The sequence below is a fragment of the Echeneis naucrates genome, chromosome 1 (assembly GCF_900963305.1).
Source record: "Echeneis naucrates chromosome 1, fEcheNa1.1, whole genome shotgun sequence".
Lineage (NCBI taxonomy): Eukaryota > Metazoa > Chordata > Actinopteri > Carangiformes > Echeneidae > Echeneis > Echeneis naucrates.
Window position 1 is genome coordinate 8,145,054 of NC_042511.1, and position 70,961 is coordinate 8,216,014.

Here is a 70,961-nt window from a genome sequence, read left to right on the forward strand (position 1 = left end):
ATTGAGTGTTTATTTACCTCAGTCACCATGTTGGCTGCTTTTTTTTTTTTTTTTTTTGCCTATTGGTATAAGAGATCGACTCCAGATGTTTCGTCGCTGTCTCAGTCACAAACCAGCCGCGGTGACATTCAAAAAAAAAAAAAAAAACAACTATCCAACTGTTCAACTGAGTCAAAAGAGAGAGAGAGAGAAAGAAAGAAAAGAAAGAAAAGAAAGGAAGAAAAAAAAAGAAACCAGGTCCAACTTCCCTCTCTGCTCCAATGAAAGAGCCAGAGATCACCTGCGCCAAGTTCGCCGTCCTCTGACTGAAGCTCAGACAAGTTGGAGTGCGCAAAGACAAAGTGGCGCAGCTCCAAGTCCTCCTCAGAGCAAACCACCTCCAGTTACAGTCCACGGACAAGACAAGACAAGAGCTTCTTCACATGGAAGTCTGAATGTGAGGAGAGGCGGGAGGGGGAGGTGGAGTGGAGTGGGGGGAGGGCTGGAGCTGGAGGTTGGACTCATCTGCCCGTCAGTGGCCTCTGCTCCCCTGAGTGAACACCAGGCTACTGGTTACTGGTTACTGGTTACTGGTTACTGGTTACCAAGGGACAGCTTCACTCAGCTCCATGTGATGAAGTCTATCGGTCTATGTTGTAATTGTGGACTGGTCAGTTATGGATGCATTGGTTGATTGACTGCGTCCTCATTACATTTCACATTAGGTTTCATTTTGTCTCATATTCATCCCAGCAGTTCTTTATAAACTGAGAACACACTTTCTAAGTGTTTGTCTTTTCCGTGGAGCCCAGGAAGAGAAGCTAACCTGTTAGTAGGAGCCGCATAAATGACCACACAGCTCTGCTTGGCACTGACCCACTCTTTGAACTTTGACCTCGTGGATAACATCTGGGAAAAGTAGGGAAGGCAGACACTGCCTGCTGTATGTTGGGTTTTTTTTTTTATATACATAATTTTTAAATCATTCGTCTGTCTCTCACTGAAGAAACAAATTGTAAATCTTCTTGTTTATGCTAAAGCTTTATAGATGAATAGTCCCATTGTCTCTTGTTGAATGTAGATTTTCTTTAAAACATTTTACTGTCTTCTTGTTCTTGTAGTGTCTTATTGTCTTTTGTTGAATGTGGACTTCGGGAAGATCAGCTGCTATCATTGGAGCAGCTAAATGGGCATCCATAATAAACAACAGAGTGTTCAAGTTTTCCACAGCACACTTCTAGGGTGAACCACGACAGGCTTCTGCTCATTCACATCATCTTTAAGCGAGATAAATATAAACAAATATGAAAACAGTCAACTTTGCACATTCATCATTCTGCACAGCGAAGTAGCAGCATGACAAACACAGGTTTAAATGGGGAGGAGGATTTAAATCCACAAGAATTTGATTACATAAAGTGGGAGAGCTGCTGTCTGTTGCTCATCACGCTCCCCCACATGATCTACCTCAGAGGCCATAAACAGAATGCATATACAGAAAGATCATTTCTGCTGCAAATATGTGTGGGCTTGCTTTTATATTTGGGTTCATGACGTGAGCTCACAGCATATTTTTAACAGTTGTGCTGAGGGCACGTGCCTACGATACGCCAGCACAGTAAGAGGAGAGTCATGTTGCAGGTCACTCTGCTGAAGAAGTAACAGCGAAAACAAAAAATCTTAGGTGAGAAGGCAATGAAGAGGAAAAGACATGAAGAGACTGTACCTCTTTTAGACATTTCTGCTTGTTCCTCATTAATAATCCATTGCAGATCCAAGGGCAGACAATCATCAGCATGGGTGGGAGCAGGACAGGTTCTTGAATGCATTTTCTTATTTGAGAGACAATAGAACTCAATTAATTTCTAAAACACTCCAAAGTAATTAATCTTGAAATGGATGAAGTGAATTCAATAATTTTCAACACAAAATGTGTGACAACACCACTTCTCACGCCCACAAGATAATCTCCTAAAGCAGTAATAATAATGTCAACACAAAAACTGGTGAGAGATTTACTCCTGTGCTATTACTGATGGGTTTTGTATGTCTATAAATCCCTCAGAGTCCAGGCCATATAACCAACACATTACTCTCTTACACGGCCCAGTGGAGATTTCAATCTGCCATAATGGAAGTGTGTGCCTGCCTCAGTCAGGTTAACTGACACAAGGGTGACACAGCTGAACGCCATCCGTAACGCCGCTGCTCCATCACTGCCCCTGTCTCATACAGGCAGGTTCAGCTTGCCAAATAAACGTGCCAAGATCGTACCTGCCATTTTTATATGTTTACAGTCAGGAAAAACTACCGTGTGAGTGGGGGGGGGGGGCATAATGTATCAACATATTACACCGAGGAAGGAGGGGGAGGTCACACTCGTGGTTTTAATCTTTATTTATCCTGATAAGGTCTGCTGAGTGTGCACGCTGGAGAGATTGCTGAGCCTGTAGAAAACAACTTGCCTTCCCATTCATAGACACACACACACACACTTGAAGGAGTTTGTAAATGGTAGCCAACAAACAGCTCAGTTGAAGGTTCATCTTCTCTGACAAACGGAGCAACTACAACAAAAGTAATTGTCACAGACTGAATCCAGCATTTCGGTCTGGCTTCACTTGGAATATGTAAGCACAGATACAGATAAAACACAACTCTCCTTACTCCAAGGAAGCACCGGATAGAAAAATATCAAGATGGGAAAAGAAGAAAAAGAAAAACATCAACCTGCGGCGCACACGTTTATCCATATACCTGGAAATTTCACCTCTACGAACAGAAAGTCTGCGGGTGTCCTGCTGGAAATATGTGTTTGCCTCACACAGCTATCAAACTATCAAACAACTGTCTTAAAATATGTGTCCACTGCGTTCTGGTGTTCAAGGGATTTTAGAGAGTGGCTGTATTTCTCTTTCATAACCCCACCTTCATACTGCACAAGGTCTTCAGATAAAACCTGGTGCAGAAATATATCATGGATATGTAAAGGAAAGAAGACAAAGTTTTAAAAATTATTGCAACAATAGGGAAGGTGAGAAGACAGATGACATGTTGTCTCCGATCAAGTTACTACAATGAGGAAGGCGAGTTGTGGTAAATTGCAGTTTTTGAATTTTCATGGTTGTTTTATTTAGATTATTTCTAAGTTTTTTGTTCTTTCCAAACCCTTAAGGTTTGATAAACACATTTCAAACTCCATAGCTTACTGTAATAAAACCTCAGTGTGTGAGCAGAGATAAACTGTGATGACATCATGATAATGCCACGTCCCTCCTTCACGAGAAATTCACCTGTATGAGTTCTAATTACATCAGCCCAAAAAGCAGGCTGTTACTTAAACAGAGCTTCAATCATTATGTCAATGGCAGGTTAGAGATAAACATGGAGCCAGACCAGGAGAGCGGGTGCATCTGATGTGTGCACTGATCACAGAGAGGAATCTGTGACAGGAGAGCAAACCACCGAACAGCTCACAGAGTCACGATTAGCCAAAGGAAAAAGAGTCAAGGAACAACCATGCTGTCGTGTTGCTTACAGTCCAGGAGCATCAGCTGAACTTTGATCTTGAGAAGAAGGGACTCTGGGTTGATGATTGGTCATGTAAAGGCCGTGTGGAAGGCAAACTGTTCCACTGTTAGGAGCCACTCAATCGTTTTCTCTGTATCAGAGGTAGCGGAACAACATCCAGCTCAATACATACGAGTCAGCATCGGGGATGGAGGCTGCAGGGAAAAAAACACAGAATTCAAGCCCACTTTGCAGAACTATTTTTTACTGTCAAATTTCAGTTATCTACAATTTTCTGTGTTTTTTATTCCTCACATATCAAGTTAATAAAATTCATTTTAAGAAACTGCTAACACTTGGACTTATACGTCCCATGAATCCACAGGATGTAACACAGGATGCTGCAAGTCTGTTCCAGACACAAAGGCACTGATGTAAATGAAATGAAGGCAAAGTGCACACACACATTCAGAGGGTGACAGGTCTAATAACCCACAGCGCTCAAAGCCTCAGAGTTTTTTTTTTTACCTTGCAGTCAGTCCGTCTCCTGTGCTCTTACATCATCACATTAAGCAACATTTTTACTGACTACATGCACATTCAGAAATGTCTTTTGATGCAAAACATGAAGTTGTTCATGGGGGTACAATTATTTTTTTCCGAAAAACTGCTTTGTATAACACAATATAATGAATGTGATGATTTTACTGTGTTAAATACTTTTTATTTTTCTCTTAACTCTCGGGGTCCATGTTGATGTGAGTTAGTAATTATTAAGTGATGAATGAAAATATTTTTGCTAACAGAGTTTCTGTATTTTTTATTTAGACGGCGTAAATGCTTCGCTGAGAAAAGTTTTTTAGTGAAGTTCATGTGACTGTTACTGCTGCTCTCTCACTGGACCGGGCTGCTGACAGAACTGAGCTGTTGTATCGCAGAGGCAACCAATGCGTTTTTCTTGTTGTGGCAGGTGGACCTGTCTAGGGCGTACCCCTCCCCCGCCCGATGTCAGGTGGGATTGTCTCCGGCGGAAACGGATAGCTGGTCGAGAATCAGTGACTGTGTAACACATCATGTCCAGCGGATGGTGCTGTGTAGTTGAGTGAGAATTGATCACATCGGCCTGTGGTGGCTGGTGGGACCGAGCAACCACAACCGAAGCGCACATCATATTGAGCTGGAAGAGTTTTTAGCCAGCTGTTAGGGTTGGACATGTAAACTACTACTTTAGCAGCATGAATTATTATATTTATTATATTATATTATGAATATTAACTTCACACATTTACATGCTCATTAATGAACTGGGCTGGCAGTTTCTGTTTGTCTTCCAAAAATAGAACTACAACATACTCAAAGCAAAACATGTATTTGTGACTTTTAGCCAGTTAGATGTGGTGTGATGTCTTCTAAATATGTTTTAAAAAGAAATATTCATGTCCACTGTCTGTCTTGACAGTGAACATGAAAAGGTGGAAAAGGTCGAACTGGATAAAAGAATTAACAGATGAACGGGATATTTTCATCACATCAACATGACCTACAGCTTTTGCCTCTTTTAACAAAGTTGCTTCAAGTAGCTAAACCTTTAAGGTGAGTTGAACTTGAACCAAAACTTGTTACAACAATGAAAACAAAGACCTGATATCCCATTTCGCTGACAGCCAACCTAAACATAAGAATTAGCTTATGCTAAGTCAAACCTGCTCAAACGTGACATTTTGCTGGAAAGTGTCTAGATGTAGGTTTTAAATTGACTGTATATATTATTTAGCATCACTGCTCAGAAAGAGATAAAGAAAGTTCAGTATTTCTGAGCTGAGTGTTCAGTCTCTCTTCTGTTTTCATTAGACGGTTAATCAGAACGTGACAGCAGAATAATCATGTTAGTGGCTGTTTACTGTGATTGGATCAGCCAGCAATGCAAAGTTGGTACAAAGTGAGTTAATTTCAGCTGTTGGTGGAAAGCTGACTGTGGCATGTTCAGGCCCAACTCTGTTTGAGTCATGTGTACCAGGATTTTATTACTAAATGTTCATATAATCTCTTTAAGTTACTTAGAAGAAATGTGTAATTATGGATGTTCATTAAAATGTTAATGTTAATGTTAATTATAAAAGTTTAATGTGGATTTACTGTATTTGGTCAAAAACTTATAGAGTGTAATGCTCACTCTGTTGGGAGCAGGAGCGCTTTCTTTTAAGAGAAATTATTCATTTGAGTTATTAGACGGACTTGTTGTCCACATACTAGTTTATTGATAACACGACGACACTGCCACCAAGTGGACTCAAAGCACATAACTTGACTGTGCATCTTAGTGGAAAACAAAATAGTCGTATTTTCGGAGCCATCAGACAGGAGAAGGAAAGCACCAAGTTTTAGAAGAGAATGTTATACATTTATTATTGAACCAGCTTTTGAAATCCAAAAGATGGGGTAAGGGATTAAAAAAATCATTGCACTACTTAATAAAGTATTACTAGTAATAACTCTCATACAAAATGTACAAATGTTTGTTAAAAATTTCATTATCATAACAGGCCTTCAAATGATTTTGGTTACAGATATAATACATGATGAAACTACTATGACACCATTTTAATGATAGAGTTTCATAAAGTTTGAAGGAAGAATATTCAACCAATCCAACAACTTGGGTGGAAAACATTAGCAAAATGACTTGATAAGCACTAAACATATTGGTTGCAACATTTTCTGAAAAGACATAAATAGTGGGACTGAGGTAATTGCTAGTGTACCAAGCAAAAGAAAACTGTCCAACACAAAAACAAACCCTAAGACACAAAATGGATGCATACAGTCACAAATATGACCTTTGACCCCAAAGGAACATAACAAAGATGACAGAAAATCTCCCAACATTCCCGTGGATATTACAAGACTTTATACACTGGAAACACCGAGCAGTTTTATAAAATAAATGTTCTTCCTACTTTGCATTTAAAATGGGTTCAAACAAATGTATTAGTCTGATGTGCTGAAATATGGGGACGAGTTTGTTTTGTTTTGTTTGTTTGTTTGTTTGTTCGTCAGAAAAAAAAGCTTCTCAGGTTTAAGACTGCAGGTGCCTGGCTGAACTTTCCAAACCAACCTTTTGTCAACACAATCTCTCTAAGTCCTATGTTAGGTTGTCATTGTGACACAACATGCCATTTGTGATAAATAGTGATAAATTACAAGAGCAAGTCTGCTCTGTGCATGAGGTGAACATCTTGGAAATTATATTATGACATACTGACATAGGCCTTTCAGAGATAATCATTAGGGGAAAAAAAAAACCCAACTTCTGGACATATACAACTGCGCAGTGAAAAAACAAAAGCATTGACTTTTTGGGGTCCTGTAGATAATTGAAGTTGAAGTGGAGATATATGTTCTTAATAGATTTAAATCTTGTTCACACACACACAGACAGACTAACTGAATCAACAATCAACTAACTGATCAGTGGTTGGTTCACAATGGAAAGAGAGTGAGTAGGTTTTAAATCTATGTATTAAAGTGCTGAAGTGTCAGATCTGGCGTCCGGTGAAACATAAATTTAGCTGTGTCTCTTTAAAATTGTTCCCTGTCAGCGATGGAGAAAACACGGCATCCGCACACAGAGGAAGCTGCTTGTGCACCAAGATGGTCACGGACATGTGTTGTCAAAGGCCTTATTCCTATGAGATAGAACTGAGGGTGAATGACACTCAGAGACTTTTCAGTGAATGTCGTGCATGCAGCTGGTCAGCTCTGTCAAACCTAACTGTATCCCTTCAGTTAATATGATGTGATGAGATGGAGACGGTCTCAAATTGTTTCTTTATGGTTGGGAAATACTGCACACTAAAAAGTGTCTCTGAAAAACCTTCAGCCTTCCTGTTCTCAGACAAAAACAATGTAGATGTGGATTAGGTTGTGTTCATGACAACCAGTACTGTGAATTTTTCAAGGGGGTGTGCCTGGTCCTGCACTTTGACTGGGAGACTTGTTTGGCCACAAAGTTTCAATTAGTCTGAGATTAATTTGGGAAAGCTGAATTTGGGATTTAATCAATAACACTGTACCACATGAACTGTATAAATACCACAGAAAAGTGAGCGCACCCAAACACACACACACAAATGTGCATGCACCTAAAAATAAAGCATATTTTCACTGCTCCAAAGTAGATCACTCTTTGAAACACAGTGTACAGTATCTTTGTTTCATCACACACACATATACACACACGCACACAGCTCTCAAACTCAGGAATGCAACAGTATACATGGACTGATTGGGCTCCACTGTAATTATAATGACTCTGGTAAAGATGACAGTGCGTAGGCCAAGGTGTATAACCAGACTAATAAAAATGGAATTAGAATCATCTTTGGACTGCAAATTTGTTAGTATAACTATACATAAGTTTTTTCAAAGCAGTCTGTTGTCTGTCCATCCTTAAAGGACAAATCAGGTCACATCAGTTCACAATGACTTCAACACATAAATATGTCGACCTGCACATTACCTGTTTGTTTCAAAGGCCATTCATAGAAAGTGAGAACCGTTTGCAGAAGGCAGAGCAGTAATCCAAAATGCAGGGACTAGGAAGTCCAGCAATGAAATGAGCATGAGTCAGTAGGAAGTTTCCATACCCCTAAATGCTGATCCCATTTGAGAATTATGTCAATGTTCACTGTTCTTGAGGATTAAAGAGTACTGGTCCCAGTTAAGTTGCAGAATTTGCAAGTGATGGTGTTTCAGAAAAGGAGATACGTTCACTGACTGGTTTGTGCATTCAAAGGGGAGATGGGGAGCAGGGGTTGGCTGCTGATACAAGCTAGAGGTCACTCAGAGTCCCGCTGGACCTCCGAGGCATCAGCTCGGCAGATAGGACAGGTCCGGTTAGCCTGGAAGGAATGAAAAATAAGATGAAGATGAAGGTTAAACTAATTAAAAATGTACGTAAGAGATCAATATATAATAGACAGTGTCAGCAAATCAAAGGCCTGGTCACACCAGCTTTTAAAACTGAATTTTAAAGCAGCATCTATGTATTTCACTGGAAGTCAGGAGCTTTCTTTGTGGGGCAGGGGTAAACCCACACACTTCTTTTTTTTTAACATTGAGTTCAACTTCAGTAAATTTTAAAATCAAATTCATGACACTGACCAAGGGCAAGCTACTGTATAGCTATACCAAAACCAATCCAGCCTGAAGGATCTTAAAGCCATAACCCAAACACATGAAGCTAACTGCTTTATTAGTGGTGTCGCTCTATTAACTTTTATCACAGCCATTATAAAAGTCATCCAGGAACAATCTTCTCCTCTAAACAGGAACAGTATCATGCAGTCAACTTTCAACTTTTTGACCCAGTTAACCAGTTTGATAACTTTCTGTTAACTGTCTTTCTTCAACCTTCAGTCATTAAGTAAAACACCAAGAGCAAGTAAAAGCTGTCAGTCAGAATCTGCTGTAAGTGTTGTTGTGACTGACTAATGTTCAAACATTCCCATCTGAAGCACATACATCACAAAACACGTGGATAAATTTCACTTTTCCATTTTATGGTGCGACCAAACCTCAAGGGTTCAGAGAGAAACTGAGAGATATAAAGTCATGCAGCTGTCCTCACTCACCTTCAGCCACTTGTCTACACATTTGGCATGGAACTCGTGATTGCAGGGTAGGACCCTTAGAAGCTGGCGAGACTCAAAGTCACACATACATACCACGCACCTGTAAGACAAAGCAGGGTTGGCATTTTAAAATCTTACCAAAACAAACCTACAGCTTTTCGCAGTGAAAAATCCTCACACAGAGACACTCACAGTGTTTGCTCAGACTGATGGTTGTTGGGGTTGAACCTGTATGACGGAAGCTGCTCTATATCTGCCTTGGTTAGTCCTCGGGGTTTGGCCTCTCCTAGACGCTCTGCAAGGTTCAGCAGGGCCTGAAGGTTTCAAACAAGGAAGAAAAGTTTAGAGGCCAGAATTTGCAAAGGACGTGGTTTCAGCTAAACTATCACATAAATGGACTGACCCTTTAATGAATCTTTAAAACTGCGCTGAATGGGAGTGAGTGGATTTCATGATGAATATTTGTCAGAGATTAAGAGTTCATTTTGTCAATGTGTTGTGTAAAAAAAAAAGAACATGTTCTGGGTTGTAAAATTATTGACAGCTGAGGGATCAGTGGGATCAGTTTGTCTCACCTCGTAGTTCTCCACCTCTCCATCATCCACATCCAGCTCTAAACTGATTGTGGGGGCCACATTTGGGGGCATAGGGAGCATGGACCTGATAGTTGAAGATAGGAAATACAATTTTCCTCTGGATATCAATTCATTGGGGAAAACTTGGATCTACAGCAAATTCACCTGTATAGTTCTAAGAAAGTAAAAAACACTTACAGGAAGTAAGGCAAAAAGCTGGGATGGTAGGGCGATGGAGGAACAGCCTGCTGAGAGCGGTAACGCCGACTTGTGAATCGACGAGGCATGAAGTGGGGATAGGGCTATGAAGGGAGGGGACAGAGAGAAAACTATTTAGTTTTCTACTCTGAATTATTAAACTTTATCATTATCATCCAAAACAAACTTGGGATTTAATAATTGTACTTACCACTGTAAACAACTCCTGTGACAGAGGGTCGTGGTGTGACAGGAACTGGAGTGGTGTGGAGGGTGGCAGGGTGGATGGAGGCTGATGGTGATGGTGGTGGTGGTGGTGGTGATGGGAGTAGCTGAAACCTCCACCCACTGACAGCTGCTCTCCAAGAATCTCAACATCATTTTCAATTGTCTGTAATGGCTGGGGAGAAAGATGCTACATTAACAATCAGGACAAGTATATGATAGCTATTATGTTTGGACAAGATGGCCGCCTTTTTATTTCGTAGAATATTTGATGAAATCAAGATGGCATTTTAATGTTATCAGTGTGTGCACATACTTATTTACGCATACTATTGCAAACTGATCTATAGTATATCTATTAATGGCAACAGAAACTGTCATGCAAAAGAAAATGTGCATGAACAAAACAAAATGATTATTTTCTTATGATGACTAACTAGGTTAATGAATTCATCATTTTCTTTTCACTTCCCTAGAGGTGTCAGATGCACATATTATTTCTGGGCAATGAAGAACCTGCTCTGCTAGAATAACTGAGTTCTGCTTTAGAGTCAACAAATTCTAATAATACAAATGTGTTGTTTTTTTTTTAGGAAAGCACCATTTCCAGGAAAAGAAGTAAAACAAATCAATCACATACCGATCTAGGCTGTTGTGTCTGGAAAGGCAGGAACTGTCCGGGTGTGGGGAGGTGGGTCGGGTGGTGAGAAATGTGAGGCGGAGGAGGTAGCAGGAATTGAGGGTCACTGGACAACAGGGAGGGAAAGGCATAGGGGACCGGCAAATGTTGCATTGAACATGCCTGCAGCATCTGGAAGACAACAGAGAAACCTTTAAAGTATGTTTCTTATTTGGGGGGCTGGATTTTATTACATCTTCCCACAAGGTGGCAGCCAAGTCCTTTCAAACTAGAAAATTCTCTGCAGCTAACTGCCACTTTTTACACACTTTCCCATTTCATTGGTTCTTTGGCTTTGAGTGTTAGAAGAGATAGTACAGCAAGTTTACAAATTTTTAATAACAGACGGACCAGCATTGTTACAAACTGCACGTGTTCTCACCGGGTGGTAGTGCTGTCCAGTGCTGAAGACCACACTGCATGTAGGAACCTGTTGTTGTGAGGAGCAGGTTGGGGGAAGGTGTTGGCCACTACACAATGGTGCTGCAAGACCATGAGGAGGGACTGGGGTCACAGTGTAGGAGACTGGTACACTGCCCTGCTGCAGCTGAGGACATATCACATCACAGTTGATAAATACAGATTTCATAGATAAAATGTCTGCTGGCCAACTGGCACAAAAACTGATTTGTAGACTAACCTGTTCATGCAAGTCCATGACCATGGCTCCTTGCGGCTGTTGTGCTGTGTGATGCTGTTGCTGATGATGGAGGTGATGGTGGTGAGCAGCCGGATGTAGCAACCGTGGTGACAAGGCAGGGGGATGGAAAGCTCGGGGCTCCTCCGCACCTGCCCCACCACCACCAGCTGTGGGGGGCTGACCGTAAGTGCTGGGCGTGTGCGTTGGGTATGTCTGGTGTGTGGAGGGATGGGTGTTGTGGTAGTTTTCATCCTGGAGCTCTGATGGCGCTAGGCGAGGTGCAAGGCCTTGGGTGGAGGGGTGGTGATGTGGAGGCAAGTGTCTGGTAGGTCTGGCGATACGACCACGCTGACGCCTCACGGGGGGGCTGGAGGAAGCAGAAAGGTAAGGTTTATGTTTGGGGCCTTCAGTTACTTATCACAGTTGAAGTGATTGTATAACCACCTTACCTGCGTCTGTGGCGAACAGGGGTGAGGCATCTCTCCTGGTGGTAGTGTGTGTGGGGGTGAGGTGGCCTTCGACTGGGGGGCCCTGACTCCCAGGGGCGGATGGGGGGAGATGGGGTGGATGGTGGAGGGGCGGATGAGGTTAGCTGCTCCAAGACTGACTGGCTGGACAGCCTCTGGCGCTTTGGACTGGGGCTTTCCTCACTCTGCAGAGGGTGGGGGTGGAAAACAGAGGAAAGAGAGGCGAGGGAGAGGGGATGGGTATTGTGGTTAGTGACCCATAGCACTCGTATCAAATAAATCAGTTTCACCATGCTTGACATTCCCTCTGGCCTGCAATCCATATTACTGCATAGACACAAGTTCCTTTGTGACTTGTGGCATTTCCTGTATGATCCAGAGTGAGTGTACTCTCATATGCATTTTCAGACATGTGTGTGTGTGAAAGACAGCATATTACACCAACAGCACTCTGAAGCCCTGAGGGTTCAAAGTCACTTCCTCTCGTTGTGAGGAAATGCAAACGCTAGACAAGCTCACACAAGCCCATGTGCGAGTCATATGTACACGCCCTGTTCTGGATAGCTGGGCAAATACTTATGACTTATGAGGCTCAGAAGCGGTGTCATAGCTGAGAATGTAGTCACCCAGGTTCCGACCAACTAAGAAGTCATCCCTTTCTCTTGTTTCAGTCCAGTCAACTCATCTGTGAGTCACTTCACTTAGTCAAGCAGTGAATCTCACACTTGGTGCCTGATGAGGCAAGAACAGACACAAAACACACACTCATGTGTCAGCTCTTAGTCACTCTTCATTACAAAGACCTTAGCTGGGCTATGAAGAACACATGGGTTCCTTAAGAAACCACACATAGCACGATTCCTCGTAGTTACCATCTCACCACTTTTTTCCCTCTACTTACTTGATCCCTGCTTCCACCTTCCCTTTTTGTGGGGGAGACATGTTGTTAAAGTGTGATAAAAATGACTCAGCGGCTGTGACTTTTAACACACACGCATGTGCACACGCATGCGCGCACAGACGCACAGACACACACACACACACACACACACACACACACACACACACACACACATAGCTCAGCAACCTTGAGAGCCGTGTGATAGCTAAAAGGAAACAGCTGGAGAGCAGGCAGCAGAGACACACGCATGTTCTCTCTCACTCACACACACGCACGTGCACATACACAAAGTTATGGAAACGCCTGCAGACATGCAAATTCACATTCACACATGGGCAGCTGCCACTGTTTGAGTACTTCATATTATTCTATAAAGAACAATACCTTCTGACTCTGCTGTTCCTACAAACCCGAACAAAATGTGTTTTGATTACTGGGCCGAACACACTGTGCCGTAATGGCTCTATCACTCACTTGTAGCACTAGATGTGACCTGAGCCTGAGCTGCTTATGGAAAAGACAAAAAATAACAATGACTTCAATTAGGCTTGACTGTGTGATAAAAGAGGGCTGGAAAGGAGGAAAAGGTGTTGGAAGAAAAAGTGTATTGGATTCATTTTCTAAAAAACTGAAATGAGGGTGATGCTTGGTGGAGCCTTGGGGCAAAGCAGAGACTGAATGACAGAAGAAAATCGGGTCGTTGTAGTATTTCTATAAGCAATGTAAATCACCATGCTCGAAACAATCAGGTCCAAGATGACTGGCGAAAAAACTACCATCTTCAAAGTAATGTCAAATCCCAACACATCCTGCTCTGCCTTATGCATAGCTCAAAATACATTTTAACTTGTTTCTGCAGGTCTAAGAGAGGCAGCACTAGGCATGTGGTGGGAAAAGGGTTGAAATGCCTCAAATATTTTCAAATAATAGATCAGAACCATTGGGTTGCTTCATGACTTGGTCGTTCACCAGGTTATTACAGACTACGCTTTAAATTATTTTAGAAAGTGAACTCTCTTCAAACACTGCTGCTTAAAATATGTTTCAACCAAAAGTCTATTTAAAATACTCTTGTGAATTAAAAATAAGCTGAAACCAGTGGTTGACCTGGAAGAGCACATACCATTAAGGCTTAGTCTTGACCACGGCAGCCCAGGTTAAAGACTGACCTGTGGCCCTTTGCTGCATGCCATCCTCTCTCTCTGCCTGACTTTTCTCTCCATCCTTTTGCTAGTGTTTGCTGTTCTTTTTTAGACAATTTTCACTTCTATTGAGACAAACAGCCAGTCAACAAAAAAGCATGTGGTCAAGTTCACTGAGTCAGATTTAGAGTGGACAAGAACGACTTTGTTAAAAACAGAAAGAATCAGAGGCATTTCCAGGGATCCTATTTTAACAAAAGTGATATAGAGGGCACAAACTGTCTGTGCCCATTTCCACATAGGATGAGTAGCACCAAAGCCCCCACCCTAAACCCCTCCGTTCTTCTCAACAACCCCTCCTTTCTTCCAACCCTCTCAACCAGCCTAGCCCCAACCTCAAAACCCTAGGGACATCTACTGTGCCCATTTTCATATGTAAGCCAGCCTCCTCCATCCCAACCCTGACATACACCCCCACCTCCCAAAACACACACACACACACACACACACACACACACACATCTCCCCCCCACTCCTTCCATCAGATAAGCGGAATCCCTTAACAGCCCCTTCTTCCTCGACCCCTCCTCGTTTTTCTTCTGTCTGTCCGTCCTGTCCAAGACCCCAGCCTGAAGTTCTTAGACAGGACACACACACACACACACACACAAAAACACACTGTCTATCTTAACACATGCAGACTATTGCCCATTAGTATGAAAGTTTGATGGGCCTGTCTGCCTGTGTTAGTGGAAAGGGAGCAGTGTCAGACAAAGGAGTGTGCATATGTGTGTCCTCAAGCAACGTGCCTTATGTTTTAATAGAGAGCTTGGTGTGAACCCATGTGCACACACACACACACGCACACACAACTGTCTGATTCAAACATGTTACCGATAAAACCAGAATATGTAGAGAAAGAAAAACATGCTGACTTTCAGAAGCTCAACATATACAAACATACACAGAGTGGCTCCCAGTGCAGCCCAGAAACATTGCAGACTGCTCTACGGCTGATATTACAGCACATTCTGCAATGCTCACAATGTAGCAACCAACCACATTCACACGCACAGACGCACACAAACACAGACACACCCCTCCCTCTGCCTTTCACTCTGTCCACATCCACTGAGTGCACACACCAGGCTAAACAGACATCCTGAAGCACAAGTGCAGACACACCCTACCATGTTGTATTTCACTAAGTCCACATTTGGGAAATGCATGCATCCACTTGCGCGCGCGCACACACACACACGCACACACGCGCACACACACACACACACACACACACACACTAACTGTGGCCAGCAGCTGTTGTGGCTTCGCTGTCATTGCAGAGAACCAAAATAAAGAGAATCCCAGAGTGCATGCTAACAAACCTAAGAAACACAACTATGCCCAGCTTCCTCTTTTCCAGCATTTGTGCTCTAGATAGGAGCATGAATGTGCACACTGAGCAAATATGGTCATTTTGCTTTTACAGATTCATTAATATTTGCAGACATGCTTCCACTAACACTCAAACACTTCTCCCTCCCCCATTTATTTTTTTTTTTCCATCAACAACATTTCAAAGCCCATTTTGTTTCCTGTGCCACTGTTCCTCCCTTCCTTCCCCTCCCTCCCTTGCTCCTTCTCCTCCTTTCCCCTCCTCTCCCTCCAACCAAGTCCCACAGCTGGAGGTGAAATCATTAGCAATACCCCCTCCCTGTTTTCGGCCTTGCCGCCTTGCTGCCTTGCCTCCTTCCCTTCTTTCATTCTCTCCCTCCAAGCTTTCTGCAACACGTTCCTGAGCATACTGCCTCCCATCTTCTTCCGTTCTCCATTCATCTGTTTTCAACACAAGCCTTCACTTGTGAAGATGACAATCATTTACTGACTTGCTTCATCTAGTTAAAATGATAAGTAGTGCTCTCTTCAAAATTCCCCTATATGAATTTAGTTTTATAGCTCATATTAAACCCTCAACAGAAAGTTCAATCGATAGCTTGTAATTTAGACATGAGGGCTGCATGGATATATCACTGAGGTATAAGCTCTAAAAAAAAAAAAGTTTCCATCACTGCCCATAGAAATTATTGATGGCTGATGTTGAGTAACAACAGTGAATAACCCTCTTAAAATCTAACAGATGAAAGATACAAAGCACAACTGACTTAAAATATGTTGAATGGTGCAATGGAATCACAACTACCCATAGGCAACAATCAAGCCAGCAAACTACACACTTCTTACAAGTCATAGAGGGTACACTTGCCACAGGTTGATGCTGCTACAGTCTTGTATAATTTTGGAAAGCACTTTGGTGTTTGTGAAACATAAAGCAGAATGGCTCTTTTAAGTGCAATGTTTGAGTTTCTCAATGAGACTCCTAAAAATCTACATGACTAACATAATTTAGTGACTGTTAAGAAGAACATCAGGTTTCCAATGAAGGAAAACGGACTGAGGAAAAACCTCCATTAAAAGGTTTTTCATTTATTAATTCAGCCCAAAAGCAGACAAAGGAAAGGCCCTGTGTGTGTTTTTATATCTTTCACTTTACCAAACAAGTAACAAATTACGTAATTATTAGTCACAAATTCAATAAATGAATAAATTCCTACTTCATATTTTGACCAGCCGTGTTTCATACTGGTGAAGAGGCCACATTCAAGTATAGTCAAAATGTGTTACTAGTGTTCATGATGATGGCAGCAATAAGGTTCTGCCTCTTATGACAACACTGTGTTGCGATGAGATTCACGCAATACACACAGCAAATAAATCCTACAGACACACCATCAGGATTCTGTCTGATGGTGTGTGTGTGCTTGTGCGTCTCAGTGATTCACTCAACATCAGCTGAGAGATGATATTATCTAATACTCAGTCACAGTGCAGCATGATCTAAATCAGAGGCCACAACAGTGTGAGATAATAAAATCCCTCCATGTCCTGTGTTGGCGTGAACCATCCACATCAGAGCATGGCAGCTTACCTTATCACTCTCCTCTCCATACGCGTGGTCTGGGTGGCAGTGGTAGGATCCACCGGAGGCTCCTAGACAGAGAGGGGGGACACAGTGAGTCGAAACACATTTATTACATGTTCTTACTGTATAGACTGCTTGAATTACAAGATTTTGTTTGGCAAACACATCAAAAGCTCCATCTTTAGCTCTTTCAGATTGCTGACAGTGGAACTGAGATCCTATTTACCACCCTGACACAACACTGCCAGCAATTAGTCGACAATGTCATGATATTTATAGGGTTTTTTTTTTTATGTGACCTTCTTTTAAACACCAACCAACATATTTCAAGTATAAACAAAGATTGTGACTTGGATGGCTGCAGCAATTTAAAATAGCCCATTGAAAATTGTGTTTAGTCTGTAATTTAGTTTACTGGCAATCAAGTCATTGATCCCACTCTTCTATACATGCCCATATTTACATAAGAGCTTGTAAAGATCTTTACAGGCTCAGTTGAATGCTAACTTATTAATTATAACTGTGTTGTGTATTATTTTACAATACAATCTACACAGCATGCTGGTAATACCTTTTGTTGAAATTGATAGCACCGTTATATCCAGGCATTGTGGGATGTCCCCTCTTCCTCTATAGCCAGTAAATTTAATCCTTTTGTTATTATTGTTCTAACGCAACTTGGATTTAATACACAACTGCAAAAAAACAATGTCAACATGTTTGCGTGATGAGGGGTTCTGACCATGTGTACAGGACAAAAGTGACTGAAACACATATGGTATATTCTTGTCTCAGATCAGAGGCATAAGATGTAGGTACACAAACACACACACACACACACACACACACACACACACACACACACACACAGACAAGCACACAAAATAAACACAGTAATCCCGGATTAGAGAAGCTTTCTGATGATACTGCCGCTCGAATCATGCCTAAGACTTTTACTCTTTTGTTTTTCCACAATCCTTTCATCTTTTTATTGTCTTTTCTATTTATTCTGGCTTTGTTTTTCCCCTTGTCATGGGCCCGTCTTTAGCTGGGGACGTCCTCACCACAGATGGTGGCAGTAGTATACACTCCAAGGGTAAGCGTTCCCAAGGGCACTCCAGACAAGGCTACCTTTACCATAGAGATGAAGAACGCTAAACTAGATGGGAATAGATGCAAAACAGCCTTTTTAAAAGATCATTTTTCACCTCTCAGGCTGTTTGTTTGTGGGATATTTCGACTCACAGTCTCCATCTTTGAAAAACAGCTCTGATTGACAACAAAGAAGAGAAGAGGGGGAGAAAGAGAAAGATGAGGCAGACCGAGTAACGTTTTCACAACTGAATTCCTCAATCCTTAAAAAAGCCTTTCCTCTCATATTCCAATCCCCCAGAGTTGGCAAAATAAATGGATTGAAAAGGTTGGGGCAAGTAAAGCTTATATTAGTGTAGTGAAAACCAGCTAACAAGCTATTTTCATAGGGATGATTTGGGATAAAGTAGTGGCGAAGCATTCATGGAACTTGCTGGATGCATAGCTCTCTTCTGTACAATACTCATTCAATGATCACAATGTGCAAAAATCCAGCTATCTTCCTGAATATAGACTCACTTGCACATTGAATGAGTCCGGTAAATTGAGTCAGAGACAAGTCATTCAGACAGAGTCATTCTATAGAGCAAGACACACAAGCTACAGAACAGGTCTTAAATGTCTGCATAACATCGTGTCCAATGCTGGTCGAACACAAGCAGCACACAGCATAGTCCGCACAATCTAGTTTCTACATCAGGTCCTCAAGGAAAGCTGAATAGCGGAAGTTTGCAGAATGAATTTCAATGTGCATAGAGAAATTGTTTTTAGGGGATGCTAACAAGAAAGATACAATAAAACTTGAAATGTAATAATGTGAAAGATATATGTGTGGAGACCAGGGATATAGCACGTGGTCTTGTTGAATCCCCTTTTTCCTACAGAGACAGGGTCCACTGTGAAATGTATACATATTATTACGGTTTGCCTGATGGTGCAGTCCTGATCTAATTCTTAAGCAAACAGAAGAAAAGTGAGGGCTGGACCTTGAGGCAGCAGCACAGCTCAAGAAGCAGAACAGACAGGGTGCTTCAGAGCAGTGAGACATGGAGACAAGAGCCAGAGTCAGGCTGTCTGCATGAACACACTGTGACTAGTAGCACAGAGCAGAGCGTGCATTCACACACAGATACTGGGAATTTAGGAACGCAAGACACACACACAGCAGCCAGAATAGATATCAGTGTTGCAGTGAAAAGCTGTTAAAAGAATGAACGAGTTGAATGAAAAGACAAGTAATTATCAAATAGGCAACCTGCACTTTTACTAAAATGTATGTCATTGTGTCATATGTATGACCTTTAACTTTCACTATGATTCCAACATGTTTGTTGGTAGTATGGTTCATTACTATTCAAAGATATCTGCCCTATGAGAGTAGCTATCAAAATATTGGACAATGAAGACTTGGGATTTGGAATTTGGATTGGAAATTGGATTGGAAATTGGATTGGAATTTGTGCCCGATTTTAGTGAAACTTTTCTCTGCATGATGGAAAGGGAAACATTTTATACTAATACATGCCACCGAACTACAACCATTGGAAGATCAGTGAAGGTCAACAGGCTGCATCGTGATGTAAATAATTGTTATTTTCCAGGCAACATGGAATATTGTGGTTTAAAAAAGAAAAAAAGGAAAGAAGAAATTGAGAGGAAGAGAAAAATTACAAGAGAAGTTAGAAATAGCTTAAGTAATGTCAGAGCTAAGAGTTTGACTTAATACATCTGAGCCTGAAGATGAAAAGCAGGAGCTTAATGGGCATGGTGAGAATCGATCAATTTTATTCCACCTGATGAGTGGCTATAAGGAAAGGTTATGGAGTAAAATTATTTCATCTATTTTAATAGTCAATGCACACTAAGTCCCCAATTACTTATGTTTCAAACTGTATTTAACTATGCCAGTATATTTTGCATATGTTGTATGAACACCTTGATGATAAAGAATTCCCCTAAACTGTCAAAAAACAAAAAATGACTCCAAAAAAAAAAAAAAAAAAAGCCTGCTCAGTTCCATAAACATGGTGTTGAGAGCAGACCACATGATTCTTTTCAATGAACATTAGTGGTTCAGTGCGGCAACCACACTACTGTTGTTATTGTTGTGTTACCAACTTTTTTGTATGAATAAAAAAGCAGAGGATGATTGAAATTATCCCCCCCACCACACGTGTTCACTCAATATACAGAGTTCTATCAAGCCTTTATATGTGCATGCGCACAGAAAAAAAAATTGTTCTGCTCTGCCCAGTCAGTATTTGGTGCTGTCGGAGTTTGAATGTAAATTATGTAAATGAATGATTTAGAAACGAGCGCTTGTTTAAGCAACAGTATGAGGAATGAAGAGTATTCAGACCACACAAGCATCCCTTCTTCACATCCAACCACATCTTCACATAGACACCAGGAAATTACAATTGACTTCAGCTGTTTGGTCTGGAAAGTTTTTTAAAAGAATTATAAACGATGGTCCCTGCTGTTTCATTGAAAGTATACATCAGTCTGTACGAGTAGAGTTGAAAGACTGGAACAGTGCAACAATGAGGGGTACAAAGGAAAGGAATATAGGGGGTAAGAAGTGGCAAAAGTGGAGGTACAGAAGTAGAGGACAAGGTTGGAAACATATATTAAAAGGGTGAGAGCACTGAGGGGGAAAGGGAGATGGGAAGAGATAAAGAGTGGAGGGTGAGAGAGCAATCAGAGAGGGAGACTGAGGGAGATAGGGTGGGGGTTGTGGCTTCCCCTCTTGACTGCTATTGATTTTCTGTAAGCCTCAGAGTGCATCAGCTATTTCTATCCATTTCCTCCACCTCTCCCTCCCATTCTAACCCTACCCCCCTTCCCCGCACTCAGCTCAGACACCCTTCTCACACATCCTCCTCCTCCTCACACTCTCCATCACTTCATCACCAACCCTGCCTGCCACCGATCTATTTCCCTATCACCCGGCCTGTCTCTCCCCTATATATTCCTGCTGCTTTATCTCACAGCATCCACATTTCCTTGCTTTTCCTATCACACCATCTCTGTCCATGATGTCCATCACCCTCCCTCCCCCATTGCAGTCGCTCTCGATTTGACTTCCTCTTCCCCTCCCGAGCCAAAGCAGAAAAACATAGAAGAAAGTGGGTGAACAGAAAAGCCTGTTGGATCGATATGACAACAGATATGTAACATATCACCAGCCGAATGGTACCAAATAAGAAAACCGGCAGAAACCTAATTGACCACTGCTGAACTTGGAGTATTATGCATAACAAATACAGGAAGTTAAGGCAATTTCAGTCAAGCATATGTGTAAAACGAACATGCAAGCTTACATCACCCTGCCTGCTGAACACATGTCACAGCACACTTCACACCCCAGCACAAAGCAGAGTAACAAGCTGGCATATGGGCTTAAAATAGGTGGGCATGTAACGCCTGCCCAGCCATTACCTGCCTAACACTGCGTCACACAGACCTGATGGCAAGAGTGTTCATGTGCCTATAGAAATCTGAATGACTCCCCCATCTATTTATTGTTCTCTCCTCCATCATTATCTTTCTCATTATCTTCCTTTCTGTTCTGCTGCAGTCCTTGAGGTTGCTCCTCTGTCGTAGACTTTTTCTCAAGTCTGTAAAAGTGCTCATACATCCCCCAGTTTGAACACATGCGGGTGTTTGCACTCAATATACTGCAATGTTTAGTTACTCCATGTGTGGACACTAGTATTACTTGGAAAAAAAATCTTCAGGAAATTTCCGTTTTTTAATGGATATAAAGCCTGTGTGTCACCCTAGAGAACATAAATTTAAATAAACCGGAAAAATGAATGCAGTGGTCTTGCATGTCCTACCTTGACCAACCAGTCACAACTGATCTGACACACAGCACTGCAGATGCACGCGCCTAAGGAGATTTAGAAAATATAAACTCAATCTATACAAAACCTTCTCATCATCTCCATCATGGATATTCCTGCCTTAGTTTTAGCTCTTAGTTCACCTCGATATATAGGAAAAATACTCTCAACGTAGTCCTCCACTTGATTGAAAGACTCTATATACATATGATTACAAGTTTTCTTAGACTTATGGAAACAGTACAAGGGCCATCTTATGAAATGAACCCATTGCATGCTGTCATCATGCTGTTATATTTTTGGTCACAAAACTGTGAAGCCATGCAGTGAGAGGCAGTTGCCAATTCTAACACGCCGGCTGACACCACAGACGTTCAAATCAGCAATGCATCAAAAAAGAAAAATTGTTCGAAGAGCAGGTTTTAATTTAGGAAAGAACTTTTAAAGTAGATCTCAGAAAACTGTCACAGATGCTCATTTGCAGCCCAAAGGTGATACCTGTCTGACTGCAAGTAGGCCTATACATTTACACTGTCAATAATCGCTCCTCTGTGCTGTACAGTCTATCATCTACCAGTGGATTTAGTTCTTGGTTGATATTTCAGTATGTATCAGTGTGTACCTACTAAAGAGCGTTCATGCTCCTGCTCAGTACCTGCTGGTGCAGTAGTTACCTTTAGTTATCATTACACATAACAACTCACTTCTCATTGTAACCTCTTCTTCTCCCATACTGCCAATTTACTAGTGCACATTTAGAACTACCAGGATGAAATCACTGTATGTTTTGTTTGTATTTTCCATGGCATCTTCTTTCCTCCTCTTCTTGTTCTCTCTCCATCTTCTACTGAGTCAGCCCGCCCGCCCCCCCTTCCACTTCTCCCTCTGCACCCCCGCCATCTCCTTCTCTCAACCCAACCAGTCGAGGCAGAAAGCTGCCCTCACGGAGCCCTGTTCTGAGGTTTCTGCCTCTTAAAGGAAGTTTTTCCTTGCTCCGTCACCAAGTGCTTGCTCTTAGAGGGATATGTTGGATTTCTTTAACTCCATAAAAAGTTTGGTCCAAAGCTGCTATATGCGCAAAGTGCCTTGATGTAACTTTGTTATGATTTGGCACTATATAAATAGATTGGACTTGATTTGATTTATGTGCATCTACCTTTTCTTTCGTTTTACTGCTGTCAGCTCTACTTGGTTGCAGTGATGTCATTTTGGACATATGCATGCTTCTGACAATCCTGTTCCTGCTTCCCAGCCCACCCAGGCAGCAAGTAAACAAGATGAGTGCACGTACACACACACAGTAAGCAGAAGTACATGAACACACACACTGCTAACCACTCTTTCACACTCCTTACGCGTTCTCACTCCTCCCTCTGTCCTCCGTCAATCTCCCTCTCCCCCAATTAAAGAGAGAAACCAGCTGAGAGGCTGTGCTGGTTGAGAGAAAGTAGAGGACAGAATGGCAGATACAGATGACTCTTAATTCCCTTCTTCCATCATAAATTTCAATACTACAACCACAAACTGCCGTTAACTCATTTAAACTGTAGTCACAGGAGCTATATGGAAACTGTAAGTAACTCAGTGGCATTTGGGTTTTGCTTTGTTTTTTATTTCTCTTTGTAAAGCATTTACAAGTGCATTTACAAGTACTATGTAAAAAAGCTCATTATTATTAGAATTATCATTACTATTATTATTATTATTATTATTGCAGCTACCATTACTATGACTAATGCAACATTTATACAGTGGGCATACTCATTGCATGTATGGAAATCCATAAAAACAAAGTGTAATGATTATCTTTCTTTGTCCCTTCATTAAGCTCATTAAGTGACTATTTATACTGTAAAATAGGGTTGTACTGAGTAAATAAAGGTAGGTGTCACTTTATCAAGATACTAGAACTCACCATAATCAAGACACACAAACATACACAATATAATTTTGTACAGCGGATGCCAACACAAAAAACTTTGTCCAATTCATTGTATTTTTCAAACAGGAAAACTTAACAAGGAAGCTCTTGTTCACAACCTAAATTACTTGGATTGAATGTTTGGATTGCCTCTATTACAGTGAGGCCCTGAATCTTCACAAATGACATCTTCAGCCATATGATGGTGAAATGATGACTACTTGGAACACAGTCAGCATGTGTCGATGTGGACGGAAGAGAAGTGGAATGTGCTGCGAGAGAAGTTTGAGCAACTACAAGGCTCCAAAATCCCAATCCCTCAACCAGCATCTATGCAGACTGCCTGTGGTGTACTCAGTTCATCTATGTGTGCTGTGTCACTTCACTTTGCATAACAGTAACAACCTAGGAAGAAAGAGGAGAATAAGAGGAGGAAATAGTGATGGACACAGACAGGGGTTGTGTTGAAATAACAGGCAAGTGGTGAAAATGCTTATAAACTGTTGAGACACAGAATTAGAACCAAGTTAATAACTAAGGGTAGGTCAAAATACAAGCGCTATTGCTAGTGAGATCTGATTAATCTGTACTAGACATTTAGAAATAAAAACAGTGTAGGTTGTGATATAATAATAATACTAATAACATGAAGTATAGTCTATGACAGCCGCAAAACAACAAACACACAGCTGCATAAAGCTCCCGTGGAATTTCTGAACTACATCCAGTTGATATTACAATCACAGATCATGACACGACCAAGCCACATCCTGTGGACACTACCAGTCACATCAACAGGAGAAACAAACAACATCTACCTCCCTATCCTGACCTTAAATTACTCAACATTCATTCACTCCTCACACATACCTTAACCTCCACTCAATAACTTACTGCACATGGTCTTGGTTTCAATCCTCTCCAAGATTGCCTCCCTCTGACTCCATATGCTCCAAGCCAATGCTTTTCCTCTGTCTTCTTCCAGTCAGTATATCCTCCCCTCCTCCTAGGTCACACACTCAACTGCTGTGTATGAGGCATGCTTCCTCTCTGTGCTTCTGCTTACCATTATACACACCCAAACACTCTGTGTCACCTCTGAAAGCAACCCTATTCCATGAAATTTATTAATATCCTCCATTTTTCCTGTGCTTCAGTTTAGCCGCCTCACCCTTCCCACCATCATCTTTGACTGTCTTTCTGAAAACTATGTCCCTCCCCATATAGGCTCCAATACACTATTTCTTTTGAAATAATACAAAATAAATCGTGCCGGCTGACCTTACTCTTCTCTCTAAACTGACCTCAGAGGATTTTCTGGTAACCTTTGCCATTCTTTCTGGCACTTTCTCTTAGAAAACATCTTTTTTTTAAACCAGATCAGGGTTTGGAAGAGCTAATTTGGGGTCAGCCTTCTCTACCCCCAAGGATTGCCCCTTGCTGACCAAAGTGAGTGCTTTGTTGTTTATGTGGAGTGACGGAGTAACAGGGAACCCCTGCTACTTGGTCAATCCAAGTGAAAGAGTTTCTCTTCGAAGTGGAGGGGGTTGCCTGGGTGACAAGACAAAGGAAAGGGAGGAAAAAAAAAAAAAAAACTGAGTGCATGTTTATGTTTCCACTTCTGTTTCAGACAGAAGGATGGAGAGGATAGTAGTATAGTGGAGGGGTAAAGGTAAAGTGGCAAGAGTGTCTGCCCCTGTGCTGCTTTGGGCTATCCATTAAAGCGATCCCTCCATTAGACAAATGTGAGGGAGGAGGCAAGAGAAAATGGACTGGAGGGGTACAGAAAGGGTAGAATGATCGAAAGGGAGGGGGGGGCGCTGGTGAATGTGGCTCTGAAAGGACAGGCTGTGACTGAGGTGGGTCAGAATCAGGATAGGATATCAACTGCTACAGAGGATGTTTTCATCCACATGGACCTATTTGACACCAGTTTACGGTATTTTAGGGGGCACTTTTGCTGAAGTACTGCTAAATTTTCTTTGCCTCTTTTTTCACCTTCAGCCTGACTTGACAGAAGTGGGCTGTCAATAGTCATTTTACTTCATAACTTCAATAACTAAACAATGTGTGCAGCCATGTGATTAGTACATAAGAAAGGACGAAGAACGAAAAAGTGTCAGTGCTACAGTAGGAGACCACCATGGAAGGCTGAGGCACAAAGCAGGGAAAGGGAAAGGGCCTAAAAGAGTTAGAATAGGCTACAAGGAGAAAAGACAGAGGCCAGGATTGAAGAGTATGGGATATCACTAGCTTTCATAGACAATGCAAGTGACTAAGATAGGAAGAATGGACCAAGTATCTCCTCCTCTGTCTCTTATCCTCTATCAACAAACAGGACAGATTTTTGGTACGCAAAGAGTGTCTAATAAAAAGGTGAATTCCTGGAAAAATTTCCAAAAGCCCAGCTGCTTTACTTGTGTAAAAGAACATTCAACTCTGGATTATACCTGTGTTTTTTTGCTTAAGCCAGCAATGTAAACACTTCTCAGAAATAAAGCAATTGCATTATTTTTTTAATTCTTAAATAGAGCAACTCTGCTGCTTTACCACAGTTCCACAGCCACAAAACACAATTTCTTTCTGTCATGTTAAGATTTTCTTCCCTCCACTTCACATACTGCACAACACCATGTACAAATACTTATTTTTTTGGAATCTGTATTCATTATGAATTACTGGTCTTTTGGTTGGTGCGTCTCAGTTACGATTAAAATTAGTCCAGATAATGAGAGAGTGCTTACAGAATCTCTAGCTAGTGCCTCCCCTTTAGATCGAAATCCATTTGGATGGAAATACAATACAGTCATTCTATCCATTGATTTGTGCTACCCTACATGTCATAGCTGAGCTACTATGACAGAGTATGGGCCACAGGTCAGAGCCGACCACTAAACTCTGTCAATGGCTGGTTTAATTTCTGCGTCAATGCAGTGAATTTTTGTAAAAACCTGCAGTTTTTCATCTCTTAACTTAACACGTTTTTTATTTTTCTTAAACAAACATACAGGGATACAAGGATGATTTAGCAAGCCAACACAAGGCCCCATATTACAAGGAGTCCGAAAAACAGCTTTGGTTTGCATGTATTCAGTTGTTTTGTCTTTTCTTACTTACTCTGCCAGACAGGTAGTTCCAGTCTTCAAACACTGTTGCTCAGTCTCTCATGTACACATACACGCAGACACCCTTGAAGGAGGTGTCTGTCGTTTTTATTCTATTGAAATAAAAACTGCGGTATAGGAAGAATCTCAGCTCTGAGAATATTTTTCTGTTCTTTTATATACTAATTATCTTCTTAAAGCAAAGCTGTTGTCCAAGACAAAGTAAGTTAGCTATGTTCCTATACCTCTAAAGACTAAGCTAACCCAGAGACTGAGTCTGTATGTTCCAGGATTGGTCTGTCTGTTTACAATCAATTAGTCAATAAGAGGGGTGGCTGGGTTGTTAGTGTGCTGACTGCATGACAACTTATTCCAACACGTAGTATCCGCATGAGTAGTCAGTCTTCTCTGAGCAGAACAAAATGGAAGGACTTGTATATGGACCATCATAGATTCCTCCTTTCATTTACCCTTTACATGTTGTCAGTAATCTAAAGCTATACTGACTATAAAAATGTGTACATACAGATTTGTGTGTAAATACGTTTGAACAATTTGTTTTAACCTTTCTGTTTGCCTGGATTATGATACTACCGCATTTAAGGCAACTCCAATGCAAGAGAAAGCTAGCCAACATGTACTTTTCTAACCTGAGAAGCCTGGTGCTGTGCTGTGAGAAGACTTGCTAAATGTGAAACTCTAGCTCTGCTGTTTCTATGTTATGTGGTTCACTGCACTGTATTCGCCTTTTCAGAGTGCCCTCACATGTATTCACCACCACCCAGCATCAATCCATGAACACACTCACCAAGTTTTCCTTTTCTGAAGCACAAATATCAAAGCATGCCTTACCCACTAACTTAGCAGCAGAGCACCCCTCTATCTGAAACAGAATATGTCCATTCATCCCTATGGAGAGACCGAATATCTGTTATTATAGATGCCATGGTCGGCCTTTTCTGTGTAACATGACACATCCTATTTTGTCATTTAGCCAATTCTTTTGCCTAAAGCACTACAACAAGAGGTGCCTGTTTTCTTGTTCACATGTTTTAATCCGCAAACCCTTACCCCTCAGTTATCTTACTATCATTTTTACACCAACTAATCGACAGAGCTAATTTGATAATGAATAAGCTATCGAAAAATATTTGCCTGTACACACTGTAAAGCTAATTACCTAGCTGCATCAATATTTGTGTAGTCAACTTAAGATAGACATGCCAGGCAGCCTTAAGAAACCGCCCGGGTAACTAAGCACAGCAGATCAATAAGTTTGAGAAGACCACAGCCCACACCACAGACTGCTGATGTACATTTACTGTATTTGCTAACTGTGTGCCACATCAACTCTGCAGCTCCAAAGAAAACACATGCAACACCCCATCTAGTTAGAGTACAACACCCCCATCAAATGTTTGAAGTTGCACACTAACCCTAACCCCACCACCAGGACACCCTCCTCTCTAGATTTGCCTAAAAAAACCTCATCAGGGCATCAAACTCCTCGACTTATGTCACTTTTTCTTGGTGTTTCTGGGAAGAAAAAAGTCTGATTTAAAACCTAAGGTTCTTGTACCATTCATTGTCGAGAGTAAACCACATAAGACACGGTAAAAAAAAAATCAAGTAGGGATGTTTACCTGCCGCCGGGATGCGGATCGAGCCGGGCACCGAAGAAAGCCTCTGAATGCCGGGAGAGGCGTTACTTCCCGGAGCTCGCTGCTGGTTCTCCGAGTGGTTGGTGTGAGCTCCGAGCTGTGCGCAACCGGCGCCGTGCTGCTGCTGTGGATGTAGTTGCTGCTGCTGATGGTGGTGATGGTGGTGGTGATTAGATCCCATGACTCCGCTGCCAGTTATTCCAGTACCATTACCGCCACCGTACTGCTGGTAGTATCCAGACCGAGAGCGCGATCGAGTCCTTGGGGGCTCCATGGCCATTTGATGGGGGTGAAGGGGATGGAAGAGAAAAGATGAGGACGCGGCTGGGGACTGCGGCGGAGAGCTGTTGTTGGATCCGGGCTGTACAAAGCCCCTAGCGCCGCTCTGGCTGTAACTGTAGCCCCCTGGTCCTCTGCCCCCCTCCGCGCCCCCGTAGTCTGTTCGCTCCGCCGACTCTGCCGCCCCCGCCTCGTCGAATAAATCAGCCCCTTTGGGGACAGGCTCCGGGGTGGAGGGCAGCCGGGGGTAAACTCTAGGCTCCTGGGTCGTTGGCTGTCCAGCGGCTGCGATTGGCATTTCCTTTCGGGGGATTTCCTCTGTTTCTTTCTTCTTTTTTTTTTTATTATTTATTTATTTATTTTTTTTTTGTCGATGCGCTTTCTTCTCGTTTCCTCTCACAGAAGAAGCTTTGGACACTGTTTGGAAACACAACGGCGGAGAGAGGCTGGCAGTTAGAGCCGAGCTGTGGGATCCTCTCTGTTCACACTGTAAACCAACACAGCCACCAGATAAAACTGTTTACACAGACACTTCACGTCGACCGCCGTTTATTTTGACAGGCATGTGCGCGGAGACTTCGGCTCCGCAGCTTCGCTACTTCGCTCTCAAGTTCGCCAAACTAACGCCACTTAAACTCGTTCGGCAAACAAATAACATTTTGTATATTTGGGGAAACTTAAAAACAAGAGAGAGCTTGATTTAATAAAACCACGACTGTGGACAAAAGGAGTCGTCATTTCGTGCGTAGTTTTTAATTCAGCCATATCCACGGAGGCGGTAACGTTAAATCTCAAGGCTCCGGGCCGACGTTTGGTCCACAACACCCGCGGAGACCACGGCCATGGCTCGCTAGCTCAGGAGAGGCTAACGTCGGGGGGCATGCTAACGTTAGTGCGCATTGCCTACAGAGATAAACGCGTTATTACGCTTATTATAATCGCACAACAAACGTGTTATCGGCCTCGGTCGCTTATTCATAACCACATTTATCCCCGAACTGAGTTTAAAGCTACTTTGTCCACTTTAAGAGCCATTTAAACTTCTTTAACCAATCTTCGTAATGTCGTTCGTTAGCTTGGGAAGCCATACCAACCCCTCCTCCTCCACCGACCAACACAGAGAAAAAACCCCGAAGCTAGCCACCCACGCCTCCGATCCATTTAAATCACTTGGTTAACAGTAATAAAAGAAAGTGGCTTTGAACAGAAACTTATTCGGCGTTATTTCATTAAGTTGAGGCGACCCGGCGATGTTTTCCCGGCTGGAGAGAGGCGAACAGAAAGCTCACAGAGGACGGATAAAAAAAAGTGGTCAGCCTAAAATTACAAAGAAAGAACCACGGCTAAAATTACCGCGACGTCGGGCAGAAGAGCCCGCTTCTGACTGCCGCTGAAACCCGCTCTCATTCCTCTATCCGAGGAGTTTTTACAGCAACTTACCTCTGATATGCTCTGCTCGACTGTACTCCTGTCGCGGATCTGTCGATAATGTAGTGAGCCCTGCGTGAGTGTGTGTGAGTGTGTGTGTGTGAGTCAGTGTGAGTCTGTGTGTGTGTGTGTGTGTTCAGTCTGTGTCAGCGTGAAATGTGACAGACCGTCAACGCTCAAGTCGGATTTCACCAGGCCCGGCCAATCGAAAACGGAGAGCGGAAATCGTTTGTAGTTGTTATAATTGCTCGCATTTCCCACCATTGACCTAGAAAAAAAAAAGAAAAACATACAGTTAATTCACAGTATAAAGCCTGGTTGCTTTTTAATACGTTTGACTTTAAAAAAATCAAGAGCTTACAAGTAAGGTGGATAGCTTCGGGATCTAGAATCGATTGGTGTTCCCTGTTAAATCAGAAGCCGTGGATAGCAGAGAGGCAGGCTAAAAGGGGCTTTAAATTATTTATTTACAAATACCAAGCCTACCCATTGCAGCTGTTTCCCCAGGAGCCGAAAGTTCGCTTTAAAAATAAGTAAACGGCGTGTTTGCAAACCTTATAACAGATACCATCTCATGGTGGCTAAAAAAAATAGCAAGGCGGAGAGAGCGCAATAGCATATTACCAACAACGCCACAAAAACAGGTTTGTTTATCCCTTACCAAAAAATAATTACAATAAAAATAGGCAAGTGTATATGGAAGATTCGTTTCTCACTAGTTAAACAGGTTTGTGCATGTGTCTACAACCGAAAGCAAACCAGCTGAACTTCTTATGCTCTCACTGTGGAAGAATATGCTGGAATATGGCAAGTTATTTACTTTTCTCCGATCAGTGAAGCTAGGGAGAGGATAAGACTGTTTTGTAGGAACCTTTTAGGACTGTTGTATTAAAGGTCAGTGATATGACCTGCGTATGAAAAATGTCTGCCATAATTTTGAGTAAATAATGGGCAAACATGAAACGTGTGATCTATGTCTGCCAGCCTGTTTCTCTAACACACGACACACACCCCTGTCCATCTCACCTCCCTCATCCCAGTGCCTTGGTCTTGTTCTCTCATTTCACACGCACTCAGCCCCAATACATCAACACTACTCCTAATACACACACAGCACACACACGTACACATTCACTCCTCATTACACCCTTTCCCGACTTTGATGATATGCAAATATCCCTCCCACCCTCCTTCCCTTACTCCTCCTCTCCTCCTCTTCCCTAAGCAGCAAGCCTCCACACACACACACACACACACACACACACACACACACACACTCACTCTCTCACACACACACACACACACACACCCACACCCACACACTCACTCACACACACACACACACACACACAGGCTAATGCGCTGTAGCAGCGTCCACAGACAGGCGGGGAGGATCAATTTTTCACCCTGTGTGCTACCGATATTCATAAGATAAGGCCACAGAGGAGAGAATAGAGAAAGGTGGGGGAAGGATGGGGAGCAGCAGAGATGGGGATAAGGAAAATTGTGTAGGGGAGGTAGTTGGAGGAGAGGGTGTCCATCCAGGAAGAAGGGTGAGTGGGAAGCAGAATGAGAGGAAAGAGGAGGTTGGTAGAGAGAGCACGGGTGAGAAAGTAAAGAGGGTGGGGAAGTCTCGTGGGTGTGTGGGAGGGTGGAGGCAGGATGAGTAAGTGGGTTAGGGGTGGTAGGAAGGGGGGATGGGGTGTAGAGAGGGCTCTGGGGGATGGGGTTGGGAATGGATGGGGTGGTAAGGGAAAAACAGAGATGGTGTGTATGTGTGCATGTTGGGGGGGGGGGGGGGGGGGGGGTTATTTTGCTGACGTGCTCTCTTATTGGTTTGTTCAAACGCTGGGGGAGGGGCAGCCACAAACCATACTCTTACCAGCTGTAGGGAAGAGCTCAGAAACAAAGAGAGAGAGAGGAGGGAGGGGGGCAGATATGTGTTTTAATGTTGATATTCTGGTCTAATTAGATTCCTGCCTAAGTGGCGGAATGAATGGTGCTGATCAGATAGAAATGAGCTTGAGTTGGAGAATTCTGTCTTCAGTGCACATAAGAGGTTCTTGATCTATAATTCAATTTCACTTGAGAGACAGAGAGGAGCAAATTGCCAACACTGTCTCTTTTGGATACATTCAAACTCACTTTGTGTTGAGAAAGACTCAGCCTCTTCTGAGAAACAGCTGAATTTTACATGACACATCATTGCTTTAATACCTTCAGCGTTACCTAATGGTTATGCAATATGTTTTTGAAGGTTATATTTGACAATAAAGATATTTCAAATGACCTGAGTGTCTGTTCATCTAGATACAAAGTTCACTATAAAAGAAAAGAAAAAAAAAGCCAGGCATATGGCCTACCATATGTCTGTTTGGTTTATACATAAAAATGAGGAGATACTTGACTGGTCTTCAAGCGTTAAAATTAAAAGAAGACTAAATAGAGAGCATGGACAGCATAGCAAAAGAAATACCATTCCAGCACACACAAGAAGGCAGATTGAGAGCCATGTGTTTGTGGAGCCCAGCTGAACCCCGCCTGCTAAACCAGTCGACTGGCTGTGACAGACGACAAGCAGGGAAATAGAGGATTGGTGTGTGTGTGTGTGTGTGTGTTAGTGTGCATGGATTTGTCAGAAGAGAACAAGACAAAAAAAGAAAAGAAAAGAAAAGAAAAAGAGGCAGATTGACCAATTCACATAGGCACAAAAATTAAAATAGAAAGGAAAACAAGATAACTGAGACAGACATGGGGACACAGACGAACATACAAAGAGAAAGAGAGAGGGACGCGTATGGTATTCATACACGGAGAATGGGAGAGAGAAAGCACAGAGTAGAGGAAGCCAAGCTTTCTGTGGCTTAGCCAGACTGGAGCGGTGGGACTTGGCTGGCTGTGGACCCTTGGCTTCACTATTAAAGCAAGGGAGAGAAAAAAAATCACAGTCAAAAAATGAAAAGGGCAAAGAGCTATGCCAAGAATGCACAGGCAAGAAGCAACACATTAGGTTCTTTCCTTCTGCCTGCCTCTCTGTTTCCCTAAAGCAGATCTAAACAATAGGTGGGGACCAGGCTTCGACAACTGAGCACTATACACTCAGAACCCTGCTGAGTGACTGAGGTCAACTCTGGAAGTTTGAATAATCATCGTCTCCTTGATATACAGTTTACCTTTTTGTTTCCACTTAAGTAGCTTTAAGGTTTTTAAAATCATCCTATTCATCACAGTCTGGCTGCATGCATGAGCCTGTTTTAAGTCTTAATTGCAGCTATATGATATTAGCACTGAGTGAAAAATTCTAAACCCAAGAAAGACATGTTTTCGTGATTGCATCACAAAATCGAACGGAAGGTTTTAAATCATTTTCTACTAATTGTTCCCTATGACCTATTTCGTAACTTCGAAAACTTGGTCTCCGGAAGAAATAAATGTGTGGGTTTGAACATTTTTTGGCTGCACAGGACAAGTTTGTAGTGACCAGCCCACCCATGGTCCACAGTGCATTACTTGTACTCCCAAAAACACACAAAAAACGTTAACATCATTGATCACACCTTGCAAATATTCTCTATTGTATCATGTTAAAAAAAAAAACACTGACTACAGTCTACACAGTGTAGTCATGCCAGCTGCTCTAAGAGGCAGCACTTAGGCACAGCAACACTGTGACCCTATTGCTAAGGTCAGCTTGCTAAGATGCTCACAATAATAACACAAATATGGTGGAACTAGGTATAATGTTGAATGTGCTCATTGGTGATTAGCTCTAGACATAGAGTAGGGCTGAGGCATGGAAATGTCATTAGTTTTGCAGGCATTTCCCTCATTAGAAACTTGACCCATTGATGGAGCAAGGGGAAAATTCAGGAAATCGCCAGTCATTTTACCGTAACTCATCCGGGTCATGAATGCCTGTGTCCAAGTTTGTGGCAATCCTAGCTGTAAATTTAGATTATTTTTTTTTACTAAGTCAGTTGTAACCTGCAGGTGGCACTAGATTTAATAGATTTTAAGGAAATTTATCCTTTAGTGGTAAAGAAAACAAAAGCTTTGGTAACACCAGAGGAAAAGGTGGGGCATCACAAAACTGAAAATGATTTGCATTGGAATCCGTCTAATTATTGTTGAGAATTTTCAGTCTGGACAAAAATGGTCCATGAATCAACGAATTTCCTTTTAGAGCCCTCGCATATCTTAGAATGGCCATTACAGTGTTTACTATCTTTTCTGAAACAGATCTTGAAGTTGATGGCACCACAACAATAGATGTACAATATATGTTAGCACCTGTTGTGTGTGTGTTTGGAGGGGTGGGGTGGGGGAGTTAAGAGTTGTATTCCGCCATTTGGAGAATGCATATCTGTCTTAAAAGCCAGAGCATCATTCACACCTGTCTATTTTATGCTTCTGGCACACGAGAACCTTCATTGGTTTCAGAAAACACAACAGAAAACAGCAGAACATTCCATAATGAAATCTGACTGGCCCAGCCACTCACAGCCGCTAATCATGTTGTAATAGTCACCATGATCTTAATCATATCACCACATAGAGGTATGAAGGGACTTAAAGGCTTTGCCAGATTAATAGAGAAAAACAAGGATTTACTTTCCTGACTTTTCCATCCGCTGATACCCTAAGTAGAGGATTATAGCCTTTAGATGGTTTGACTCCAGAATGGCCATCGCAGAGGGGGATATTTGTGGAAAAACACACCCCAGAAATGGCTCAAACAAAAATAGCAGAGGAAAACCAAAAAGCGTCTCCCCTGTTTCTCTGTACTTTATACCAACATCACACAGCAAACCATGTGCCCCCTTTTATCTTCATCGTGTCAAATGTTTGCTATGATGCTTGGTATTGTCTGCCATATGTCTTGTACTGTAAGGCTGATTGTGTGTGTGCAGCTGAGATGCAACCCCAAAGCCATGTCATATTCTGGGCTTGGAGGAGAAAGGAGGATGCCAAGAACTGAAACGTGATGATGAGTGGGTGTGTGAGAGTGAGTGGGGGAAAAAAGCTTCCAAAGGCTCCTTTTGGCTCTTTTTTGTGTGTGAGTGTGCGTTCATGTGTGTGCACATGTGATCAAGAGTGCATGGATGTGTGGGAAGAAGGAATCCTTCCAGCCTTTTTCTTTCCTGAGCCTCTTCCTGTCACCCCCCACACACCCCACACTTACACACACACACACACAGACAGTTCTCAAAGCCGGCGTCGGAGGGTTTGGCCTCGGCAAGAGCCAACCCACCAGAGGACACAGAGGAGAGGAGCCAGTGTTTCCTTCTCTCCACCGAACTCTGCCTGTTTCCACCACTCACCGAATGTTTTTATAAATCCAGTTGACACACATACACACACACACACAAATATCCCCACATCTCTCCATCCAGTGTGTGTTGGTGTATCTCATATGACTTGGCAGAAGTGAACCATGCATATGTGCGTGCTCATGCGGGAATGTGTGTGTTCAGAGTTTTGGCAGTTTTCTTGCAGCCTTACCAAAAGATCCAGTGGGAAATGTGGTCTTAACGCCCCCTCTGTTCTCTTCTTTTCTCGTTTCTTTTCTCTCTGCATTTCACAATTACATTGACTCTCTTTCTCCATGATCTTGTCCCTTTTTACTTCTTCATTTTACACTTTTTTACACAAATTTTACACTTTCCCCTCAATTCTGGTCCATTTCCTTCAAACCGTTTCCCATTAACCTGTAGAAATCCTCCCCTCGGAGCTACCACTTCTCACCCTGACAACACAAATCTTTTTCTTTTCTTTGCCTGTGTATGTTCATTCTCTTCTCTCTATTAAAAATCCCAACATCCTCATTTGCATCAAAAAACATGCTGAGTGTAAACAGTAATCCGTGTAGGTCTCATATTCAAAATGTAACTCTCCGAGCACTGTCCACACACAATGAATGCTGATGGAGAGACATGATAGGTTATCCTGTAGGGACGGCTGGTCAGATGAAATAGCTACTTGGTATTCCACCCCTCTGCAAAGCATGACACACAGGAGAGGGATACTGGCAAATATGCAAATGATGAAATACTTCATATATTTTGTGGCACTGTGAAGTTCATCAGTAACACAACTGCTATGCAAATGTATTTGTGAAGTGTGAGGTATGTGAGACTATAATTTAGGACATCACAAATGCTGTCCAGAACATGTGTCTGACACTCCGTATTTATCTATATATCTCTATATTTCATGTGCGCTGGTGAAAAGTGACTAGACTGTATGGTATTTCCTGAAGTATTGCAGTGGCTCCATTACAGTCTTACTCTTACTACATTTCATTGCACTTAACTAGTCCTCTATTCATCTGACAGCTATAGCTAATTATATTATAGGAAATCTATGTTTTATATTCTTTATAAAATGTGTTGTAGATATATGGATGAAAATCACTAAAGATTTTCAGTCATATCAATCATGTGTTGCTTAAACATGAGAATTATTGAATCACATTATTTTGAAAAAAAAAAACAAAAAAAAAACTTTCAGAATCAAGTGTTAGTGTTGTATTCTGTCTCTAAACTTTGAATGTTACTGATTTATATATATAACACAGGGCAGCACAGTGTAACAGTGTTTAATAATATCGCTACTCAGCAAGATGGTTCTGGGTTTGAATCTGTTGTCCAGCTTGTATATGTGCTCTACTAGTAAGCCAGCGTTCCCCCCACAATCCAAAAATATGCAGATGAGAATAAATTGCTTAAAATTGACTGTAGGTGTCAATATGAGTGTCAGTAATGTTTTGTCATTACATCAGCTGTGATCCTAAAAGAATAGGTGGCATACTTCCAAAAATGAAAGTAATGGTGAAAAATACTAAGCGTATAAAGTGGCTTAAGTGTAAATTTCCTTGGTTCTTGTGACAGGCTGTTTTTACATAACCTACAGTATGACGTGTATAGTTTATATGTATGGTTTCCAGAATATTTACTCCTCTGCTCTGTAAATCTGTTCACTAACACCAAATATGTTGCTGAACTATTTCAGATTATTACATCATCGGTATAAAGTCAATATGAAAATAAGATAAAAGCTATTATCCCAATAATTTACTATGTCCTCTTAAAACAAAGCCAGTTTGTCTTTTTTTTACATTTCTCTTCCTTGTCAAAACCTGACACCTGCATTACCCATAATGCAACACCGAAGCTGACAGTTCGGCTGGAGATTCAGGTGTGTAATGCTGGCAGCAGCTAAAGTAACAGAGCCTCCAGCCTCAAGTAGAGGTAAAGCACAGCCTGCCGAGGTCTAGTGAGCTCACTTCTCTCTAACCCTACACCTCCAGTGTTTTAGCAGTGTTGACCTACTTTTTCACATTTTCCTACAATGATATTTCTGCACATACATAATATCCTTAAGCGAATTTAATTGAATTTAACTGAAATTAGGGGCAGCACAGCGGCATAGTGGTTAGCACTGTTGCCCCACAACAAAAATGTTGCGGGTTTGGTTCCTGGGCCTGAGGCCTTTATATGCGGAGTTTGCGTGGTACTCCGGTTTCCACCCACCGTCCAAAGACATCATGTTTGGGTTAACTGGTGACTCTAAATTGTCCGTAGGTCTGAGTGTGAGTGGTTGTTGGTCTCTGTCTGTCTCTGTATGATGGCCATGTGATGGACTGGTGTACCCTGGATTGCCTCCAGCGCCTCCCATAACCTGGAAATGGATAAGCGGTAGTAGATCAAGGAATTAATTAATTGAATTGCCAAAGTTGCAGAAAAAAACGATCTAAATATAAAATCCTGTGTGTATATTTATAGAAATGCATCTGAAATAATTCTCAAATTGTGTAATGTAACAAAGACTGAGCATTTCTCACAATAAGCTCTTTTGATGCATGATATCCATCATACTATCTTGATTTAGAGTTCATGCAGTTGTACGTGTGTTTCAGAGGGAAGTCTCATTGATTACGATAGAGATCGAACCACACAGTCGTTTGCCTGTCTTCAACAACTTCATTGGCCTTGTTCTCCTCCCCAGAAGTTCATCAGAGTTCATCTTCTTTGTCCAAGCTCAGCTGAGGCTGGCTACTGTCTCCATCTTTGTCTTGCTCATCTTTCCTCAACCCAGTCCCGCTCCAGGTCTGCTTCCATTGTGTATCCCGAGGGGATAACTGCCTCCACACGCACACACACACACACACACACACACACACAAATGTACGCACACAAACACTTCCCCCACCCCTGTCTGTCCCTCAACCAACCCGGCCTCACCCTGCCTCTCCCTTTGCTCTTTGGCTGCAGTGTCTTTATGTGATGTCATTGAGGAGAAGTGCGGCCTTTTTAGTGTGTAATTGAGTGTGTGGCGTGCGTTTGTGTGAGTCAGTGAGTGCAGGGGTGTGCATGTGCGTGTGAGTATGTGACAGGGAAAGAAAGACAGAGACAGTGAAAGAGAGAGAGGAACGACAGAAAGAAGGAAAGAAAGGCACATGTGTCAGGTTTCCTTATTCAATTCAAAAGCTCAACTCATTGTTTTTAATCTAGAGAAGAGGGTGAAAGGAGCAGGAAAGGAGAGGAGATAGGTGGGAATTTGAGCTGCTGACAGCTGGGTTTTGTCCCCTCACTCCTCACCCCTCTCTCTTGCCTTTTCTGCCCCTATTTCACCGTCTTTTTTCAAATCATTTGATGTGAGCAAAACTCACAGTAAAAAAGATGCTTATTTATATGACTTTACATCTGCTATTGTTTAAATACATAAATAAAGACGTGATTAAATATGCCACCCGTGCCCTATTTCTTTCCCACTCGTAATAGATTGTACTGCTCAAATCACATTTTCTCTCTTCCGGTGATGTGTCACTCACCACATCCTGGTTTTGACTACACAAGACAGTGACATATCTGCAGTTTAACGGTTTTCTTCTCAATATTCAGCTCAGACACATATGCACACGCATACTCTTGTGGGATACATTTTGTACCAGCTTTGCTACACACATATACACCACTGTATGATAAATAATTACATACTATCATGGTAGGCTACTGCCCAATCTGTGGAAAGCCCGTCTACTTCGGTGAGTCTGAGCGCTTAAATGTTTTTTTTCCTCTAGGTGTTTGTCTTTTCCGTCTGACTGGCATCTTGACTCTGTATGGCTGTGGATTTCTTTATTAGCTTTTTCTAAAATTTCCTTTATTTCAAAAAGAAAAAGAACAGCTCTTTACGTTTCTTTTGTCGTAAAAGGCATTTCTTACTATTCATTTTCTAACCTGCCAATCACGTACAAAGGCGGTATTGATGTTTATCAAAACACAACTAAGTTATTGCATGCGTGTTAGTCACACTTGAGTTTTTCCTCCCATGACATATTAAAATATGCTTAAATGCAAAGGCCAAAGCTATTTGGTTTGATTTGTGCTAAAGTGCTTAACTCGCGGGACAAAAAGACTTTGTGTCTGCCTCTCTGCTTCTCTTTCAAGCACACGCACAAACTCACATGCACGTATCCATGATGACAACAGGATGTGGGTCTAGCCAAACAGTGAGCGTGCTCTCTGGGTTTCCTCTTTACCTTAAGTCTGTCTCTTTTAGTCAAGCTGTCTTCCACACTCAGAACACAGTATTTAATTCACAATGGCCCATAAACCAGATATTTCAAGTTTATTTTGCTGTTCTTGTACTGTGAGTTCTCCTTTCCTATTCATGTGCCAAGTTCAAATACTCTGATGTGACCTGGCCTACTTACCCCTTTTTCTCCAACACCGCACTCTGGCCTATTTGTGCTGAGGAGAGCAACAATCTGGATGTTCTGAATCACACAGTTTTAATATCATTTAATTGATGTGATGTATTGTCACACATTTGAGAAGAATTCATACTTAATGTTAAATGTTAATGTTAAAAATACAGAAGGTATGTGTAATGATGATGCAGAATTCCACTGAGTTTGTTTGTTGAATGTCCTTTAAAAAAATGAACACAGCCCTCGTCTCATTTCCTTGATCCAGGTGAGAAGAAGAGGTCCTTAGGGAGGGACTACCATCCTCTGTGCCTGAAGTGTCAGAAATGCAATAGACAGCTCACAGCTGGACAACATGCTGAGGTAAATGAGGACAAAGACTCGTGATATGCATAAGGGAAATATGTGATGAATAAATTGGACAAGAAGAAAAATGTGCAATGTAATAATTGAGTCCTGCTGGTTGTATTTCAGTATGATGAGAAACCGTATTGTTCACACTGCTACTTGAAGATGTTTGGTCCAAGAGGTATTGCCTTCTCACAGTGAATAAAACACATACAGGCACACACACACACACACACACATGCAATTCCTGAATCCCTGTTCTCTATGTGAATCTCTCTTGACAGGTAACAGGTGACTGGTGTCACCATGGCACAGTGTATCTCCTCCACAGGAACCAGACTGAGGTGAAATGGACAAGTGCTGACTTGAAAAGACAAACAGCGTGTATTTATTGGCTAAATATTGACAAAATTAAAAAGTAAAAATGACCAACAAAATTATTAGCTTTAGTTGAATTTATTTTACACTTAGATAACATGAAATATTTATACATTTGTAATGACCGCTTAATGGTACCTTTATGTGATTCTTCACCGAACTTTTCATGTAGTAAATTGTGAGTCAATATTGATAAATAAATTTTTTCAACACGACTTCCACAACCCCTGGTCTCTGTCCAAATCTCTGTGTGGTGGAGTTTTTGTTGACTTTGCAGTATGGAGCACATGAAATTACACTTAGATATATGTAAAAAAATAATAATAATCACAGACAACACACATGCACACAAATGAGTTGAGCTACAGTGTTCTCCCTCTCTCCCTCATCAGGCACACAGGGGGGAAAGGAAGGAGGCAGGAATGGATGGGGGTGGTTGCTATCGGTAGAGTAAACTAGATCCAATGCCAGCAGTTTCTGCCTGAATGGGTGCCACAGTGAGGCAAAGATGGATCGCTCTCAGAGACACATGCGCCACACACACATATGCATTCATGCAGTGAGTGTGTCTGCATTGTGCCTTGACTGCTGCAGGGGCTTGTCACCCAGTGGTGGGTGAAGTACATAGGTTTGACACAGAGGGAGGGAGGGATGTTCTGATGTGCTGCTCTATAAAGTGTCATATGTCACATGAGTGGCATTTCATGAATTTGTCCTTGAAGAATGGAGAGATATGGACATAAAGAGGACAAGGTAAAGGAAGGTGAGGCAAAAATAAGAGTATGGAGAAAGCTGATGGACCAGGTGAGAGAGGTGTGCTTGGATCATTTTAACATGTAGCGAGCAAAAGGATGCTTGTGTGTTTCTACAAAGTGTCTTTGAACCTGTGCATCTCCCACTCAAGTCCCAAGATCCCTCCTTCATCCTCTTGCCTCCTCTATGCCTGTACTCTTCCCCTCCCTCCCCCCACTCTCCATGTCTCCTTCACCCCCTAACCCCCTACCTTGATAGATCACATGACTGCTGTGATACCAGCTGGCTGACTGCTCATTTGCATGTTTTTCAGATACTCCCTTATTAGAGAGCTGGTGGTGGAGGGGCTGAGTTATAGGTGGAGAGAGGCAGAGGGTTAAAGGAGAGCTGGTGCTGTGCAGACCACTGGGTGATTGAGGGGCACTGAGGGAATAGAAAGAGAAGAGAGAAACCACTTATTTAGGGAGGAGATAGGAGGAGAGAAGGGAAAGTGAAATAAAGGAGTGTAAAATTACTGCATTAAGCCTGGCAAAGTTAATGCAGAGGTTTTTCAACCTGCATTAATCCACCTTGGGTTCAAACTAAAAAGATGGAGCTAAGCTAAATTTATCGCTCTGTCTTTTCGTGCAGTGGCTGCACCAGAAAGGGCCATTTACCATCAGAACCTTTATGTCGCCAGCATCACATCAGTAGGCAAGTATTTACACCTAAGCTGGTCAGATAGTAATAATGATGAAAAATCCCAATTGGTCGACAAGAAGCAGCAAAGTTTTACAGGAAATATAGAAAAATAGAGCTTTGTTAAATGTTGGATTCAACAGATCTGGTTCATTTTATTTCTGTATCACTGTCGACATCTAGTGGCATTAAATATACTGCTACAATTCAATGAGAGAAGTAGCAGGATGATGAATGAACGGTGAAGGGACCGCCTTGTTTGGGACACTTCTTGAACATTTTAATCAGTGACGCTTAAGTAAAATACGTTAAGGTACTGTTAAAGTGGTTTGGAGACATGGAGACGCCAAGAGCGTTCCCACGAGTTATTTTAGATCATTAGGACAAGATCAGCAAAAAGTCTCACAGATTCCGTAAAACATAAAAAACGGTTTTGTTGCCGATGTTGTCAGTTGTAGAAAGTCTGTATTTATATATAATTCAGCAGTGCAACTATACTAAACTACAATTCCTTTGAAAAGAGACGAAAACTTTCATAGAGACAAAAACAAGACACCACTTGCTATTCTGCTTTGAAACGAAAATATACATTTATTTAAGAAAAAAAAACACACACACAAAAAATACACACATTATAAGGTTAACTGGTGACTCTAAATTGTCCGTAGGTCTGAGTGTGAGTGGTTGTTGGTGTCTGTCTGTCTCTGTGTGTTGGCTCTGGGATGGACTGTCCAGGGTGCACCCCGTCCTCGCCCAGTGTGAGCTGGGATTGGCTTCAGCACCCCCCGCGACCCGGAAACTGATAAGGGGTAGACGATGAATGCATCAATTAATTAATTGATTGATTTTTTTTAAACTGGCAACGCTGATATCCTCTTTGGTTCATAGTCAAATGAAGGCACGCCGTGTCTTTAATTAACATGGGGTAGAACACTGTTTTTGCCCGATGTTTCATATTGCGGACTTCCCAGCGAACACCTGAAGGCAACGTTGGCCAATCGTTTTCTTTCTGCTGCGCATGCGTATCGGGGTACACAGGAAGTGGAGCGGACGAGCTGGAGAGATTATGTGGACATGTCGGTGAGAGAAGGCAGCTGCTTTCGATTGATGTGTTAGCGCTTCTTTACAATGGAAGACTGACATCTGGAAGGAAAGTGGGTTTAATATACTGTGACTTTATATTTTAAATACGGAGGAACGATGATGTCAGAGTGCGACCCGACAGAGACGGAGAGCAGCGAGCCCCTGCCGCCCCCCGGAGCAGCGGCGGAGTGCCAGCTGCTCTCCAACTTTCGCTCCCCGGTCCCTCCGCAGGTTTCATTTGATAGGAAACATCTCGGCCTGGGGCTCACGGCGAACCCCGGAGTCGCCATTCGTATCTCGGACTCCTGTGAAAGCGTCTTGACCGAGCTGGAGACGGACGGCTCCGGCGAAGAGGCGCTGCTGTTACCGTGCTTGGCCGGAGGCTCGTCGTCTCCGCGGGGCGTACGAGAGAAGCGGAGCAGGCGGAACAGACACAGCTCGTCGTCGGATAAAGACACCTTGGCCTCCCCGGGTAATTATTACAGATCAAGGGCCATTGAAATCGTTATCAAAAGTAGATGCAGATTATTTTAGAGCCAGCTCAGCCAGCAGCTGGGGAATATGGTGTGACTGTCGCATACGGCTGAGTGCAGAATAACAGGTAACTATAGTGGTATCAGTGAACGCAACGTGGTCAAAATGTTTTGGTGTTATGTAACAATTTTGTTGGACACTATTTCACTGTGGCTCCAACTAGGACCCCCTCAAGAGCCTCTATGCTAATGTGGTAACTTTGGATGGCGGCAAGAGAAAAACACAATAACGTCTCAGGTTTCCAAAAAAACCCCAAAACAAAACCTCTCCATGCATGCATGTCACCTTTGATGTACAATGGCTCATGTTTGCACTGAGGTGGAGTCTGTGTCCTGTTTGTGTTTCTGGTCAGCTGATGCTTCGGTTGCATGTTATCAATCATGTGAATGATATGAGCTGGCACTTTCACCTGGTCGTGTCAGCTCTGCATGTCCAGCCACGAGTACAGGTAAAGGTCCTCCCCCATAGATAAAGAATTCTGTATTTTCTGTATTAAGGTCAGTATCTGTGCAGCAGGAGTTGAAGCTTTTAGACAGATGAGGTCCTCTATATAGCTGAAACCACTACAGAAATCAGGCTAAAATTTGTTATTTTGTTGTGTATCCATGCTCAGCCATATTGACTCTCTGTGCCGTAAGAAGGCTATTGCAGGAGAAAACTAACTACTTTTTGTCGCCATGGAAGTGGCACATATTCTCACTTAACTGCTAGTTGGATTTAGCACCTCTCCCCCTCGTGACGCCCACCTTTTTTTTTTTTTTTTTTCTATTCCCATGCAGCATAATTTTCTGAGCATCTGCTGTTGTTTTGCTTCTCCCATTGGTCTGTTTGCTCAAGAGATCTGTTGTTCAACCATGTTCCATTAGGGCCAAAAATCTAGGTCACAGGTAGGCACGCTGAGCCTGAATTCGCAGGTGCTAGTGTCCTATTTCCTGTGGCCTTTGAGAATAATAGCGTTCACATCTAGTATTACAAGAGTTTGCATTACAAATTAGGAGTTACACATAGTCCGCTGAGCCTTTGTGCCGCTTTGCCTTGTGTGTTGTTATAATTTCCATTTCAGATTGTGACAGTTCAATTTTACCAAGCATATCTCCCTGACTTGGAAGGTTCCTTGAGGTTTTACAGGCCAGTGGTACAATTTTCATGCTTCCAACCCACTAAGCTGCCTTCAGCTGCTCACTCATTCTAGAAGCATTTCACAATTGACAGGAGCATCAAGCAGTGCGGTTTTATCTGGTGTAACGTTACACAGCATGCATTTTAATCTTCATTGATACATTTAAATAGATGCAGTAACCCTGGCTTTTTGAGCACAGTGCTGTGACATCTCTCACACACTGTGGACTGCAGGTCAGCAGGTCTATAGAGATTGTGCATGAGCTGCCCCCCAACCATCTCTGCTCGGCCCATTAACTGACCATCTGATCTGAGAGACAGGCATTAAATATGAATAAGGTCACTGCTCAAACAGACACATCAACACTCTGTATTCCAGACCAATGCGTGATATCAATGAAGAGAGACGTTAGGTGACAGAAAAAGCATGCACGTGTATTTTCTATCACTTTGTCTTTCTTCAGGTTGAGATTGATGGAAAAGGAGAAACAGAGAAAGAAATGTCTGCCTCACAGTCACAACATACAATAGTATCATCATAGACTTTCATCGGCAGTGCAATCTAGTGCAAGCACATCCTTCATCAGGCACGACAGCTGAATAAACACACACAATTTATTGTTGGAAATTGAATGAAGATTAACTATTGTGTCTTGTGATAAATCAGATACAGCCTGCAGGACTTTATCTCAGTCTAACTCCATATTATTTCCAAACTAAAGAATTTTAAACACAAACAAGAAAGTGTCATACCTTTGAGTGTCCGGGTGCTGACATCTGAGCTGTCATTGAGTGTATCCAGTGTATGATATCATCCAGTAATTTCAGTTGCTTTGTATTTAATAATTTCATCGTATGATTTAGGCTTAGCCAGTAACAAATGGACCATAAAACACAAGTGCAGCCTGGTTTTAAAACAGCATTGTGACTGTGCATGTTAGGTGCAGCTCATGGAAAAACCCTGTGGCTAATGTTTTGAAGGTTTTAGTTTTTGGATAGTTGAGAAATAAACAAATTTGGGAACAAAAGTTGCAGCTGTAATAACATAACGAAAGGGAATTTGTTTCTGTAACACCTAAATCTTCCTTTAGGGAGGGACTAACAAAACAATGATGACAATCAGCTTTAGGAATCCAGAACTCCCATGTAATATTTCCATATCTTCATCCTCCTCTCCTCTTCCTTTTTTTCTCTCTTCCCTCTTCAAGGGAAGTAGCTTCAAAGCCAAATTTGCTTCTCCACATCTCTCTGTGACAAAGGGTCAGTTAACTGTCCTGTTGCACCCCCTCCCAAAGTCTGCTCTTTCATCTCTCCCTTCATCCCACACTGTGACTGATATAAAGCATATGGAGTCATGTCATATGACTGGGCTCTCGTCACTGTAATAATTAACAACCCATACTCATCAGCTAGAGAATTATATTAGATCTGCGAGGCGATTGAAAATGCAGTTTTCTGACAAGGAGCACAGTCACTTGTTTAGCATTGCTGCCTCACAACAGGAAAATGTTTGTGGTGTGTGTGTGTGTGTGTGTGTGTGTGTGTGTGTGTGTGTGTGTGTGTGTGTCTGTCTGTCTGTCTGTCTGTGTGTGTGTGTGTGTGTGTGTGTGTGTGTGAGTGAGTGAGTGAGAGAGAGAGTGTGTGTGTGTGTGAGTGAGAGAGTCATAGAAAGGCCACCTGTTTTATCCTACCTCTCACCCAATATGTGCTGGGAATAGGTCCAGGTTCCCATGACTATGAACAGGATGATTAGTTTAGATGGATGGATGGATGATTTAATGTCTCCAGTTGCCTCTATCATATGATCTGCGTCCAATAAAACGCGCAGAAGTAGATAGAAAAATGTATAATCTAAATATGCTTTATTTGAATTCCATTGTTTTTATATTCAGTTAATTTTATACAAACAAATCCACACTCTTCCACAGTTTCTGATATTTTACTATTACCAAATATGCTACACTGTCCTGTTTTCACTTTGTTTTTAAAATGCTAAAATGCACTTTTTACCAATTGTTATGACAGTTGCTTAATAAGGGTCTTTCCTTATTGTGCTGTGAGGCTCACACAATGTTTTTACCAGTGTACTTTGACTGCATGACAGGATGGTGCAGTATAATTGGCCCATTTCACCAGACAGGCCAGGGTTGTTTTAATGGGATTGAGCTCATGGCCTTGGTTTTGGGGGTCTGGGGTCTTTCTGTGTGGAGTTCACATGCTCTCTCTGTGTCTGTGTGAGTTTTTCTCTGGGTCCTCCCACAGAGACATTCACATTCGGCTAATTGGTTCTAATCTAATTGGAATTTTGCTCTAGCCAGCCAACGACATACTTCCTGATGGATGCATGGCCAAAATGTAAATATGAATTTTAATATCATTAACTTATTCCCATTGTAGGTACCAACAGTGGAGACTTTAACCATTTCCCTGAAGATCCCGAGTTTGCAGATATCATCCAAAGGGCAGAACAAGCTATCGAGAATGGCGTCTTTCCAGAGAGAATTTCACAGGGTTCCAGTGGGAGCTACTTTGTCAAAGACCCTAAAGGGGTGAGTTGAGGTGGGAGGAGAGGCAATGAGGAAGGGCAATGGGGTGAAGAAAGGAGTGCTGACTAGAAAATGGTGTTTAAGATATTTCAAAAAGAATTTCTTTTCCACTGTCATTGTGCTTTCGATATAATTATCCATCGATTCAATGTTTTTTTCCTTCACATTTTGTTACACAATGCTTCGATTAAAAAAGTTGGCACAGTATGGTCTCTGAGCTGTTTAGGAGGGTCCATCACCTCATGGCTTGGTTTTTGCCCTGAAGTGCATTAACTTTGTATATATTGATGTTCTTTCCAGACCATATCCAACCAGCTGGATTTACCACTGATAGACTTTAATCAAGGTGTAGAGACCTCTCAAGGTTGATGAAGAAAAATATGAGAAACCTCAGTTGAATTTCAACTGTCAAAGCAAAGCCTCTCAGTTTTTACGCCAATTTGATATTTTACATTCCCTTTAATGCATTTGTGGATATCTGTAAAATTCTCCTTTTTAATAATTGTTAGGTGTTTAATATAGATTGATAATAGATGATTTTGGCCTATAAATGCTACAGTACTTTAAGAAAATGAATGGGGTCCTCACTTTCTACATGTCAGGTAATACTTGTTACGTATCTCCTTACTGCTGATTAATTTTCTTTCTTCCCTGTAAGTGCTCCATAAAATGGCTGTGCATTGCTCTTATGTAAGTCAAACAGCAGAGAGAAGTGAAGAGGAAATGATGGGTTGAGAAATGCACAGAAGGAAGAATCCACAGCAGAAAGTCACTGAATAATGCAACCGGTGATGCTTGCATTGATAACAGATAGCCTCATGCACAATTAGCATCTCATTAACACAACAGGGATAGGATATTGATCTTGAACTTGTTACCGTCTTCTGTCACTTTACATTTACTGTTTCTAACCTTACAATTGCTGCTTGTGGTTTTTTGCATGATGTTCTTATTGAAAAGTAGAACTAAACATAAAAACATGGCTGTGCACCCCTGGCCATGTGCCAAATGGTTATTTTAATTATTCTCTCTTCCTGCCACAGAAAATCATTGGTGTTTTCAAACCAAAGTCAGAGGAACCGTATGGTCACCTGAACCCCAAATGGACCAAATATTTTCACAAGGTAATATTCCCAAAGCTATATCACGTGTCGTATCTGTCTGTATGCAGCCCGACCACAGAATCGGCATGACGACCGATTCTTTTAAAATGGTTCTCTGAAGGTTATGTTTTGTTTTTGTTTTCTTTTTTAATTTTTCCCTCCTTCATCAGCTGTGCTGTCCGTGTTGTTTTGGCCGAGGCTGCTTGTTGCCTAACCAAGGCTACCTCTCAGAGGCTGCTGCCTCACTGGTTGATACTAAACTCGGCTTGGGAGTTGTGCCAAAAACCAAGGTGGGGTGCAGAGAGTTTTTTAAAGTTACAGCATGAAATGACTTTAGATAGATGGATTTCAATCCAGTTAAGATCTATACCTGTGGAAGCATCTATGCAGCAGCTAAAACGCTTCCCCCTCTTTTTCAGGTGGTGTATTTGGCCAGTGAGACGTTCCACTACAATGCCATCGACAGAGCAAAGTCAAGAGGGAAGAAGTACGCTCTAGAGAAAGTCCCCAAGGTGGGCCGCCGCTTCCACAGAGTGGGACTGCCACCCAAGGTAACAGACTGATGCTTCCCTCAGTGTCTGAGACAAACGACCACCCTGCAACCTGCTTGTGTTGAACATGCAAGAGCTAGAAAATCCTCTCCATAATATGTATTACTAATAATCATAACATGAATATCTGTTGATCTAAAAAGTATCTTTCATGTCAAAATGTTGCTCCCACAAGAGAATAAAATGAGCTGTTGCAGTGTTGAAAATGTGTGCGGTTAAGTGTCTCCTGAATAGAAAGGTTCATTCAAATAAATGGGTCAGAGCAATCACACGCGTCATATCTGTGTCTTTAAATTGTGCCTGTTTATTTTTTAACACTCTCTAACAGTTCCAGGATATTCTTATCTTGTAGTAGTACACCGTACTACTCTCTCCCTTGGTGCCAATTTTAGCACACAGTCTAAGACCTGTATAAGAAAATATTGCAATGCTGTGTGCTTCCCTCCTGTGACAGCTTTCAGCATTCATCTTTGTGAGTGTTGGGTGTTTTCAAAAGGTAGATATGAGGAAGTTGGCCTAATTATTTCAAGTGTTGTCAGTTTGTCCCATTCATGTGACAATGTCACATGTGACATGACTGCGCCACGGCACATTACCGTGTAAAAACACAGCTTACTATGTAGGTCTAAATGCAAAGTGTGTGTTTTTGCAGGTGGGCTCTTTTCAGCTCTTTGTGGAGGGCTACCGTGAAGCAGATCACTGGCTGCGGTGCTTCGAGGCAGAGCCACTGCCAGAGAACATCAGGAAGCAGCTGCAGTCACAGTTTGAGCGGCTGGTGGTGTTGGACTATGTCATCAGAAACACAGGTGAGGGAGTGTCTGAGCTGACAGTTAAACACCCTGTTTACTGAACTGAAAGACAACAAAACAATGTTGACAGTTCTTTTTGTCGACTGAATTTATTGACATAATCACCAGGTTTCTTTGGCAAGCCATAGTCCCTTTTTGATATTATCAGCTCAATAACAAGTTTGCCAGCAAGTGTGAGTGTAATCCCCTCTCCGCTTATGATGGTTTGTTTTTTTTTTTTTTTTTTCTCCTATCAATTTCATTTTCTCTACATCCTCCTCAGATCGAGGTAATGACAACTGGTTAATCAAGTATGAGAAGCCAGGAGAAGGAGAGGAACAAAAGGTGAGGTGAAATTACACACACTTAAACTGCTTTAGTTCAACAAAGCAAACACAAACACAAACACGCACACCCCTGTCTACTTCAAGCTCTGTCACTCACTCACACACAGGTCACACGGGGCCCAGACAATAGGCTGAATGCTACAGGCCCCACTGGGGCTGGTGGAACCTATTTGATTGTGATCAGTCATCATTTGTCACGTACTGAACAATGAGGAAAGGTTGTCATCTATCTGTCCGAATATTCAGCCCTTTAGACACTAATCAATAATTAGTCATTGGCCATTAATCATTTGTGTTCATTGATCTCTTGCCACCCCAACTTGCTCCAGGACTCAGAGTGGCCAGAGAACTGCCCAGACTCCTGCATAAAGATTGCAGCGATTGACAACGGCTTGGCCTTCCCCTTTAAACACCCAGACGAATGGAGAGCCTGTATGTTTGTCTCTTTTATCTCTCACTTATCTTTCAAATGTGTCCTGTCCTTACTGCCTCTTGTCTCTGTCAAAACCCACTCTTTATTAATAATGCTGGGAATAACATAAATTGACCTTTCGCTTGGATTGATTATAATCTTTGATTATAATGTTAATATATTGACAATAGCAGTAATTTTGTAAATGTGTTACACGAAAAACATTTTTTAGATTTAAAATAATTCAGGTCTATGAAAATTAGCATCACTTTAAAGAATTGTTTAAATATATTTACATGAAGATTGGTGTAGTTCAGTTTAGCCTAACATGACAAGCCCTACGTGATGCAGTGTTTCAGTTTGTGCGCTCAAGAGATGCTTGGAGATGGACTTAATACCTTTTGGTTATATCCAGGAGGGGCTAATGACAGGCAAATTCAAGGTACATATTCATCATGCACAAATATGAATAGAAATGTCTCGAGTAGGTACCACTGGTACGTACAGTAGCCGGCTGGAGTTGTTACCTGGCATTAAAAGCTGTCCCCTTGAGTCATATGTGTAGAAATGACTGTCTTTGAGCTGCTCAGATAAGTTACAGGGGTTCCCTTCTGCGGAACTACTTGTATACTGCCTATTGTTTAAACGTCTATAACTTGATCCGATAAAGCCGAGCAGTCGTGGTGGTGTTTTTTTTTTTTTTTTTCTCCCCCTCCTCCTTCCCCTGCCTCCACAACATGTGCAGTCCTGTCTCTGCGCCTGGTCTTGGTACCATTTCAAGAATTACTGTTTCCTGTGCCTGTTTTTCTCTTCTCTGAGTTGGTATCAGACCAGGACATGTGTTGTGTTAGTGCACTTCTCCTTTTCAGTCACATCACTTGTACTTACTAGACTGCAGAAAAACGAGTACCGCCACATTTTCAGCATTTTGTGGTTGACTAGGTATCGAATTTCGTGACATTAATACATGAGTGTGTCTAAGTCTTTTCATCTAAACCCGCAACTGGAAACCAAGTGTGTTGAAGAGTTCCTTTAGTGATAGACAGCTATATAAATAAAGGCCAGCATTTACAACCTTACTATTCCTATACTTACATTGCCTCCACCCATCAGACCCATTCCACTGGGCCTGGCTCCCCCAGGCAAAGGTGGCCTTCTCCAAGGAAACCAGAGACCTGGTGCTGTCCCGCCTCTCAGACATGAACTTTGTGCAGGACCTCTGTGAGGACCTGTATGAGATGTTCAAGGTACAGACCACTTTCTTCTCTTCTGCACAGTTTTTTTTTTTTCCCTTTTGTGCCAAGAGATTATAAAATAGTCATAGAAACAGTAATGACATTTGACACAAAGGACACCTGCCAACAGGAGTGAATATCTTTCTTTTCAGACGGACAAAGGCTTTGACAAAACCATGTTTGAGAGACAGATGTCTGTTATGAGGGGACAGGTGAGGTTTCTCTTTGAAGCCTATTATTTCTGACTATGCTATTTCTGCTATTTTGTCCATCATGTTTGTCCTTTTTTGTTTTTCATTGTCCTTTTGTTCCTTAAATATCCTCCCTTACACTCCTTTTTTCTCGTGCCCTACTTCTGTTGTTTCCGTTGAAACCCTTTTACTTAATACTTACTTACTTACTTACTTACTAATTTTAACCTAATTTCCTCATCGTACTCTCCCAGTTTTCTGCCTGCCTCACCTTTCCTGTCTTTCTGTATAATCTCTAATAATGTATATGTATGTTAATTTACCTCTCAGGGTGTTATAGCATGTGGAAGATTGCACTAGGGTTAAAATGTTATTTCTTAAGTTGCAGTAAAGGATGTAACATTTAGCAAATTAATCAATAAGAAACAAATTAACTGGGCATATTAAATCCAAAGGTTTTGCAGTTTAAACAAAGGTCTTGCCAAACTGTTTCTGTCTTCAGTCTTCTTCAGATATATTATGTACAGGTCTGACTAAACTGATGCTGTAGCTGTGTCAACTCTGCTCACTTTCCATTGTTGTTAATGAACTGCAGCTTCTGAGTGTTCTCACACCTGAGACGCACTCACAGCTGCTAGTGGGACCAAACCACAGAGATTTAGACACAAATAAAAATGGATTCTCCTCAGTAAAAAATCCAGCTACTTTTAGATTCAGATCTAAATATGTTTTTGTATATCAGATTATATTTTTCACATAAAAACTAAAGGCTCCATTTTATGGTAATCTTTTAATTATTAGGTTTTTGTGGCAGTTTTTGGCTTTTTGCGTATATCACCTGTTGGAGTAAAACAAATTCTTATTCAGCTAAGTAAAGTAGGCATGAGATAATTTGATAGTTAAAAAGAAAAGTAATCATTACTTGCAGCCCTGATTATTTTTCTTCTATTACTTCTCACATTTGAAAATGACACAAGTGAATTTATAAATGAAATGTCAGATTAAACCATAATGCATTTGAACGGTAGATTTTATTTTATTTTTTAAATTTATTTATTTCTTAATCAAACTGAAAATCAAGCATGCGTTGTATTTGTTCCACTTTATACTGTTAATTTTCGGTATGTTATGGATAAATCCTTTTTCCCCAGGTCCTGAACCTGACCCAGGCATTAAAGGATGGGAAGAGTCCTATCCAGCTGGTGCAGATGCCTCGGGTGGTGGTGGAACGCAGCCGGTCAGGTGGACAAGGACGTGTAGTCACGCTGGGTAACGCCTTCACACAAACCTTCCACTGCAAGCGCCCATTTTTCTCCTCTTGGTAACTAAATAGGGATGGGGAGGGAAGAGAGCATCTGCAACAGCTGTCTTTGTCCTGAAGTCAGTCCTGAAGTGAAGAAAGATCGAAAAGAGAGAAGATGAGAAACAGCTCACAATTATGCTTGCACAGAAATAAACGAAGAGGATTATGATAGAAGGTGAGATGAAGAACTTGAGCCCAGCTCTGTTTTGTGGAGAGAGTACAGGGAGACATTGAAGCAGGAGAGATTGGCATACCAGTGTCTCCTGGAGACCTTGGGGTCTTTGTGGTTACCATGGTGACTAGATTGGGTAATCAGCTTTTCCACAGAGGTAGGCTTTGTTTATTGTTAGGAGGCAGAGAGGGAGGTGCTTTTTACTCGCCCAACGTACCTACTGAAGTCTCCTGCAATGTCTCTGTGGGGCTACTGGCCAAAGAACAAGCACTTACAAACCACTAACTCACAGACTTGTAGTGTTTGGGAATACGGTTCCACAGATCTGTCCTGAGAGTGAATTCTCCATTCAGGGCTGTGTTAATCCTGGTCTGGGATGTTAAGTCCCAAAACATTTGCTTTTGCCTTGTAGGATTGCTTATGGAGATAGAGATGTGCACTTACACTGCTAGAAGTGTTTGACAAGTTCTTGATCAAACCGCTCTCAGTGTTTGTTTCCAAATCCACATCTGCAGAGAAATATATATATATATATAAAAAAAACTAAACAAAAAAAAAAAACAAAACACAAAACCAGTGTCTTCAACTCCAAGTACTGCCAAAATCAGTTTGCGGAAGGAACTATGAAAAGCCTCAATGACAGATTATTGCTAAAACTTGAAAATAGTGTTTGGCGGAGGATGAGGAATACACATGTTGCTTGAATGTAATCAGTTTACTGTTTCTACACAAGATTCTTGCTCCTAAACATTTCAGTAAGAGTGAATGCGCTCAAAAAAAATTGACTTTTCACATAACAATGAATGTATTTGTTGTTTGACATGTATTTAATTGCTGGCAAGCAGAGTTCTCTTGAGCCTTGTGGGCATGGGGGGTGAGGTCTCGTCCTTCCCCATTTATTATACTTATGTGAAAACGGAAAAACAAAAGCAAGGACAACATTTCACACTTGCTTAATGCTGTTTTGTTTTCTTATGTATGCATCTTGAAATTTCTATTTCAACTCAGTGATTGTATGAGAAAAGTTGTATATTTAACAGAAGAAAAATAAAATTTTGGAAATTTGGCACTTTGTTTTGGTTGATGTTGGAGTTGAGAGGTGATTGAGTGACATCAGCACAGATTTGTAAACAAGTGGTAAGAGAAACAGCCTGACAGGAATATCACAAAAAGTCAGTCAGTAATTACTGTGGAAATAAAATGCAGATGAACCAGTTTAACACATTTAAAAATGATAGCATTTGCCAAATAAACAAAAAGAAACCCAAAACAAATTAGTTATTATATACTAAAGTCATTTGTGTGACATTTGAAAATTCCATGTATTGGCCATTGATTGAGAAAAGAGAAAACTCACTTCTCTTTTCTAATGGTTGTGCTCTCATCAGTGTCTTTGAAACAGCTTGATCTGTTGATTATATCTGTGAAATAACAAAAATTACTGTGAAATGCTTGTGAGGAAGGAGCCCAGAGATATTCAAATGAACTTACAAATCGGCTTAAAACAGGACTTCATATAATTAGACACAAACCAATGAGATTTCACCACGTTTGTTAAATAAAAGACTTTCCAGGTAAAAAGTGTTGCTCAGTTGACCTTTTTAAAAAGCACCACAGTTGTGTGTCTTTGTCACACTGAGCTGGTCCTACAGGTTCCACTGCTGGTGGTTTCAATGGGGGCCTTGATGAGGACTTGAGACCGCAAATACCTCCTTCATTTACTTGTCTTTTTGTGCATTGTCCGCACATGTATGTGCAAGTCAAACATGTGCAAACATTCAACCACACGCTTCCTCTGCAGTCTCCTGCCTTTCAGCTGTGATGCTGACACACAGCTGAAAAGTGTAACCACACACGCACTGCTGAGTAGCACATCGTCTTGACAGGAAATGACAAATTGAAAGGCGTGGTGCAGTGTGTGTGTCTGTGTCTGTCAGCACTGGGAAGCGTGAGTGATACACGGTCTTACTTAACGCTGCCCTCATGTGGAGAATTTTGCGAATCTGGATCTTGAAATCTTCACCAGCAGGTCCTCAACCCGAATAACAACCTGGAAAAAGTACAGATGTAACACTCTTATCTGGGGGTGAAATCGGAAAGTTGGTTGCCAGGAGGTGATAAATCTCCTTCTGTGAATTCAGAAGTATAACTGCATGACACCAGCAGTGAACTTATCTCAGAGTGAACTGGATATACACATTTGAGAACAGCAATCCACGAACAGATAGAAAATTTATTCACGAAAGTGTTAAACAGAATTTTGGAGCTGTCTATATATCTATATATATATATATATATATATAATGTGTGTGCTGTCCTCAACAAAGACAGAACATGAGCATATATATACATATGCTTATGTTCTGTTATGACTGTTATGACCTGTTATGACCTGCTATGACTTGTCATAGCAGGAAAGCACTGGTAGATGAACAACCACTGTGCTCCTCAACAAAGACAGAACATGAGCATATATATATATATATATACATGCTTATGTTCTGTCTTTGTTGAGGACAGCACACACATTAGAGGAAGATGAGACTAGATGTGCCCATTCAAAGTGATTAGAAAAACTGCCTTTTTCAATCACCTGTAGACTGACATGACCATCCTCCTCTCTCTCATTCAGCTCACATCCTCTCTGTGCAGCTGCAAGCAGGAAGCGAATAGCAGGCCTTTTCTGTAACTGCCGTTTTGACTTGTCATAGCAGGAAAGCACAGGTAGATGAACAACGACTGTGCTTCACATTCAAGGTGTCCCGGTAAATCTTGACATCGGGTTGCCACGAGCAACACCGGGACCCTGAAAGTGAACTCTGGCAATTCATTTGCTTCATTTATCCTGTAGAATACACATGAGTGAAAACAAGATTCACACAACCATAAAATTAAAATGCAGCAACCCCACATTTCACCTACAGTTGGATGGGGCATCCCTTACACTTCCTGTTCATTACCTGCAGCTAAATCCCGTTGGCGTTTTTATTTTTGATGTGAACTTCCTGTGAGCTCCACCTCTTGGTGCGGTCACGCATGAAATGAGTTATAACACAAAGTTTTTCAGATGGCGTTTGACAGCAGCGTGTGTATTCTGTTTGGAGACAGGGGTCCTGTTCTGCTGTGAACATGGATGAAGTCACAGCCGGTGCAGGTGAGTGAGGCTGACCCAGGACCCGCAGGCTGCTATCCGGCTTTGCCTCCATGAGGTGGCGCCTTTCATTCACCACAGCAGCTGCATGAGGCCTGACAGAGTCCACTCTCCCCAGAGGTCCGCGTAGATCCAATTGTTCTCCTCCCTGGATCGCAGTCTGAGGTGTGAAGGTGAGAGCGTAACCCGCACACTGTAATTTTTTTTTAAATTAATTAATTCATTTTTTAAGTTCCACAAAACAAAGAAACAATCCAGGAATTTTGGAGGTCAGACTTAATAGGAAGATGTAAGGAATAATCGTGTTTCACTCGGCGCTCTCACTATCCACCACCATGCAGTTACTTCTCTTTGCAGCGGCGTTCCTCTTTACGCACGGCCTCGCCGCGTCCGTGCGCCCTGACAAGTGCGCGTCCCGGTGTGACGTGAGTCTGTGTCCGAGCCCCAGCTGTCCCGGCGGGTACGTCCCGGACCGGTGTGACTGCTGCTTGGTGTGCTCGCCGCGGGATGGAGACCCCTGCGGCCGCAAGAACGACCTGCCCTGCGGGGACGGACTGGAGTGCCGGCCGCTCCCGGCGGGGAGGCGGCGCGGCTCCCGTGGGGTCTGCCGCTGCAAGACGCAGCGCCGAGTGTGCGGGAGCGACGGGAAGACGTACGGCAACGCGTGTGAGCTGAGGGAGGCCAGCAGGAGAGCTCAGCTGAAGGGGAGAGCGGAGATTGGCCAGGCGCACAACGGAGCCTGCTCTCCCGCAGAGACAGGTAGGGCTGCACACGGGAGCCCCATCATGTGACCGTGCTGCGGCTGCTTCACTACTCTTGGCTGACTCCCATACCATCTAATCAAAGAAAAGTTATTTGTTGTTATACTGTCATGACTGTAAAGTGACAGTCTCATCCAAACCTCAGCTTCAGTTTTTAGTTAAATCTGATGCTCACTAGTAGTTTTACCAGAGGACAAACATCTGTGGCTCACTGTGTATGAGGCCAACTAGAATAATTTGATATTCGTCTTCCTTGAGATAGACAGACAGGCAAATAATTGGATAGATAAATAACATGGATTGTGATGTATGGTCGTGTGTGTGTGTGTTAGTAGAAGCTGGTTTTTCATGTCAGCACAGGTGTTCCCATGGTGCACCCCGGCAGCCCTCGCTACAAATTCAACTTCATCGCTGACGTTGTGGAGAAAATCGCCCCTGCTGTGGTCCACATTGAGCTCTTCGTGAGGTGTGTGTGTCTGTGCATTTCTTTTTTCCTTATCCATCCATTCTGGGAAGGACTGTCAGTCCAAAGAGCTTCAGTTCTTTGGTGCTGACTGAAACTGGTCATATGATCTCCTCCCCCCCCCCCCCCCCCCCCGGCAGACATCCTCTGTTCGGCCGCCACATGCGTCTGTCCAGCGGCTCTGGGTTCATTGTGACCCACTCGGGTGTGATCGTGACCAACGCTCACGTGGTCACCACGGATGTCATGGTAACGGGGAAGGCCCAGCTGCGTGTCCGGCTGCACGACGGCGACGCGTACGAGGCCGCGGTCAGGGATGTGGACAGGAAGGCAGACATCGCAACGATCAAGGTCAACCCTCAGGTGAGAGAACACAACTTTACCGCCCCTTCACAAAAAAAAGAAAAAAAAAAAGCTGTGTCTGCCAGACACTCAAAAGGCCGGTGGAAATACTTTCATAAACACCAGCTCTGTGACTCACAGACACGACGCCGATGTGTGTATTCTCACACCCATATCTCAAATACTTGGACAGTTTTGTAAGCTGTAAATTCTTCCTCCTTTATTTCTATCCGTGTCTCTTCCAGGAAAAAAAAAATTAAATAAAAATCTAATCTGTGTTTTTTCTCTGTGTCTGCACCGCGCACATCGTTCCGCAAACATGCGCTGGGATTTGGGAGCAGAAGCGGCTCCCCGTGCTGTCTCTGGGCCGCTCGGCTCATTTGAGGCCTGGCGAGTTTGTGGTCGCCATCGGCAGCCCCTTCGCCCTGCAGAACACCGTCACCACCGGCATCGTCAGCACCGCACAGAGAGACGGCAAAGAGCTGGGCATCAAAGACTCAGACATGGACTACATCCAGACCGATGCTATTATTAATGTGGGCTCACACACAGCCGTGCACACACACTATGTACAGCCCGATTATTTCAGCTTTGCCTGTTTATAGACTGTTGGCATGTGTCTGCGTGTGATCATTTAATTGATCTGTTTGTGTCTCTCATCTGTGGGAAGTACGGAAATTCCGGAGGACCTCTTGTTAATTTGGTGAGTAGTCATGTGACTGTGACTTCTTCTCTGTTGAAGGATTTTCAGCACCGTTCCAAAAACACAAATGTACATTAGAGACAGTGATACACTTAAAATGTATGGTCTAATGTAGAAATACAAGCACATCTTAAATCAGATGTAGAAATATCCACAACCCTTTGGTCAAACAAAGAACCTTTCACATTTCTAATCTGTGTATTTAAAAAATGTTCCCTCACATCCTGCCGTGTTTCTTTCAGGATGGGGAGGTGATCGGCATCAACACTCTGAAGGTGACGGCAGGCATCGCCTTCGCCATCCCCTCAGACAGGATCAGTCGCTTCCTCGCAGAGTCGCAGGCCAAACACAGCAAAGGTCAGGGGTCAAAAAGAACCCACCACTCTCACTGCTGCAGAGTGACCTCATGTGATGTTTCTGAGTAAATGTCCTTCCACAGAAAAGACCAGTCAGCAGAGGAGACTGACCGAGGACTCGCAGTCTGATGCAGGTGAGAGCTACAGGTGCACGAGTGATGCTCACCACTGGCTGCGTCACTGGTGGTTAAGGTTGTGATTTCTTTTCATTTTCAGAGCCGAAGAGACGGTTTTTAGGCATCAGGATGCTAACAATCACTGACCAGTGAGTTAAAACAGCACAACTCTTTTTTTTTTTTTTTATATTTGCTAGCTAGAGTATTTTCAGTACAGATGCAACTCGGCATTGGCTTAAATGTCAGCCAATTTTCCTTCTGTGCAGGTAGTTTTTGTAAATGGTAATTGTTTAAGTTGCTATTTTCTCTGTTAGCGCAAGCACATTGTTGATTTTTTTTTTTTTTTTTTTTTTTTGCTGCTGCTTTTTTTTTTTAGCCTTATAGCAGAATTAAAACGTCATAACCCTGACTTCCCTGATGTCAGCAGCGGAGTGGTGGTCCAACAGGTTCTACCCAACACAGCAGCAGACAAGTATGTTCACACACACAAGAAACCTTGGAACCAGATCTAGTTTCCTCAAAGTAGCACTCATCAGCCAAACCTTTGGTTTTCCCACAACTGCTATAAAATCCATACCCGTAGTATCATTTAGAATTTGCCCATAATGTTTCTGTTTCCCCCTTTTCTGTGTTTTAGAGGCGGGATTCAGGAAAGCGATGTCATACTGAAGCTGAATGGACGTCCGGTCCACACCACTGAGGACATTTATGTAGCGCTGCAGGGTGACCAGCCACTCCTGCTGGAGATTCGCCGAGGCCTTGACGACTTACTGTTCAACATCCACCCGCAGGTCGTAGCACACTGAGCAACACAACCCCCTCATTTGGTCTAAATTTCACTTTGTGCTTTGCAGTGGCTTTGAGATTTCACCTGATGTGCTAGAAGGAATTATAAATAAGCTTCAAATGCAGGAATATGACCTGCTGTGAAACATTTTCTGACACAGGGCACTTACTGCCAACTCACATTGGTCTGATGCATATCTTCTTTTACAGCTGAAAATCATTTTTGGCCGTGTTTTATCAAAGACTTTGTGCGCAGTAAGCTGGAGTTTGCTGCAAGAGTCGAAGTACTGTGGAGGAAAATATACTGTGCTGTATATTTACGAGGGCTAATAGAGTGTCAGAATAAAAGCCTCCTGTGTGTATATGTCAGTCTAGTGACTTCAGCAGCTGCTATGAACAGAAGACTGTTGCAACTCCTTTGTTTATGTCATCTCATCCCACCTCCCTCATCTCTGCCTTGGAAAGATATTCTCTTGATTTAAACAAACCTAAGCCAAGATTTAGTGCTCACACATAGCGCGCACACAGACACACACTTTCATCCCCTTCTGCTTCGGTAATGGAAATCTTCATGCATGGCATTTTTTGAAGCTTGAAGTTCAGGAAATCTTTGAGGGGGTTGCTGCACTGCTGATAATCCAGATACAAAAATTTCTGACAAAACTCATGGCAGATTTTACAGTGAAATAAAACACAATTAATAGTTTGCGTGAACAAACTCTGTTCTTTATGGCTGGACATGTTTCTGCTTCAGTTTGTGCGCGAAGTTGAGTTGCCCCACATTCCCTGAAGGGAACCCTGGAACCTCACCTGTGCGCAGCTCGTAAACTGGACCCAGACAGACAATCCTTACTGTTTATTTTAAATACCCATTGTGCCGTGTGACTGTTGGAGGCGACTCTGCATGACAGAGGCCCCACGAAGGGAGAAAAAAAGGAAAAGAAACTAACAGGGCGTGATTCTAGGGGGAAAAAAAGGAAAATGTCCTGAGAGAATCATGAAAGATGGCAATTGTCAACAAATAAGCACCATATAATCACAGGCTTCTTTTATCATGTTCTTCTGTGTGTGTGTGTGTGTGTGTGTGTGTGTGTGTGTGTGTGTGTGTGTGTGTGTGTGTGTGTGTGTGTGTGTGTGTGTGTGTGTGTGTGTGTGTGTGTGTGTGTGTGTGTGTGTGTGTGTGTGTGTGTGTGAGAGTGAGAGACGCTGACCCAGTTTTTTGAGCATGCATGTTTTTTGTCTTGCCAAGACATATTGTCATGGCAGAGCACCAGACTACTTGAGTGGAGTAAAGAGAGGATACAGCTGGTTGTCCTTATACAGAAAAAGAGTCCACATCCAAGCTGTCCACACTGTACCACTAAGCTCTTACTGAGTCAGAACAGCGCCCACTTTTGCTGTTTTCAGACTTATGCTAAAACTAAAGACACATCTCATCCTGCGGATGAGCTGAGCCAGCGCTCAGGCCAGAAGACCAGTGACTGTATCACCATCTACAGGCCAAGTCTGGTTTTAATCACCATTATCTAAGATCCCCCAACAGGCCAGTAGATGGTGCATTGGGTATATACATTTTCTCCTGAGATGGCAAATGCTGAGATTCAGGTAGTAAAGCTACTGTAAGTTCACCACAGCCTACTTATAGCTGTGGTTTCTGACTGGGTCATTTTGGAGTTAAAGTGGAGGGCAAGAGTTAAAGATCTGGAACTGCACACACAGTCTCTATTCAAAGCTTAACTGCTGCTGAAGAAAATCATGCTGTAATCTGTCACACCGATTTTGGATAAATTTCCTCAAAGAGCTTTGGTTGGATCAGTTTTTGGGTCGTGTTCAGCCGAAACGGGACCTCAGTCAGACGCATTTGTTGGGTATGAGTGCAGGACTGCGGGACGGGGGACATGGGATGATTTTAGGTTATTGGAGGCCTTATTTTTTCTTGTCTATCTCTCTGAACCCCCCCCCCCCCATCTACAGCTCCTGTAATTATAGCGTTCCTGAAAATACCCTACCCACACCCATCCAGAGCCAGGTCACGGTCCAGGACTATCAAAGGGAATGATGGAGCTTTAGGTCAGTCACGTGTCCCAGAGAAAAATACTGATGATACGTTGTTTATCATTCATACATAAAGAACGACACAATGTGTGTGTGATGTCAAACTATGAGTCAGCGCTGACCTCAGGCCCCTGCGACATTCTGAGTGCTGTAAAGTGATCTTAATGGAAGCCAATCTGCATCATTTCTGTGATTCTTGAAAACAAACACACACGGACATGTTATGTGCCACTGAACCTGGAGTAAAAGCATCTGCTCTTAGAGAATACAAATACTGAACGGGTGATCTGTGGAGTGTGTGTGTGTGGAGTGGGAGTGAATAACTAAGATGGGAAATTTTCCAAGATGAAATAGCAAAACAGACAGAGGCTACAAGTCAGACATAGAAGTTAAGACTGAATTTGTGAGCCACAGTAAGTTTGTGCTCACAGATTTCAGACTGGGAGCATCTGCTGTGGTAACAGAACTGAAGACAGATTGGACTCAATTAAAAAAAACAAAAACGAACTAACTGCTTCCATCTGTCTGGCATCCAGTTCTCACTGTCACTGACTCAGACTGACTGTATATGAAATTATGAAATGCATTTCAACCTGCTGCACACGCAGCTTTTCTGTACAGTATAATAAAGACACTGACTCAAAAACTGGACAGTTAAAATGGAAAAACCTAAGTAGATCCATGTGTTGGTGCAGTGTTTCCTGCCCCCATCCTCCTCCAGAATTCTCATAAACTCTCATTCTCATTTGTTACATTCAGTTGCAAAGCTGTTTTTTTTGGCTGTGCATGTATTTCTTCCCGTTGACACTGTATAATAGTTTTATTTTCCAAAGGATTTTGAACTTTTATTGGGGGGTAGAAATTCCAGGCATTCCAGATGAACTATAATCTGTTTTTACTGACTTCCTCTCTGGAAATATTTCACCTCTCCTTATCCACTTTTTTTTTTTTTTTTTGACTAAAATGAGTGCGCAATGCTCCCTTTGTCTCAGTTCATCCCTAACAAGAGAAAAAGGTGGAGAACATGAAAGATTTTAAATGAGTGTTTGATTTTTTTTTTCCCCCACCTACGCATTACATATAAATTCAGGAAGTTAAAGGTTTGACCACCCCTCTCACTGTCTCATATTCTTACGTCGATATGTCTGTTTCCATCTTCCTCTCCTTGTCGGTTTTTTATTCACACCTGCTATTTCAGCTTTTTTCCTCAAAACTTAAATGAGTCTCCAGTGTCTCCATTAATTGTTTCCTTGTATCCCTCAAACTCTAAATATTTTCATTTAATATTTCTAGGTGTGAATATATTTCGACATCCCCTGGTAAGGGACTTGTTTGTTTAACAGTAGTTTTCCTCAATATTCGTAAAGCTCCTCGGAATTCACAGGAAAAGGACACATTTGGCATCTGAGGCATAGCATGATAGAGGTCCGTCACTACTTGAGCTCTTTCTCCTTTTTGTTTTACAGCTCTGATTCCAGCAGTTCTGGCTGTTTTCAGTGACCAACTGAGGAACATGGTGGAGCATTTAACAGCTGAAAGCAAACACTTCAATCAGGAGTTGATGAAAGCCCAAGACATAGATGTATCATTGATTGGATGGAGGAAAACATTTCTTTAGATGAATAATTATGCTGCTTCATTGCTGCTGGATGTGGAGGAAGCAGCTGTTGGCTGACACTTTCGTCACAACGGTTCAGTACGTCAGTGTTTTACTTATCCATTGTTAGAGAGTTCTATAAAGCAAGAGGACACCCACGTGTCCTATGATGTCACCCACTGATTCATCGTCACTTATCAAACACAGTGTCCATTTTTATCAACTTGTTTGTTGGTTAATGCAGATTTGGGTAAAAACCCTCACTTGCTTTTCTTCCCGTGAGCTCGATGAAAAGATGGATTCCACTTTCATGTCACAGATTCTCAGCAGTTTCACACAGTTTGCCCTTTGCTATTTGACACATAATATCAATCACAGCAGGCATTTTCGTGCTGTAACCATTTCTGGGTGAGCGTCAGCTAGGGTCGTGACACGAGACTGTCAGGTCACAGGCAGAATCACCAGGAAGTCATAGAGTGTGAAGAAAGGTATCCAGATTTAATGTATCCTCTTCAGCTTCCTGTGGTGACAGTAAGTAGATGTGTTTCAGGATAGCTTTCACCTTCTTCCCAGTTTTTACGCTAGGCTAGGCTAACCGTCTGCTATCTGGATAGTGGTGGTCTACTATTCCTCTCATTCAACCTTTTGTTTCCCAATATATTACGCTGTTCCTTTGAGATAAATTTTTTTTCTGTCAGTATCTGAGCGAAGCAAAGGAGCAAAAGGCTTTCAACTCAGATAGAGGCCAGCACACTGCTGCGGTTTTATGTCTTTACACAAATCCCAAACTGAACCAGTTGGCCTTATGTACACACTGCTGAGGGAATGAGACACACGCACACACACAATATCACACATGCGCACGCAGTCACACACAGAAAACTGAGCCCAGAAATTCTTTTGTCAGGTCTCCAGTGGTAGCAAAAGCCTGAATCCTGTGAACCTTTCCTCCGTCTCAACTCCTTCTTTCTGACAAACTGCTGATTCATGCTTTCTACTCCTCTCTCACCCTCTCTGTCACTCTCTCTCTCTATCGAGTCTGCAGCCACTTCCTTGTTTCGTGTACAGGCTTTTCTCAGGATTTTGAATAATTCAGTTGGATTTCCTCATCTTGTGTGTGTATGTGTGTGTCTGCCTGCTAAGGCAATAGTATTGTGTATGTGTTAGCCAAGTATGTGGGTTTTATGTGGAGGTGTAACTGGTCCTAATCGTCCCTCCTGCCTGTGCAGTTCATTTGGTGTTTGAAGAAGCAGTAATTGGCTAACACTGTAACTGTATAGCTGGCTAAATCTCCTAATGAGAAGAGTGCCTGCTATGCTTTTGCTGGCAGACATCCTGTGGTTAGTGCTGCCTCACAATGGAAACTACTGTTGAAAAGATTCGTCTTGTTTTGATTCTCCATCCTTTTGGGGGTTATGTCATTATTTGCGCAGTTCTCCTGACAGTTTTTCAGGTTCAGTTCTCCCTGAAATCATCATAAGGGATTTCTCACAGCAGCAGTTGGTGATATACCTGCTTTGCTTTTGCTTTGCTTTTCAGGATAGAACATCAAAAGCCTCCTTTCAAAAGCAGAAAGGGATTCATGGATAGTAAACATTTGGATTCTGCGTGACTATTTGAATATTGCAGGGATGAAAAACAGCACTCTTTCTGACTTATTGCCTATGCAGTTGTTTTTCTCATTAGTATAAGGAGTTAAAGATAGTCTCCTAGTTGGTCCATCAATATTTAAATAGACACACAGAACCCAAGAAGTGCCTGTCTGTGGATTTCCTGTTGATAGGTTGCAGCAGAGGAACATATAAGTACAGATACTAATCTGAATGTATCAATAGAATCAAACAAGGCCAGTCCAATTCAAGTAATTTCAAAAATAGCTCTATGTGAAAATGTTAATCAAGCTGTACTGAAGGTAACGCTGTGGGTGTTTAGACTTTTTTAATATGTTTGGTTTAACTGCAAACTACTTATAATCAAGTGATGGCATTCATCTAAATTCGTCAAAAAATGCGTTCGTTGATCGGGTTTTTCGGTATTTACTCACTTAGGGATCATTTATTTATCATTTTGCCAGTAATTTCAGAAATGATGCAGTATATAAAGCGGCAAATAAACTAAACAGTTGAAATACTTTATTAAAAGAGAAATTAGATGTTGTCAGTATTCCCTGATCTACTCCAAAGAGGGTTTCTCAGGCTGGAACCAATCCCAGCTGGCGCTGGGTGAGGGGGGCCAAGTTTCATCCCTGGACAGGTCACCAGTCTATTGCAGGGGTGACATAGAGAGCAAAACAACAATTCACACTCACGCTCACGCCTACAGACAAGCCAGAGCCAGCAATTAACCTAAATGAGCAGCTCTTAGAACTGTGGGAGGAAACTGGAATAAACCCACACAGGGAGAACATGAAAGGGATCAAACCCACAATCTCCTTGCTGTGACACCACCAAGTTTACCAAGATAATTATTAACAGTATTTATGATATGTTTTTGAGCATTACATGCTAAGAGTGAAAAATTGGCCATATGTTTGGCCTGAAACATGCAACATCATGCCCCCTTGGTTATGTTTTTGCACGTGCTTTGACTCCAGTTCTAGATATGTCATTTACATTAGAATGTAAAGTGTTTTGTTTTTTTTTTTTCTCCCCATGTTTATCATCATATGCTCTCACAGGTTCCCATATTATTGGCACGGGACTGAGGGTGAGACAAAGCTAGAGAGAGGCAAGGAGGAATAGACAGCATGGATGAAAGTGAGTGCATGTGTGAGTCTGGACATGTGAGTGTCTGTGTGAATTAGCGTTTCTGCATGAAGACCTATTTGTGCACCAACGCTCCCACGCTCTAGAAACTCTCACCCATGACATTTGTCCTGACATCATCGCATCACTTATTCTCCTATCACCATGTCGCTGTCATCGCTGAATGGGTATCACACCACAGGGGCCGTGCCACTGTCACCTGGACAAAATGTCATTCCCTCAGGTCTTTCAACTGAAAGGCTGAAGTGAACATGGGGGACAGATCAGGGTCACGTCTGCCAAAAATCTGAGTTCTCTCCCCTCAGTCATTAAGTGCTTTTAGTTTTACTAGAAAACAGCATCACAGAAGGCCCGACTGTTGGAAATATCCCTGCAATTAAATCTGGCTTAATTTTTAAAATGGATCAGATTCACCTACAAGGAACTGAGCACTGAGGCTGAGTTGCGTGCAGCTCTGGGGATGAAGAGATGGAAGGGCAGATGCCTGCATGGATGGCCGGACAGAGTGACATCATCTTAATGCTCAGAGGAATAGAGGCAAACTTGCAGCGATGAGGGAGCTCCATATTATGTTGCCGACTGCCGGGAACTGTGATGTTACGTAATTGCACATACACTCACAGCATATACACAGTGATAGAGCCATAGGCAGCGACTTAAGGGGAAGTGGGACGGACCCCTCACCTTCTTAAGTGCTTCTGCCATCAGCTTTCTGTTGCTTGCATAAGAGCTCTCTGGTTAGGAAGCCATGAGAAACACGTGATTGCTAAGAGTGTTCCTTCTGGCAGAGGGGTGCTTTCTCATTCTCTTTCCCACGTTTTCCTTCACAGCAATACTCATTATGTTAACATGCTGAAGGACAGCGACTACAACGAGGATAGCAGGATTACAAAAAGAAAAAAAAAAGAGGATATTGGCTATATTAGCACATATATCTTCTAAGAACCTACTGATGATTGAATGTAAGTGAAGGCTTTGAGGATGACAGATATAAACGACATCTGGGGAGCTAATGATGACAAACAGCACAGCCAATCTTCATGCCTGTAGGCAAACAAATATGATGTGCACACACCACCCACGCATTTGCAGGCACCAGCACACTCATGCTCGCATGTGCGCAGAGATGAAACTGTGGAAGGTGCAAAATGCTGAAACAAAAACACATCAAATGAAGAATAAGCTCAAATATTACAACACAGTGTTCCTAAGAGAAAAAACACCAGGATGTTTATTTGCTTGTTAACATTCAAGTGATAATGTCATTCACTGACCTACAAATCAAAATCTGATAAAGTAGTTTTTGTACCTAAACATAGCAAAACCTCAACTGTGTCATAATACTGAACTATCTTTCAGCAGTGATGTCGTGATTTGGGGACTTCCTGCCAGCAGGGGTGTCAAATTAGAAAATGAATGGCTCCAACCAGCAATTTAGCCTTTTCGGATTTCGCCTTTATTTTAGAGAAATTTGTTTCATAAGCTTTTTTTTTTTTTTTTTTTTTATAAAAACGCTGTATGCTAAATGTAGCGTTCGTCTCTTAAGGGGCTACTTGTAATTTTGTCCATCACCAAACTTGTTTTCTTCCCAGGGGCTAATGATGACGATTGCCATTTTGGCCATCATTTTCTTTCCAAGCCCTGTGGGCAGACTGGGGGCTGAAGTGACTCGCTATTGAAGAGTCAGATAGTCCAAGGCTAGCTGATTAGCATGCTAACTGCAGTGGAAGAAAAATGTGATAGAGAAAGGAGTTAATATTTACTTTCCATATCTGGAGAGAGCTCATGGGGTGTTGAGGAATAAAATTTTAGCACTTCCAGGCTGGTAAGAAAACAGCTGTTAATGCTAATGTTAGCAAAGTACCAATAGCAAAATTAATGAATGAGTTACATGAAATCTTTCTGCAACTTTATAATGAGATCAGGAAAATAAAAATAAAGCTCTGACATTTTTCCTTTTGGGAATTCCGGCAAACAGACCTGTCAATGCTGAATGCAACACTTTGGTCATAGTTTTTATGAGGAGGTGGAGACACTTTTGTCAAAATGACAGAACAATCAACTGTCAATTCACATAAATTCTGTTGATGATGGACAACAATAACATAGCATATATGGGAAGAAAAGAACTGGGTGTAGGTCCAATTTTCCTTTTGGCAGTTTTCATTAATTTTTTATTTATTTTTTAGTTTATTAAGTTATTTGAACTTTTACATAGACAGGCACCCACAGATAATTTGCACCAACTTGTTAAGGGGAACTATTTTGTAGTTTTGTTTTTAATGTTATGATGCAAACCTTTTAGAATAATAGTTCACAAGATGCCAGAGACATAATTTAATAACTGTGTATGATAATATCATTACCCTTTTCTCCCATCTATCCCTCCAATACATGTCCTTCGTCCCTCTTACTCCATTTCTTCTTCCAGCCCAAGGCCACATTCCTTCTGTCATTTGTTCCTTGTCCTTCACTTTACCTCCCAACTGTATTTGCACTGTATGTGAACATAAAAAAACCCCACAGGTATTTTAAAGTCAGTTGAAATGAGGGTGCTGTGGTAAATGTTTTCTTACAGGTATTTGAGGAGATATCAACACAAATCAGCCCTAAAGAAGGCAAAATTCAAATCAAAGTGTGTTGAAGCCGCCAGAGAGTTGGTGTTGCTATGGAGACAAGTGAGTGCTCATGTGAGAGCCCACTTCACCTGATGTTTGGGGGGGGTCTAAATCTGTCACTGTGATCAAAGCTTAACTGTGAATATATGCTGAAAGGTTGATTTGCTGAAAGCTGTTTAGAGGAAATGTATTTTTTAAACGTCCCATATTACTCATATATGCTGCAAACAGTAACACTCCCTGGCACACAAACACACACTACTGATTGATTTGTGAATATTCTTAAACTTCCCCATCCTATATTGGTCATTGGAGCAAAAACACAGCTCTTCTTTTGAGGGACCAGTGCATTTTGCAGCTCGAACGCAAACATCATGACACCCCCCCCCCCCACCACCACCACCACCATGTTTTGATATTAACTGCTTGCATGAATATTGCTCAAGCGTCACATGAGCCAGCTACAGCCAGCACGTGCAGGACGCGCAGCAGAGGAGGCGCTGGATAGTGCGCATGACCGAGAGTAAACAGAGTGAAAGCACTTGGAAACCTGAAGTCATCATTTCTACAGCTTTTCACTTTGGACCAAACTACAGTAATTACAGAGTGGGGGAGGGATGGCGGGGGGGTGGGCAGCAGAGAAGAACTTGGATTGAACTGATGTGACAGCAGTGTGTGATGGTTTTTAATCGCAGCCCATCTCACTGACTGGGAGGTTTGTTTGGCCATTTCAGCACCGGACAGCTCTCCGCGTCTCGTGCATGTGCGCCCGGACGGCTAGCCTCTTCGTCAGCGGGTGGCGGGCACGAGCAGAGAGCATGGCGGACTCTCCACGGCTTCCTGCCCGCAGCTCCCGCTGACGCCGCGCCCGGAGAGATGAGCGTCCCGGAGTTCCTCCTGGAGGTGTCCTTAGTGGTGATCGCCGTGGTGTCCCTGCTGACAAACCTGTCGGTGCTGCTATGTTTCACCCAGAGCGCCGAGTTAAGGTCCCATGTGCCCGGGCTCTTCATCCTGAACCTCTCCATCTCCAACATCCTCCTCGCCGTCATCAACATGCCCTCCACTTTTCTCGGGGTGGCCAAGAGCGCAAAGCCCCTGGGGGATCCCCTCTGCCAGGGCGTGAGCTTTGCTGAGACTTTCCTCACCACTAATGCCATGTTGAGCATGGCGGCGCTCAGCATGGACCGGTGGGTCGCGGTGGTCTTTCCGCTGAGTTACTCCAGCAAGATGCGCCACAGAGACGCTTTCCTGATCGTGGCGTACTCGTGGCTGCACGCTCTCACCTTTGCCCTGACACAGCTGCTGATGGCCTGGGGCGGGTACAGCCACACTTATGCCTCGTGCACCGTCCACCTGGACGGCGGGGAGAGGTCGCAGCTGCCAGTCTACGCGGCCTTCACGGTGCTGTTCCACCTCAGCAGCTTCGCGCTCTGCCTCCTTGTCCTGTGCTTCGCCTACATGAAAGTTCTGACAGTGGCCAGGTCCCACTGCAAGAGGATAGATGTCATCACCGTGCAGGCTCTGCTGCTGCTGGTGGACATTCACCCCAGGTAAAGCCCGCAGCAGGCTCAACTCTGCAGCCAGCAAGTTTTCCCATATCTAACATGGTTGTGTTTCCAGGGAAGATTTGGGGCAGGATGTGCTGACTTGTTGTAAAATAACAGAGAAAAGCTGTGAATGCGCCGGCTGTGTGGTCAGAGCTGACATGATCTCTCTCTCTGTGTCTGTCAGCGTAA

General features: G+C 42.4%; 5 protein-coding genes across 6 annotated transcripts in view; 4 read left to right on the top strand and 1 right to left on the bottom strand.

Annotated features, from left to right (window-relative positions):
* Window positions 1-5,677: 5,677 nt before the first annotated feature.
* Window positions 5,678-30,408, bottom strand: rnf38 (ring finger protein 38). 2 transcript variants are annotated; one of them, XM_029509707.1, is made up of 13 exons: window positions 30,275-30,408; window positions 28,538-29,251; window positions 16,936-16,997; window positions 11,889-12,091; window positions 11,440-11,806; window positions 11,182-11,346; window positions 10,761-10,931; window positions 10,107-10,295; window positions 9,896-9,999; window positions 9,698-9,782; window positions 9,315-9,436; window positions 9,123-9,222; window positions 5,690-8,390 (listed from the first exon to the last, which is right to left on the bottom strand). In XM_029509707.1, exons 2-13 carry the CDS (start codon window positions 29,130-29,132, stop codon window positions 8,328-8,330), a joined length of 2,226 nt encoding a protein of 741 aa, XP_029365567.1. In that variant the 5' UTR covers window positions 29,133-29,251; window positions 30,275-30,408; the 3' UTR covers window positions 5,690-8,327. The 2 variants fall into 2 exon arrangements, with proteins under 2 accessions (XP_029365575.1, XP_029365567.1); XM_029509715.1 differs by lacking the exons at window positions 16,936-16,997; window positions 28,538-29,251; window positions 30,275-30,408 and adding an exon at window positions 16,184-16,197 and having other exon boundaries at window positions 5,678-8,390; window positions 11,143-11,346; window positions 11,889-12,089.
* Window positions 30,409-39,092: 8,684 nt separating this feature from the next.
* Window positions 39,093-40,921, top strand: LOC115047172 (cysteine-rich protein 1). The gene is made up of 4 exons (XM_029507954.1): window positions 39,093-39,308; window positions 40,240-40,334; window positions 40,446-40,500; window positions 40,604-40,921. The coding sequence occupies exons 1-4, from the start codon at window positions 39,266-39,268 to the stop codon at window positions 40,612-40,614; spliced, it is 204 nt and encodes a 67-aa protein (XP_029363814.1). The 5' UTR covers window positions 39,093-39,265; the 3' UTR covers window positions 40,615-40,921.
* A 2,253-nt stretch (window positions 40,922-43,174) lies between these two features.
* pi4k2b (phosphatidylinositol 4-kinase type 2 beta) lies at window positions 43,175-54,578 on the top strand. The gene is made up of 11 exons (XM_029511657.1): window positions 43,175-43,683; window positions 47,262-47,413; window positions 48,454-48,534; window positions 48,684-48,803; window positions 48,933-49,064; window positions 49,717-49,870; window positions 50,136-50,197; window positions 50,529-50,631; window positions 51,725-51,858; window positions 51,999-52,058; window positions 53,189-54,578. Exons 1-11 carry the CDS (start codon window positions 43,329-43,331, stop codon window positions 53,360-53,362), a joined length of 1,527 nt encoding a protein of 508 aa, XP_029367517.1. The 5' UTR covers window positions 43,175-43,328; the 3' UTR covers window positions 53,363-54,578.
* A 2,367-nt stretch (window positions 54,579-56,945) lies between these two features.
* On the top strand, window positions 56,946-70,110 carry htra3a (HtrA serine peptidase 3a). The gene is made up of 11 exons (XM_029500625.1): window positions 56,946-57,422; window positions 57,785-57,890; window positions 58,028-58,250; window positions 58,571-58,765; window positions 58,900-58,932; window positions 59,175-59,289; window positions 59,372-59,422; window positions 59,505-59,553; window positions 59,781-59,876; window positions 60,042-60,195; window positions 69,960-70,110. Exons 1-11 carry the CDS (start codon window positions 56,999-57,001, stop codon window positions 70,083-70,085), a joined length of 1,572 nt encoding a protein of 523 aa, XP_029356485.1. The 5' UTR covers window positions 56,946-56,998; the 3' UTR covers window positions 70,086-70,110.
* The window catches only part of gpr78a (G protein-coupled receptor 78a), a 2,200-nt gene continuing 1,316 nt past the window's right edge, over window positions 70,078-70,961 (top strand). The window contains exons 1-2 of the mRNA XM_029500638.1: window positions 70,078-70,775; window positions 70,957-70,961. The exon at window positions 70,957-70,961 is cut by the window's right edge and continues 109 nt beyond it. Coding sequence (XP_029356498.1) covers window positions 70,102-70,775; window positions 70,957-70,961 — 679 coding nt within the window. The 5' untranslated portion in view covers window positions 70,078-70,101. The remainder of the gene's footprint in view (window positions 70,776-70,956) is intronic.

Excerpts from the sequence above, each read along its gene's own strand:
- rnf38 (XM_029509707.1), bottom strand. The coding sequence starts at position 29,132 with ATGCCAATCGCAGCCGCTGGACAGCCAACGACCCAGGAGCCTAGAGTT. Across the intron at positions 9,783-9,895 it reads AGCTTTTTGCCTTACTTCCT|GTCCATGCTCCCTATGCCCC; the intron begins GTAAGTGTTTTT and ends TTCAACTATCAG. Across the intron at positions 9,223-9,314 it reads CATCAGTCTGAGCAAACACT|GTGCGTGGTATGTATGTGTG; the intron begins GTGAGTGTCTCT and ends TTTGTCTTACAG.
- LOC115047172 (XM_029507954.1), top strand. The coding sequence starts at position 39,266 with ATGGTAGGCTACTGCCCAATCTGTGGAAAGCCCGTCTACTTCG. Across the intron at positions 39,309-40,239 it reads TGGAAAGCCCGTCTACTTCG|GTGAGAAGAAGAGGTCCTTA; the intron begins GTGAGTCTGAGC and ends TCCTTGATCCAG. Across the intron at positions 40,335-40,445 it reads CAGCTGGACAACATGCTGAG|TATGATGAGAAACCGTATTG; the intron begins GTAAATGAGGAC and ends GTTGTATTTCAG.
- pi4k2b (XM_029511657.1), top strand. The coding sequence starts at position 43,329 with ATGATGTCAGAGTGCGACCCGACAGAGACGGAGAGCAGCGAGCCCCTG. Across the intron at positions 49,065-49,716 it reads GAGTGGGACTGCCACCCAAG|GTGGGCTCTTTTCAGCTCTT; the intron begins GTAACAGACTGA and ends GTGTTTTTGCAG. Across the intron at positions 50,632-51,724 it reads CCCAGACGAATGGAGAGCCT|ACCCATTCCACTGGGCCTGG; the intron begins GTATGTTTGTCT and ends TCCACCCATCAG.
- htra3a (XM_029500625.1), top strand. The coding sequence starts at position 56,999 with ATGCAGTTACTTCTCTTTGCAGCGGCGTTCCTCTTTACGCACGGCCTC. Across the intron at positions 57,423-57,784 it reads CTGCTCTCCCGCAGAGACAG|GTGTTCCCATGGTGCACCCC; the intron begins GTAGGGCTGCAC and ends ATGTCAGCACAG. Across the intron at positions 59,423-59,504 it reads GGACTCGCAGTCTGATGCAG|AGCCGAAGAGACGGTTTTTA; the intron begins GTGAGAGCTACA and ends TTTCATTTTCAG.